The 72089-nt window shown below is 32.9% G+C and overlaps 1 protein-coding gene and 1 pseudogene across 1 annotated transcript; one reads left to right on the forward strand and one right to left on the reverse strand.

The window, feature by feature from the left end:
* Positions 1–696: 696 nt before the first annotated feature.
* Positions 697–829, reverse strand: LOC117284891 (annotated as a pseudogene).
* Positions 830–22905: 22076 nt separating this feature from the next.
* Slc6a14 (solute carrier family 6 member 14) lies at positions 22906–54033 on the forward strand. Its single transcript, XM_010615994.1, has 14 exons — positions 22906–22979; positions 23924–24089; positions 26960–27091; positions 28809–28973; positions 29776–29914; positions 32287–32419; positions 34082–34222; positions 38892–39120; positions 41278–41403; positions 42596–42714; positions 43111–43210; positions 43463–43572; positions 52724–52891; positions 53887–54033. Exons 1-14 carry the CDS (start codon positions 22932–22934, stop codon positions 54031–54033), a joined length of 1923 nt encoding a protein of 640 aa, XP_010614296.1. The 5' UTR covers positions 22906–22931.
* The last annotated feature ends 18056 nt before the right edge of the window (positions 54034–72089 follow it).

Below are 72089 nucleotides of genomic sequence, written 5' to 3' on the forward strand. Positions count from 1 at the left end.
GTTGATAGTGTCTTTATTACTGCTTCAGTTTTATTGCCTGTTAATGGATTGTTTAAGATTTTTAATTCTCCTGGTTTGTGTTTTGGTAATATATGCTTGAACTTTTTCACCCTAATTTTTATTAAAAAGGTGATGTGGTAGTTCACATACCCTGTCCTTCCCTGCAGTTTTTTTACACAGAAATCTTGAAGTCCAAGATACTTTTTTGATGTGCCTGGTCAAGATGAGGGACTGCTTGATTAAATTTTCTGGGAAGCATGCTCAGTTGTTTACTTGTCACCAAAGGCAAGACTATCCAAGTAAATTTTGTTCTTCCAATGAAACGGAAAAGCATCAGATTTCTAAGCATGTCAGACACTTCTTATTTCTTTTCAACAAAAATTAATGAAGAATCACAGAAAGAGAATAAGTTGGGTTGGGGAAGTCATTCTAACCTTGGACTAGTTAAAAGACCTTTAAACTAGCCATTTTCTATGTCTGTGGATAGGTTTTCCTATCTTTAAAGAATTGAGTTAATGATTTAAAATATCTTTTAGATCTCTAACATTCTGGGTTTCTAGAACAGCACCATTTTCCAATATTTGTGAGAGATTAGTTCTAGGACTCCTTGTTGACACCAAAATCTACAGACACTCAGGTTCCTTATATAAAATGGTGCAGTGTTTGCATATAACCTATGGATATCTTCTTGTTTACTTTGAATCCTCTATAGATGACTTTTAATACCTAATTCAATGTGAATTCTGCCCAAGTTGTTGCTATGCTGTATTGTTTAAACTGATAAGAACAGATACTACACTTGATCTTAGCCAAAAGGCCGAGAAGCGATATGCTGTATTGTTTAGGGGAGTTTAATATAGGATCAAATTTTCAATTACTTTTGATCTGAAATTGGTTGAGTCCACAAATGTGGAACCCATGGGTATAAAGTACTAATCTATAATTTCCAGTATCAGTGGTACTTGAACAGTTTCCTATAGCCAAAAACTGTTCCTGCTTTCTATAAAAGATTTCTGACAGTTTCAAAGAGTCAGCATTTCTATCCCCTTCTTTCCTTTTCCAAAATCATCAGTTCAACTTTTGATAATCAGCATTTGTTAAAATAGTTTAAAACTGTTCAGGTATTCAAGTGTTGATTACAAATGTTTATTACAAAGACATTAGCAAAACTGACCATTTAAAACTCACTAGTTGTTTTATAGGAGTATTAATTTTTGTTGTTTGATAAATATGGAAGTAGCCTCATGTTACAGGGCTGAATATCATGAATTATTTCATGAAAATGTGTTCTACTTGAGGTTTTATAAGTTTAATGATCTTCTTAAATTATATTTATATAATAACCATTACTAAAAAGTAATATACCCTGAGAAATAGCACTGTCCTTTAAGAGTTAGAGTTTTGTCACATAAATGAAGTTTACACTAATTCCCCTAGCTCTAGAAGATAGAATTAGGAGATTTGTAAAGGCCATACTGGATTTTGCCCTATAGAGTTGTGGTTTTCATACACAGTAAGATATTTCTGACATAAGTGTTAGTAAGTTTAAAAAATGAACCTTAACACTACATCCTGAGTGCTTTTTGTTTCTCTTATCAAAAATCTTAGGTTGAGAGTGTGACACAAGTACTTCATAACTAGGAACTACTTGATCATATCCTAATTAGTTATCTTTAAACTGAGACTTTGCCCTATCATTTTAGCTTTTTTGGATGAGTTAAAAAGTCACACAATTTGTTTAGATAGCCATTTTGATGACTGTGTAAAATAAACACACTCCTTAATAGATTATAACAAACGCTAGCAGTTTTCAAATATAGAAGTACTGTATTTGGTTTTATGTATTAGCAAAATACCTGATAACAGGGAAGATTTTGATATAGGGAAAGAAAATATTTTCTCTGAGCCTTTTCACTGAAAAACTAGCAAGTTCTTTTTGTGTTTCTTCTTTTTTGAAAGATATTTTTAACTAGAGAAAATAAAGGAACAGTCATTTACTAAATGACAACCCTGTAAAAGCCAGTAGTATAAACTGCCCATTGGATCCTCTTAACAATCTTCTAACATTAATATATTCTCATTTTATTGGTGAAAAAATCAAGGTTGCAGGAAGAAAAAATCTGCTAATATTGCAAAGCTATTTGTTTGTTTGTTTGTTTCTTTTTGCTTTGTTTTTGGTTTTTTGAGTCAGGGTCTCACTATGTAGTTGAGACTGACCTGCAACTCACTAGTAGCCCAGGCTTGTCTCAAACTCACGTGATCCTCCTGCCTCATCCTCCTGAGTGCTGGGATTACAGGCGTGCACCACCATGCCCAGCCCCAAAACTATTTATTGATTTTTGAGTCTGTTTTTTATGAATTCACTTGCCTCTTTCTTGCTATTATTTGGGTTTTCCTGTGATCACATTCAATTGATTCACAAAGTATTTTCTCAGGTTACTTTCCTAAGCACTACAATATTTAGTGCTAAAATGTTTACATATTTCATTTCAAGGGTTCGTTTTGCTATTTTGAGCACTTCTCAGTCATAAAAACAATATCAAGATTACACATTAAGGAGTTGCTGCTACTCAAGAAACTTATACTACACAACCAGGAACATGGGTTTTTAATTCTTGACAAAAAGGTTATATGCTTAAGTGAAATAAATAGGACATACATGTAAATACTGAATAGTTTTTCTGCCATGAGAAAATGAAAGTGTAAATAAGGATCAAAATGTATAATAGATAATGTGATAGAGGAAGAAAAGGTGCAAAGTGAAAGGGGAAGAGGGAGGGATAGTAGAAAGGAAAGAAGAGTATGGAATAAATATGACAAAATGAAAACTGTAAACAAAGTCTTTGTAAATAGAAAGGGGTGGAGGAGTTGAAGGGAGGGAAGAGGAATGGGGAAAAATAAGAATCAAGATATATTAGATGAAGGTAGAAATCTCTAATGATGAATGTCATCATACTGTATACCTAAAATGTATTAATAAAATTAATTTTAAAAATATGGCCAACACACTGGTGTTATTAGAATATGTAAAACACTACTAAAAATCAATAAAGATAGAAAATCTAACTGACAGTCATTATATTATTTGACCTAGTATTTTATAGGAAAATATGCAAATAGCCACCAAACATATGAAGATCTTGTTAGCATCATGAATCATCAGAGAATTTCAAAATATACTCTGAAATAAACACCGATCCACCCCAAAAGCTAAAATGTAAAAGATAGAAGTGCTGATTAGGATATAAAGCATTTGGGATTCCCATGAACCACTGATGGGAATGAAAATTTACATAACCATTTCTGAAGACTATGCCAAAGATAACATAGTTCACCATCAACCAATTCCTCTTATTTATATACAAGCAAAATGTGAACATAAATGCATGAAAAATATTTACAAGAATAATCTTAATAGCATCGTTTGTAATAAGTAAGAACTGGGAGCAATCAAATATCCATTAAGTTGAGAATGAATAAATACTTTGTCATATATTCACACAATGGACTTCTATGCAACCATTTTCTGAATTTTATATGAGATTCAAATGAGCTACATGTAGAACCAAGTGCACAATATATAATTCCATTTATACAAAGTTCAGAAATACAGTGTGAAACAGGAAGAAAAGGGATAAAGGTGTAGTGAAAGTGGAAAGGGTAGGGGAAAGGTAATAAGGGAAAAGAAAAAAATATGAAAAAATTGGAAATAAAGTGTTTGTAAATGGGGAGGGGAGGTGGTGTGAAGTGAGGGCAGGGACAAGGGGAAAAAAAGAGAACAAAGACCTGTCATGTAGAGGTACAAGATCCCAATAATGAATGTAACTGTACTGTATCCCTAATGTACCAATTAAAAAAAGAGAACAAAGACCTGTCATGTAGAGGTACAAGATCCCAATAATGAATGTAACTGTACTGTATCCCTAAAATGTACCAATAAACTCAATAAAAAGAAATACAGGAGTAGCAAATGATGAAAAAAGTTATAGCTGTTTTTCACTTTGTGTTGCTGGGAGGATATACAAAGCACTGGGGTGCTAGTAATATTTCTTGACCTCGGTAATATATCAATATTTTGTGAAATTCATTGAACAGTATACTTATAATTTGTATTTTCCCTATAAGTATGTAGAATTTCAAAAGAGCATAAAGTAGATAAAAAAATACTTATGAAAAGAATATGTCAAATGGTCTTTTTCTTAGTTTAAAATGTACAACCACCAAAAAATCTTAATTTTTTATATATCAAAATATTGTATTTTGGTGGATGGGATTATTGATGATTTCAATTTTTTTCTTTGTGCTTTTGCTTCTTGAGAGTAGGAGGAATATGGAAAGAAATACATGAACATCATTAAGTTTAGTCCAAATTTAAGTGAAAAGTAAAGGACCTATATTGTGCCTCTCACTTGGATAAATGTGGATCAGCTTGGCAAGAAAGGCACAGATTTCAGATTCTTCTTAATTTTAACATTTACATAAATTGGACTTTTCTGGGTTTCTTGGCATGTACAAAGGCTTATTGTTAAAAGTTCACTATAGTTCTGTCCCCTCCATTTTGATAGTACAGCACATCTCTTTCTTGTAGCACTGAAATACTTGGTTAATAGTGATACTGCAAAAAGAAAAAAAGAAGATGACTTAGAGAAGCTGAGACAAAAGCAGAATGTATTCATATTATTTTCAAAGTTCTCAGTGGGTCTAGATGTTGAGCCTTCATAAAAGAAAATGAAAGGGAGGAGCAGAATAATAAAGGAGATATTTGTAAGAAAACATTTGACTGTCTAATTTCTATGTACATTGAGACAAATTTCTACATTTTTGTTTCAAATGCAAAATTGGCTATTTTGTAGTTGAACTTTAGATATTAAATTTGTTGTGATTAAAACTGGAGGTACAGGAGCTTGGAATTTGTCACTTGAATTTAATTGGATTTTTTTCGGTGGCTCAGAAAAGGTCAACATTTTGGCTTCCTAGTTGTAGGATTTGTCATAAGCCAACTCAACCACATGTGAACCAAACTGGTTTAACATGATTTTATTGGCCAAAGGCCAGTCAAGTTCTGCTGCACTGTCTCTTACCTTATGAGTTTTTAATAATCCCTTTAGTGGTTCTATTGTGGCTGGGATTCTCTAGTTCCAGGTGCACGGATGTATATGAAAAGATGCTTTGGGTAGCTTTAGCGACTTCCACCAATGCCCTAGTCTATTTGATAACTATGCATAGATTAAAAATTCGTCAAATCATTTCCCTGTTAAAAGTTCAAATTGAAGTCCATTTAGGCAAGAAGACTATTAGAAAAGCTACACAGAAAATTTTTACTTCTACGGTTTCACTAACATCATAAATTTATTGCCATTTTTGTATTTTTCAAAACAGCACGGTAAAAAAAAGAATAAACTAGTCAAACAGCTTTCCAAGTGTTTGTCTTTGCTGTTTGCATAATGGGAGATACCTTGCTGGGTACTGTTCTTTTCAAACTGATGTGGACTTTGTTTACATTCTTTTATTGAATCCTCAGAACAATCTGGTGAAACAAGTACTGTGTTATTATTCTCATTTTACAGATGAGGAAACTGAGACACTATGTAATTGTCTAAAGTCACTCAGCTAGTAAGTGCCAGAGCTGGGATTCATATGAGGATTCATATTACTGCAGAAAATAAATTCTTAACCATTCTGCTTCAGGTATATATTTTATCTAATAAAATAAATATAATTTTATTCAATGCTTTTTAAAGCAATCTCAGGAGACAGGATAATTTAGTATCTATTTATAGAAGAGGAAATCAAAGGTTTAAATGATTTTTAAATTTGTCTTAATTGACACAAAAGAATGCTGGCAAAAGAAACAGTAAATAATGTTTAGATTAAGGGATTGTCAACTGGCCTATCTTGAAGCCTAGTCAGTCATACTATGAATCCTAGAATTAAATATTTCTTCCTATGTTTTTAGGCAAAAAACCTAATACAACTTATCCTCTTATCCCCTTCTACACAACTTACAAATTTTTTTTCTTCTCTGCCCAATTTCTTTTTCATTTACCCCAATTTAAATCTTTAAGAAGAAAACAGAAGTGCATGTCATTACAAAAAAGTTGGGAACCTTTTAGTTAGATCATTAGCTCTCAGGGGAGATTTTTTCCACTGTTTTCCAACTCCAAGCACATTTGTAAATATCTGGAGACATTTTTGATGATCACAACTCGATGGAGTTTGGATGCTATTGTATCTACTTGGTAGATGCTAGAGATGATGTTAAATATCCTCTAGTACGTGGGAATCCCTTCCATAGAAGGGTAGAATATAGGAGAAATATTGACCAATGGGTACAAACTTTCAGTTATGAAATGAGTAAATTTTGAGAATCTAATGTATACCATGGTGACTATAGTTAATATTAATACTATACTGTATACTTAAAATTTACTGTGAGTAAATCTGAAGTGTTTTTCCCCCTCCAAAATAACTATATTTCTTAGTCTTCCTGTCAGTATAACAAAATACCACATGCTAGCTAATTTGTAATGCATAGGTTTTTATTAGCTTATAGTTCTTAAGTCTGGAGAGTCCAAGACTGAGGGCTCAACATCTGGTGAGGGCCTTTTTGCTGCATCATACATGATGGAAGGCATCACATGAGCAAGAAAGAGAAAGGATAAGGGGCCAAAGTTATCTTTTAAGAAACTTATTCTCACAACAATAATCTTGATTTAATTATGAAAGCAGAAGCCTCATGACCTAATTAACTTTTAAAGGTGCTATCTCTCAGCATTGTTGCACTGGGGTTTATGTTTCCAGCCATGAACTCTAGGAGATGCATCCAGACCATAGAATTCTACTTCTGCCCACCCCAGTTGATGTCCTTGTCATATGCAAAATACTTTTACTACATCCCATTAGTCCGAAGGGGTTTAACTTATCCTAGCATCAACTCTGCCTTGATTAAGATAGGTGAGTTTCAAGGTATACTTCATGCTGAGGCAAATCCCTCTCACCCCAGCTGTGAGACTGTGGAATCAAAACATGTTCTTATAGTCTTCCAATACACAATGACAGAACAGGCATAGGATAAATATTCCTTTTCAAAAGTGAGAAATAGGAAAGAACAAAGGAGTAATAGGCCTCAAGTTCAAAATTCAACAGGGAAAATAGTAAACCTTCAAACTTCAGAATAAATTTTTATCCTATGTGCCACCCCTACACTGGGGTAGGGGGTTGAAACTCTAAAGCTTCGGGTAACCTCATCTCTATTTGTTTGCTAGGCTCTGCCCCTGCAGTAGCTTCCATGAATTGGAGTCTTGTGCCTTCAATTCTTTGAGGATAGAGTTGCACAGAGATTGTTCTAGAGTTCTAGGGTCTCAGGGGTGGCCCTGCTTCCCTGGGTCCACTAGATATTTCCCTTTAAGGGCTTTCTACTGCAACTCTGTCCCTATGGCAGGTTTCTGCATGGGCACACAGATCATCTGATGCATCCTGTGAAATTGAAATGGAGGCTGCCATAGCCTCATAGCCCAGAAAATACTTGGTGTGCCTGAAGAATTATTGCAATGTAGATACCACTAACACTTATGGATTGGACTCTCCAGAATGATGTCCAGAGGTGCATCTGGACCTTTTTGAGCCATGGTTAGAGTGACCAAGTGGCACTTTTTCTGGAATGAAGGATGCACAGACCTGAGGTGGTCTTGGCAGTACTTGCTGGGGTCTTGTGGATACCTCTCTAAGAACCTTGCCTTCAATATCCTAGCTTGCCTCAAAAATCCCTCATGTGTGTCCTATTTATTTCACTTAAGAGTCTGGCCTCAATGTGTGAAATAGGAAGAAGTAAGGAGTAGGATAATTGGGAAAGGTAGGGGAAAGGAAAGAAAAGAAAAGAAAAAAATATGAGAAAAGGATAAAATGGAAACAAAGTCTTTGTAAAAAGGGAAGGGTGGAGGGGGTGGAGGGAGAGCAGAGGTATGAGGAAAAAATAAGAACCAAGATACATCATGTAATGTTACAAGATCCTGATGATGAATGTAACTGTTCTGTATACCTAAAAAGTATCAATAAACTTAATAAAACAAAAAAAAATCCCTCAAATGCCTTTGGAGTCATTCTTACATTGTCTTGACTAACAGCATCTGACTTCTTCTAATCATGCTACTCCTTTTCTCAAAGCGCTGTTTGGCTACACTCTTGAATGATTACATGACCAGGTTGCATATTTTGCAAATCTTTCCATTCCACTTTTCTTTTGCTTATAAGCTTTATTTTAAAATCATTTTTCTTTTCTGTTTACTACAGCAGTTGAATAAACCACACCACATATCCAGTAATGCTTTGACATTTCTTTGCCAGATAACCGATCTCATTATTATTAACTTTTTTCCCTAATGTGCATGATTCAGTCATGTTCATTGCCAACTATAAAGAGGATGGCCTTTAGTATAATTTCCAGTAAGGTACTCCTCATGAACTATATCTGAAACCTTAAAATAGTTATTCCTTTTGATTTATAATCACACTTATAGGAAAGTAGACTGAGGAAACTATTCATAGTAATTTATAGGAAAGATGCTCATCTAAACATTGTTTATACCAATGAAAATTTGAGAGAATTCTAACTCACTAAGACTAAGTCAAATAAGTTGTGTTTTGCCCATGTGGTAGGTTGTTATAAAGCACTTTTAAATGATGGTGATATAAGATAATGCTCAAAATATAATACTAAATATAAAAATGGTATGTAAACTTTTTAATAATATAAATTGAATATGAATTCAAGAGAGGCAGAGAAGGAAAGAGGGGGAGAGGAGAATTCTAACTCACTAAGACTAAGTCAAATAAGTTGTGTTTTGCCCATGTGGTAGGTTGTTATAAAGCACTTTTAAATGATGGTGATATAAGATAATGCTCAAAATATAATACTAAATATAAAAATGGTATGTAAACTTTTTAATAATATAAATTGAATATGAATTCAAGAGAGGCAGAGAAGGAAAGAGGGGGAGAGGAGATAGGGATAGACAGAGAGAGAGAGAGAGAGAGAGAGAGAGAGAGAGAGAGAGAGAGAGACTTAAAGAAGATGAAGTTTGACCTCATCTCTGAAAAATTAGAAAAAAGAGAACCTAAATATGTGAACTGTCTAACATTGGAGAAAAATCTAGAGCAACAACTTCTTAAGGGGACTAATTAACAAGTAAGCTGTGCCTAGATAATATAAATAATAAGCATGTGTACCTTTAATTTTCTTAATCTGTGCAGTTTATTCCTTCAAATTGCCACACTTGGGTGTAGCAGTCTGATGCTTCAATCTGGCATGTATGACCAGTTAACATAGTCAGAGGAAAGAAGCAAGGAATCAGAATGGCTGGGGGCCATAGAGAATGGAGTTCAGAAAAGAACCATGCTTTGCTGACTACCCTGACATTACCTTGAGTGACATTAGACAGAAGTGCTTGCTTGAAGTTAGGAGACCTATTTGCTAATTATTTCATTTACCAAGAAGGTGAGAGGAGAGGTACAGTAAATAGTCAAAGTCTGTAGATGGCATCTACTTCATTTGCTTTATTTATTCAACACTAAGGGAAGTATACAGAATATACAAGCAGACTAGGACCATAGGATATTCCCAGGCTTAGAGCTGCACAAACCATTATTTCTCCCCGGGACATCCATAAGCAGAGAAGAGCTATATGATTTCGGTGCCTTTGTGCCTTTGCTTTTTGTTTTCTGTTGCTATTTATAAGGATAGCCTGACTGGGACAAGACAAGTAAGTAAAGAAACGAAACAATCTACAGGATTATTATAAGAATGGCCTTAGGAGATCTAAGACACAGTTTGGAAATACCTATGGGTATGTTTCTCCATTGCATTGGCTTCATTATTGCTTCCATATCTGTATCCAGTTTATTTTTCTTTTTTCTTTTCTTTTTTTTTGTTTCTGCAGAAGGAAGATCAAATATAGCTAAAAATAAACACATGAAGTATAGTTTTCCACTCTAATTAAAAAATTCATATAAATGATTAAAAATCTCACCACCTGGAGAAAACTTTTTCTATTTTGCCATAATTTCTTCTCCCAATATATTTGTGTATATGTTTGCATTTTGCCATGTCATTCAATATTCTATAACTGATATTTTGTCAGGTGAACAATATAAAGGTTACATAAATATATACAAAATGTTCATTCAGTGTATTACTTACTTTTTATTCTGAATAACTACCATCAATAGCTTTCTACTTCATTGTTTATCCATATTTTTTTTAGGATAGCATCCTAGAATTATGAAGGATCTGGTCAAAGGGGGTGAATATTATTTAGCTTTTTTGATACACATTGCCAAATTGTCTTCTTTTTAGTTTTGGTATTGGGGATTGAACACAGGGCCTTCATACTGACCTATACTTCCAGTCCTTTATGATTTTTATTTTGAGACAAGGTCTTGCTAAATGGCTAAATTGTTCAGACTGGGCTCGAACTTGTGGTCCTTCTGATTCAGCCTCCTAGAGTGTGGACATTACAGGCATGTGTAACCAAGCCCAGCTGTTTCCAAAATTTACACAAACTTATCATAGTCTCATGAGCTATGAAAATGAATGTAAATCTAAATTTTTAAACCTCAAGATATAACATAAATACTATAATAAAATTCAATTTTTAATGACAAAATAAGTGTTACTTTTGTCATTTTTCAAGTTTATTTAATGTGTTGATACTACAGTTTTCTCCTACTGACTTTGAGGTAGCTTTAGATAGAATAAGGCTGTAAAATGAGACTGGATACCAAATAAAATTTGAAATAATGCTAGAGGCACTACTTGGGTTTGAATGTCTCCTCCAAAGCTCATGTTGAAATTTAATTGCCATTGGAAGCTGGGACCATATGAAGAAGTGATTAGATCATAAGGGCTCTGCCCTCATGAATAGAGTAATGACATTATCACTGGGAGTCGGTTACTGATTAAAAGGATTTGTTCTTCTTGATTATTTATCTTGTAGATTTTCACTTGCCCTTATAGCATTATGATACAGAACAAAGGCTTTTCCCAAATGCCAGTGTCATGCTTTTGGACTTCCTAGCCTCTGGAATTGTGAGCAAGATAAGCTTCTTTTGTTTATAATTTTTCTCTGTATATATTATTCTATTTATGCAGTAGAAAGTGAATTAAGACAAGCATCTTAGTAAAGTCTCAAGTGATTCTGTTCTTGATAATAAGTGTGAAGGCTGTCTCTTAACTTCAGGGTAAAAATCTAGATTCAAATGTATTTATTCTTATGATCATCAAACAACAAATATTTATTGAGCCTGCCTGCTATTCTCTGGATCTCCTTCAAGAAATGGGCACACAGTGGTAAATAACACAAAATTCTTCCTTGAAACTTGCAGTTTGGTATTGTTTGATTTCTTGATAGCAGCCATTCTTTGTGGGGTGAGGAGGAATCTCAGTATTGTTTTCATCTGCATCTCTCGAATGACCAGTGATGTGGAATATTTTTTCATATATTTACTTGCTGTTTTTACTTCTTTGTCTGAGAAATGTCTGTTCATTTCAGATGCCCATTTTTGAATTGGGTCCTTATGTTTTGGGGGGGAGGCTAATTGTTTTGAATTCTTTATATACTCTAGATAATAGTCCTTTGTCTGAGGAGCAGCTGGTAAAAATTTTTTCCCACGTTGTAGGTTGTCTCTTAGTTCTGTTGATGGTTTCTTTTTCAGTGCAGAAGCTTTTTAATAAGATGAGATCCAGTTGTTGATTCTTTCTGCTTGTTCCCATGCAACTGAGGATTTGTTCATAAAATCTTTTCCTATGCCAATGTCTTCAAGAGTTCTGCCTAACTTATCTTCCAGCAAGTTTAGTGCTTCTTTTTAAATATTTAAACCTTAAATCTACTTGGATTTTAGTTTAGTGCATGGTGAAAGATAAGGGTCCAGTTTTAATCTTTGGCAGGTTGAGATCCAGTTTTTCCAACACCATTTATTAAAGAGGCTATCTTTCCTCCAGTGGGGATGGTCAGCTCCTTCACTGGTCAACTCCTTTGTCAAAGATGAGGTAGCTGAGTACATCTGGAGTTGATTTTGTGTCTTCCAATCTGTTCTACTGATCCTCAGGTCTGTTTCGTTGCCAGTACCATGCTGTTTTTATCACAGTGGCTTTGTAGTATAATTTTCAAATTGGGAATTGTTATACCCGCTACCATGTATCCGTTGCCTAGGATGGATTTTGCTATTCTAGGCCTCTTATGGTTCCAAACGATTTTTTGGATTATTTTTTCTGGTAAATACCAAATAGTTTCTCTGGTGTGAATAAACTATAATAGTACATAAGATCCTAATAATATAATGGACAATGTGACATGGGAAGAAAGGGGCTAAAGGTGTAGGGAAAGTGGGAAGGGTAGGGGAAAGCTTATAAGGGAAAAGAAAAAAATATGAGAAAATGAAAAAGTGGAAATAAAGTGTTTGTAAATGGGGAGGGGAGGAGGGGGTGAAGGGAGGGCAGGGAGAAGGGGAAAAATGAGAACCAAGACCTGTCATGTAAAGGTACAAGATCTCAATAATGAATGTAACTGTACTGTATACCTAAAATGTACCAAGAAACTCAATGAGGAAAAAAATAAAAAAGAAAGAAAGAAACTTGCAGTTTTGTAATACAAGTGCAATGAATTAATGATTTCTTCTACCACTACCACTACTGAAAAGTTTGGTTTATAATCTGACTGATATTATGCTCTTTTATACTCATTATTTCCTGATTATAACCATCTTGTCTCATAAGGCCCAATCCGTTTAGTCCAGGTTTATACTAAGCCTTTTATGATGTTTTTTCCACTTACTCCAATCATCTGAACATTTAAGTCTGTATTTAATTTTACCACTTGATTATTCATTGCCTTATTTAAAACTCTAGCACCCTTCTGAGAAAGACAATAATTTTTTTCCCCACAGCACCTACTGCAGTGTACATGTTAGGTAGCCCTTTCTTTACCAGACACTCCCTTTAATACAGTAGGATGAGACTCTGAATATGACTTCTCTGCCTTGAAACAATCCTTCCTAAGGAGTTGTCATTGCAGAGGTTCTGAGGTTCTTCATGTTGGAAGTTGGAAGTTCATAGTTGGAAGTGTAAGGCAGAACATCTGAAGGCATTTTTAGAGTGGGGCTGTATCAAAGAGTATGGATCTAGAATCAGGGAACTACAGTTTATACCTGGTTCTGCCATTCATATAGGGGACCTTTGTAAACACTGTACCTTGAAGAGTCTTATACTCCTCAATGCTTTAGGTTCTTCTGTTGTAAAATGGCATCAGTGACACCTTTGCTACCTATTTCACAGTATTATTGGGCCAATTATGTGAAAAATTATATAGGAAAAGTTATATGTGTGAAGTGTTATAGTACTCTCCTTTCTTCCTAAATATAGAAAAGAGAAATATTCTAAAACCAATGATGGAGGAGACTCCAAGATAACAGTTTGGCAGAAATTCAGGATCTGGAAAAATGAGTGAATTACATACTCTTTTTTATTTTAACCTTTGTTTATCTAGTGGACTCCCACATTATTCTTTATGACTCTTACAGCAACAAGAGAGAATATTAGAAGAGAGATGACACAGAAAAGAAGGGAAATGTCAACAGAACAGACTGAACTCCCAATTTGGCATAGAAAGTATGAATGTGTTTTCCATTGGTCAAATGGATATCACTAAAGGTAGCTAGACTTGAGAATTCTTGTGAATTTATTACCAAGAGGGCTGCCAATCAATTAAGGTGTTCCTAACAGCCAGCAGCACTGTGAATGATTATGAGGAGGAAGCTGAGGGGAGCTTGAAAGAAGTTGCAGAGAACAATTCCAGAAAAGTCACCTCTTCATGCAGCTCCAGAAGACCCCTTATAAATCAATGATTTAAATATCTGTCATATAGATGGTTTTGATAGCTAACCATTCATAGCCAGAAAAGCAGTGACAGCTTAGTGCACCAATAACTCTTGCCAACTGTGATCCAGCAGAAGAGAAAGGGACTTGAAAGACAGGGAGGAATGAAAGAGCAGGCTGTATTTCTTTCTCGCCCCAGGTTCCTTGAGGGGAAGTCTAGCAGTACTGTTGAGGAGGAGAGAAGGTGAACAGCAACTTGGCAGTAAATTAAAATATGTTAGAGTAGATGGACTTTTTGTTAGTACTTTTTTATTTATAGGTAATATTTGTAGATATGCATGGCATATAGTATACTCAGTTGATATATTCATACAATATGTAATGATCAGATCAGGGTAATAAGTAATTCCATCTACTCCAACATTTATCATTTTTAATGTTTGAGGAACTTTTGTGCCCTTCTAATCAATTTGAAATATATAACAGATGACTGTAGACAATAATTGTCCTACTGTGCTACAGAAAATCACAATTATCAATATTCTAGAACAGTGGATGTGAAGCTATGGCTGTAGTGGGCTGTTTGTATAATTGAAAGCTCTAAAAGTTTTGCCATCATTGTTCCAAAAGAACAGAGTGGAACAATGGGTCACTTGAGACTGGTAAGTGCAAGAGGGTGGGCAAAAAGAAAACAAAAAGATAATTTGAACATTTCAATTCCTAAAAGTGACCAGAAACCTAGGGAATAGGCCTGAGGTATTTTCCAGGAGTGGGGAAAGGAATTTTAACACAATCTAGTAAGGCAGTAATCAGAAAAAAAAGCTACATGTTTGTACCTTTTACTGTTCAATGAACTGAATATCAATATAGGTGTTTTTAAAATTCCCTAAAGAATACGTAAGACAGATTTAATAGGATTTGATACCTGTGCCACAATAAATTATTGTCTGGATTCATAGCTTTCTTTCCATCAAGAAGTTATGTAACTGTAATGAGCCTTTACTCTTAACTAGTTAGAAAATAGAACTAATACACACTGCACTTACTTCAATCTGTGTACTTTATTGGAATGTGAAACTGAAGTTGGTAATAGTACTTAACAGAAAAGTATTATGCAAGAAGCTGTGTTTTAATTTTTATTCATTTAAAAATGTTTCCCAGTGAGTATTAACCACATGGATTCTTTCATTTCTAGACACAAAATATCTAAACAAATGAGTCAGTCTGTAACTCAAATTGAGGCATTAGAAGGGGTTGTGTAATCATAGAACTAGAACGGGTGTATCACCACTACTAAGCCTGAAAACAATAGTATTCCAAATAACACAGACTCATGGGTAGCCTGAAATTCTGAGCACCGGTAGCTGCTCCATCCTACTAATGTTAATAATTGCATGACTACTGGTTAAAGAACAGAAGTTCACTTTATTTGTAATTCTTCCCTTCCACAGTTATTGGCAGAGGTCCTGGTGCTGGTTTCATAAACTAATCTTTGATAGTATGTAGGAAAGCCTATGAAATGTGTCCAGTTGGCTTATATACAGAATTGCCCTTCCTGCATTGAGCAGTCTCCTGAGAAGGATCCTTGTAGTGCAGCACTGAGATATCTCACTGGCTTTAAGGTATTACCGGTTCAGGCTAGTGGTGAGTACTAATTACCCTTGGCTTTTTAAGAAGATACCGACTGAAAGGGGAGGCCAGGTGAGCCTACTAAGAAAGGGAAAACAGTTTAGAAGGACTGGGTGACACAAGACTGGGATAAAGGAGGGAGAAGTAGAAGTAAATAATAAGAGGGAGAAATACTGAGAAGAGACAAAGAATAGAATAAACAAGAAAGGCTGAGATAGGAAAGAGCCTCCACATAGTATTATAACTGAAGAAACCTCAGATTTTGTTAATAGCACTGGATATGAATACCACTGGATTTGAATACCAGCTCCTACATTTTCTAGACCTACGACTTGGTGCAAGTTATTTCCATCCTCTGTGCTTGTTTGTTTACCAAAAATTGGGGATAATATTAGTATTCATTTGGTAGAGTTGTTATGATAATTACAAATAACCAATATAGAGGGCATAACATACAGTAGCCACTCAAGAAAGTAGAGCTGATATTTTGGTAATGGTTATCATTATTATTGTTTGGAACAATGTTGCTTGATGGCAGTAAAATACAAACAAATCAATTGTCACGATATTCAGTAATAAAAGAAAGTGCATGGATGAAAGATCCTCAGGTAAACCTCCAGATGTCACTTTTAGGGTCATTGTGCCTGGCAAACTAGAAAGGAATTGCAAAATAATATTCACATATTGGACATTCTACTGCCTGTCACTTTAACATTAAAGAACTTCAGCCAAGCAAGGAAAAATAAATATTGCACACATGGTTGGTTTTGTTTGTAGCACCTTTTCCACTTTTTAAGAATATGTAGTGATATAATTTAACCTTAATTAAAAAAAGATTTTGAAAATGTCTGTACATTAAGACAGAATCAATATAGCTATTATCTGATTTTATAACTTTATAGGACTGTAGGTGGATTGCAATTAGGTTCCAGAGTGAAATTTTTTATTTTTAATTTTATTTAAAAAGTTAACAAGAATAATTATTCTATGTATCATATGGAGTGAATAATTTTCTTAGGTGTGAAGCACTCATTTCTCTGAAAATCCTGATATTTAAAAGCTATGTCACATGGTCTGTCAAAGTTCATTGTTGTATATGTAAACAGTGACAGGCATACCTTACAGCACTGCATTTAAAAGAAGAAATATCAGTGTATCCAGGGTGAAGACTAAGTAGTTTCCTCCTTCAATGTGTCATTACAATAGATAACTAAATCAAATTGAAATATGTATTCATTATTACTAATAATTTAAAGAGTAAAGCTAGTGGCTATATATATTCAAATTTTCAATGTTATAAAAAGAATGAATATTTCTATACTGAAGAAAGAACTTCTCTGAACTGGAAGAGATATTTTTTTACTTCTTCACTAAAAATAGCTAAAATGCCAAATCAGAGTTATTTTCTAGTTGGTACAGTTATGTCATAGGAAGGATTTGGCTTCAATAAAGAGATTTAGAAAATAAGGTGTATTGCATGTGATAGTGAAGCATCTAAGTGTTCCCTAGGCTCCAAACTCTATGTGTTTATTACACCTTAGCAGACCATGTGTTCTATCTTTGCACTGAAGCTGTAGCCATTAAAATCCAGCCTTCAACCTGAGTATCCAGCACTGACTGTGCACATACAGATGAGCTGAATCTCAGCCTCTGCATGTTACCCTTGTAAACAAACAACATGAGATGTGGCTGGGATAGAGGTACACATGTTGTCTTAGCTGTAACTTATTCACAGGTATCATATAAGAGTATTAAGTCTCAGGGAAGAGGTGTTTTTATGTTGTATATCTAGATATCCTCTTAAAGACTCATACACTCAGAGGTGAGACTTTAGGGAAGTGATTGGATCATGGGGCATGATACTCATTAGTGGATGAGTTTATAGCTAAATGTGGCATTGAAGCCTGGTGGGAGGAGGTGGGTTACTGGGGGTGTGGCCTGGAAGCGTGTATCTCCTTCCTTCTTCCCTTGATCCAGTTCTCTGTTTTCCTCTGCCTTGTTGTGAGCTGTTTCTCCTCTGGCATGCCCTTCTGTCATGGAGTCAGTGCACTATGGACTGGAACCTCTTCAAACTGTGAGCCAAAGTAAACTTTTACTCTTTACAGTTGTAGGTGTCAGGTATTGTGTCTCAATGAGGAGAAAGTAACTAAGCCAGGTGTTTAAACAGAATTTCATCCATTTGTAGTGTTCTACTGGGAATGGAAGGTAAAATGATGCCTAATTATTTAATGTTATTATCAGTGTTTATGAGATATCACTCCTATACATCCGGAATGCCACAAAATATTTTCTAATTTTTCATCTTTAGTTGCTTACAGTCAAATTGTTTAGCCTAAGTTTTAGAGTCAGATAGCCTGAGTTTGAATTGCAGACCACTGACGAGTTTGAGTTTGAGCAAGTCATTTAACAACTCTAAGCTTCTGTTACTTCATTAGTAAAATGAGAATTGCAGACCTGTCATGTAAAGGTACAAGATCGCAAAGATGAATGTAACTGTACTGCATACCTAAAAAGTACCAATAAACACAATGAAAAAAATGAGAATTATAATAGTTGCTACCTCTAAGGAGTTCTATGATAAATACAGAGTACTTAACACAATACCTAGCTCAGTGCATATGTTTCTTCTCTTTTCCCATCAAGCCTCCTACATTTCCTTCAACTTCCTCCTTTTCCTTATGCAGACGATTCTTGAGGCGTTTAAGAAAGCACATGATAGTGCTGGTGGGAACATAATTTGGATGAGTGTTTGGTAGTGTTCACTGAAGCTGAATTTAAATTCTGTGATCCAGAAATTCTATTGTAGGTCTATACCTAACAGAAATACTTAGAGAAAACATGATACAAGAAAATTCATAGTGAAGCTATTAAAAATATTTCCAAACTGGATATAATTTAAATGTCCATCAGTAAAAATGGATATTGGTAGTGGTAAACTCATGCATTCATTCATTGTAATACTATATTATATGATAATAAATGAATCTCCAAAACAATGCTGTCAAATGTCAGATACAACAGTATTTGCATCATAATATTCTATTTATTAAAATTCAAGAATATTGTTTTAAAACTTCAAATATAGGTTAAACTTGGGAGGCAATGAAGGGTCTTCTAGGGTTCTAATGTTTTTTGAACTTGTCAGTTCCTCAAGAGGATTATATTTGTGAAAATTCATTAAACTGTATGCCTATGATTTGTGCACTTTTGGTATGCATTTCACATTCCAATGTAAAGTTAGTACTGAAAAAAAAAAGCATGGTATGTTCTAGCCAATGTAAACACAATTATGAAATTTAACAATTTACTTTCCTTGCTTAGAGGCACAGGTATGAATTATTTGTCAGGAACAAACATATTTATGTGATTAGTTTTTTTCCCCTATACTAGGGATCAGACCCCAGGCCTTGCACATTTGAGGAAAGCATTCTGCCAGGGAAGTATGCTCCTAACCCCCTGACCTCTTTCTAGAAATAAAAGAAACTTTTCAGAAATAATTCATTAATGTTACGACTGAGCAGAGTCTAACAATTTAACAAAGTAGTTAAAGTCTGATACTGAAACTTTAAAGGCATAATTCATGAATACACATTTAGTATTATCAGGATTTAAAAATGTATTACAGTATCTGTTTATTTTTAATGTAGACTAGTGGAACTCATTCAAACTTTTAGCTGGTAAATTTAAAGGAGTTCTTGTAAAAGGTGGTAGCAAACAATGTGATTACTCAGTAAGGCATTGGGTTTCGTGAGAGTGTTCTTCTTCTCATCTGACAAATTCTTCACATTCAAATACTTGGAAGAAAAGCTGGAGACAATGTATCCTCTAGTTAGTAAAAATAAGACTGAAGATATCGCTATGGTTATATTATGTAAATGTAGAAAAACTGTGGGATGTAACTATTGGACCAATTTTTAACTTTGTTTGCTCAATAAAATCATAGTTATATGTTGATTGTGTTTTAAAACAGGGTCTCCCTGTGTAGTTCAGGGTGACAGTGAACTCACTATGTGGCCTAGGCTGGCCTCAAACTTGTGGTGATTCTCCTGCCTGAGCCTCCCAAGTGCTGAGATTACAGGTGTGCACCACCATGCCCAGCTTTATAAGCTAATCTTTAGCTACTGATGACTTATTCCTAAATAAATCTCTATTATTCTTGAAAATGACTTTGTTTTTAAAAGAATACTAATCAGATTTATGGTTCAGTGTTTGTCAAGAAGGAGGTGGCCTATAGTTAAAAGTCCAGCATTGTACAACTCAGTGAATGGGGTTAATAACTATAATTTTAAGGTGATTTTGCACAATTAAAGTAGAACTAGTCATGTGATATTCCCAAGTTAACCATTACTTTATTATTGACTGGCTCAGGCCAGTATTGTAAGACCAAGAAATGGCCACACTTTCTCCCTCCAATCTTAATTTCTTGTTTCTCAAAAAATTAGCAGTCTTCTCATGACCTCCTATACCAACTTATTCATATTCCTATGACTGAGTTTATGTAGTTCTTTCTTTTGCCTATTCAACTTCTATAAATTTTCAGTTTCCAAATAAAAAAAATCACCCACCTAATTTTCTCATTAATTAAAAAGTCAGGTGCCACATAGAAGTAAACATTCTTCTGGTATTACGTGGTCTCACAGAGGTGAATTCTAGACCTCTTGACCTTTTTTTTTTTTACAGCAAAGTCATTAAATGGTGTGATTCAAATGTTCTCCTATATATTACTGAGTCCCTACTCTGTATAAGGTTCTGAGCTATATTCTTGGAATATCAGAAGTCAATCTCCCTGTGTTCCTCAATAAAAAAGAAATAGAACTACTGTATGATCCAACTATCCCACTACTAGGAATATATCTGAAGGAAATGAAACTAGTATGCAAAAGAGACATTTGCACTCCTGTCTTTATTACTGCACTATTCACAATAGCCAAGACGTGGAAGAAACTTAAGTGTCCACCAACTAATGAACAGATAAAGAAAATACAATACTTGTCCATCATGGAATATTACTCAGTCAGAAAAATAATAAAATGCTGTTATTTGTGACAATGTGATGGAACTGGAGATTGATATGTTAAGTGAAATAAGTCAGGCAAGTAGTGCATTATCTCACATATATACTCTAAAATAATCGATGGCATAGAAATCAAGAGTAGAATGGCGATTACTGGGGACTGTGGAGAGGATGGATTGATGAATTTGTACTTATTTACAATTAGATAAGAGCAAGCAATTCTGGAGCACTAGTGCACATTATGGTGACTATAGCTAACAATTTTAACGTGTGTGTGTGTGTGTGTGTGTGTGTGTTACAAACATGATATGGTACCCTGCTAATATATACAACTTTTATTATTTAAAAAAATCTTTAAAAATAGTTGTCTGTCTTTAAAGAACTCACACCCTAGAGGACTATGGGAAAATTATTTTTCTCAATGTAAAAAGAATAGAGATCACATAAGAATACAGAAGAGAAGCATAGAAACCTAGTCGTGGTAACACAGGAGGAGCTGTTGGGCAAACACCTAGGGAGGTGTCACTTAAGTAGACTCTCAGATGATGAGTCTTAGCCAAATTAAGGGGAGGGTGGGAAATTCCAGAAGAAGAAATAGCATGGGCAAAGGCACAGAGGTGAGAAACAGCATTTACAGGGCAGGAAAGAGAAGATTAAGAGTTTGAGATGAAGAACAGCAAAAGATGATAATAAAATGATAGGCAGCAGCCATGCTATGAAATCTGTGGCAATGGGAATAACACCCATCAAACAGAAAAAGTATGTTCTTTAAAATGCCTTTTATCTTCAATTTTATCCTCAGGTGCCCCAATCTCAAAGGTAAAGTTTCTCTACTGTGCAACAGGCAGGGAAAATTTCTGGTTTTCCCTTCTACCTACCACAAATTAGTTCACCATCCTCACAATCTCTATCCCTAGGATTCCTACTCTTTTTCTATTCCCTCAGTTTTCTACTCCCTACTATCAACTGTTTGAAGTGGCCCATGGTGGATTCCTGTCATTTCCATGTGACTTCGATAGTTTGATAGATGTTATTGGGTTTCTTAGTTCATCCTTGTATAAATAGGTTTATAAACCCTTCACTCTACCCTCTCTTCTATGTCCACGGCAGGCTATTAATTTCTTCATCTGCTAATAGGTTCTCTCTCTCTCTCTCCCTCCCCCCCTCTCTCTGTCTCTCTCTCCCTCCCTCCCTCCTTTCCTTTACCCCTTTCTTCCTACAAATCAACCTGTGTTGACATTTAAGACATAGTTAGATGAAACTTATTGATACTTTCTTCTTACATTTTCCTGTAATTCCTTCATGAACTTTCTTCTACCTGCCTAGATTCCTGAAGGCATTATTTTATTGCAAATGGAAAGTTCTTCATCCAGTAGGGAACAAAGGAACTATACATAAGAGTTTGTATCCCTGCTGATTCTTCTGTGTACATGGATTTATACTATTTTTCATAGAATTGCTACCATGTCTTACTGCATAGATTGATCTTCAATGCTTTGTGTTTTTCATGAAAATGTGCTAAATAAGAAAACAGCATTATAATGAGTATTTCCTCCCTGGTCTAGCTGAGATGTTCCTTTAGTTTACTTTCTAGGTCTCACTATTCTTGCAGAGTAACCCTTTGTTAGGGTTAAAGTTTCCTATAAACCTGCTCAATAATTTGTTTGTATTTGGCTTCTTTGAAATACTACACAAAGCAATCCTTGTAAAAGGCAACACTGTCCTGAAGGCTGAGAAAGAAGCCTGAGACATAGATTTAAAGTCGCTCTTTTCAGGCAGAGCCAGCTGAGTAATATTATCTCAGCTGTCTGCTTTGCAAAGTGCCTAATTCAGGGGCTTACCCTTTGGGAGCAGCATTTTCTCTGGGAGATGAAAAGCTTTCTAATGAGGGGTAAAAGTTTAGGAATGGGCCCAGGGTGGTATGGTGTGTTCAGAAGAATCTTGGTGAGCAGAATGGACCCCTTAGCTTAGTGCTCCTCCAACACCAGGGGAGATCAGCACTTGGCCTCAGGACAGAGACTAGACCGAGAGGCAAGGTGAGAAGGAAGTGGGAAATCCAGGAAAGGAGACAAGATTGCTAAGGCACCTTAAGAGCTCTGAGTCAAAGGCTGTCAGTCATCTGGGCTCTGGCTACTCCACTCCTTCACAGCCCAGCCCTTTCCTGGGGCCAGGGCAGGGAATTGCTACATGCAGGATTACCTGGGGAAAAACCAGAGCCTCATTTTCGTCCCTTCCGGTAATTGACACGACTGGGCTCCCAGGAGGGGGAAGGGAGAGCTTTCCTCCATAAATGGTCCCACCCCTGGGCAAGGTGGCTCACTCTGGCCGGTAACAACGGGGGAGTGTGCACCTGCCACCCATCAAGCTCAGCCAGACTGTGAGAAAAGGCAAGGTGCAGCAAGCCGAGAGAATCAGTGAACCATGGACAAATTGAAGTGCCCAAGCTTCTTCAAGTGCAAGGGGAAGGAGGTAGGGGCCTGAGAGCTGGTGAAGGTGTGGAGGGCCCAAGAGAACCCTTAAGAGGGAGGGTTGGTGTCTTTTTTTAATTTCCTGTGGCTGCTCCCTGTTCTCCAAATTTCTGCTTTTAACTATTTTCAAGTGTGCCTAAAATGATCCCATAGAGTAAAGGAAAAAGAGAATAGCTCTTACTTTTGGAGCAAGGTGACTTAGGACCACCTCAGCCTTGCCTTGTGTGTGCCCACAAAATCTTGTTCTCTGTACTTCTCTAGACTGTGCCCATATGCTGCAGAGAAACACAAAAGTGCACTGCCCTTACCTCACCTGAGGAAACTTCCATCTCCCAGAACAGCAGACAGATTGGGAGAAAACCCCTCTTCTCCCACCTCCAGAACTGGAACAAGCGCTCCTTCATCTGATGGGACAGGAAAATTTGTGTCTGTCTGTGATTCTATGGCCTTTAGAAAAGCATTTATTTTGTGCTCCAAGACAGAGAGGACAGTTTCACTTCCTTTAACTCCAAACATCCAAAAGTGTCAGCACGCAAGAAAAGGACTCTAGGAATTTTTTTATTCTGGTTGAAGCTGCATTTTATCCTTCTTCTCAAAGATGTTATAATCTCAAGCATGTTGATTTTTCCTTAAAATTTTGTATTTGAAAACTGATATATTTGCCCACTTTTGCTTGTCCTTTCTGTGGGTGCAACATTTAACCTTTTCATTAAAATTTGGTCTCAGAGGAAGAGACAGTAAAAATATTTACCAACAGAATTTTTTTTATCTCAACAAAGTGTTATGTAAGTATGTCTATAAGTAGAAACTATTCTAACTTCAGGTTCTTTCCTCTTAGATACAATGTTTAAGGCTTGTTCTTTCTCCTTTCTTTCTGTGACATTAGGTTCTTTGGGGTTTGTGATAGAGTAGAAAGATAAGTTGTTGATATTTTTCTTTCCTCAGAAAGTGACAGCTTCATCTGAGAATTTCCACGTTGGTGAAAATGATGAGAATCAGGACCGTGGTAACTGGTCAAAAAAATCAGATTATCTTCTATCTATGGTGGGATATGCAGTGGGACTGGGCAATGTGTGGAGATTCCCATATCTGACCTACAACAATGGTGGAGGTAACCTCTTGGCATTTTTCTTTTTTCTCCAGTAGTAACAGGGATAACAAATGGTCTCTGAGGACGTTTGAGAGCTAAAGAAAAGTACACAGTGTGAAGAGGAGAAGCAAGCATACTACACTTGTTATTAGACTGTAAACTACTGTCTCCATAGGAATATGGCTTCAAAAATTCACAGACATAAACTTCATAAAAGCTTTATACTTTGTACTTCTGGGCTTCTGATTTGACATTCCATGTAAATTTCAACTAGGACTTTAAAAAATTATGCATATTCCTGTGATAATCTATTAAGACTTAACTTTAATTTATAGACAAATTGAAGTGAAAAACAGGGAAATCTAGTTCTTTTAAGAAATTCAAATAAATTGTTTGATTTAGTAGAATAGGCATTACATTTTGGTAACTTTAAATGTGGAAAGAGATAATTAAAAGTTTAGTATTTTAAATGGTATGTATCCCTAAGTGGATTGACCATATAAAAGATCCTCTTAAAACACAATAGAGTTTAGTTCAAGGCTAGGTTTTTTAATGTCTTGCAAAATAATACTGTTTACAGATTGTAGTCACTAGGGTGAGCTCTATAAAAACAAGAACAAAAAATAACTGAGGTCACATACTTAGGGAAATAAAATGAATTGCACAATCCACTAGTAATGCTGCAACAACTTTTCACTTGCACATTTTATTTACTTGTATTTACAGGTTCTATTAGAAGTGCAAAGGTGCCATAACCTTGTATTTCATAATAAAACAGCAGTAAAACTATGCTAGAATAATTATATTTTCTTAGTACAATAAGCTTATTTGTGGTGAGAGTTCAGTTTTGTATTTTCTGTTAATTGGGTACATAAAACAGTTGCACTGACCTTCAGAGACTTAATAAAAGCTCTGTTTACTGAACACCTTAAATAGTGATAGCATAAATTCCCTTATGTAGGATGTAACTCATTCAGTAATGGGTTTAGATAAAAATTGAGACAGAAATCACAATCATTTGTGATGTCTATGCTCAAAGGTTCAGTGTGTTGAACAGAAATACTCAGACTTCTTTCAAATCACATGTTCTCTCTCATGTTTAGAATAAGAAATTCCCCATGCCTTGCATATAACACCCAGTATTTCTCATAAATTTCTATGAAATATTTTCAACTACTTTTAATACATAATTTAAAAATACATCCCAAACAAATAGTATTGTTTGTCATGTGCTATTATCATTTTTGCCATTTCCTCTGAAAGTTAATATGTTACATTGGCTCTAAAGTTTTAGAGATCACATCATTGTGTAATAGGTAATCTAGATTCTCTCAATTGTTTTGTCATCCTTCAAGAGTATGAGAGGAACATGAAATTCAAATATGTCAAATGTTAATAGATTGAGTTTAGCAGTATGGTCATGCTTGGAAAACTGTTGCTAAAATCTGGAAACATTAGTATTTGTAAAGTATTTTTAGTAGTTTATGACTACATTCAGGTCTAATGTCATCAGGGTCCACTGTTTATATTAACCATTTGTCAATTATGTTTATTAGTAATAATGAAATGATATGGTGGATAAAAATTCATACATAATAATGAATAAAATAATCATCTTCAAAATACTGGCCAACCCTGAGCTGATAAACCTTTGTTTGTTGTTATAGATAGAGATATTTGTGTTATTTTTCTTCATATTTATCACTGGTAGTACTTACACTCCTATAGTCATAGTAATGAATGGTATACACGTTACAACACCTGTACACACATTTTATTTTCTATGGTCTAATGATTTCTGTGGTTATTATTCCAGCCAAGCAACTTAAATATGGGTGTGTAATAAGTACTTGTCTCATTTTGTGTTGAATCTATTTTAAGGGTTGGAAAACAGAATTCCTAGATAAATGTTACAGTACTATAATATGAAAAATACTTGAGGAAAACCTTAATAGGAATAAATAAAATGTGCTTACAAAAAGGTATATTTTATCCACTAATTAACACATTACCTTTATTAAACTTTGCTAAGACTTCAAGAATATTTGATTAATATGTTTAAAATTCTGTCTCTGCTTCAATTTATAATCTGGTAAAGGTTTCACTGAGCACTGCTATGCCTAAAAGTGCACAATGTACAATGATAAAGGTTTAATTTAAAGGAGCAAGGCTGGTGAAAGGGAGGGGAAGGAGACTTGGTCCCTCTGAAATTGAAAGTTAACTATGAGTATGTCTACAATATTCAGATTATTTTATCAAAACTGCTCTACTATGTTCTCATTCACATAGAATAGTCTTGTAACTATTTGGAAATTAATGAATTTAATTGCAATAACTTCTACTCTGAGCAACATTTAGCATTTGGACTCTCGGTCTTAAAAAGTGACCATTATTTTTAAAGAACGAAGGGGAGGAAACAAACATTGAACATGGGGTATGTGCCTGCCATGTTTCCAAGTGTTTTCACATAAGCCTAATGTTTGAACCCTTACCAGAAACTGATGAGATTGTATTATTCTCCCTCTTTATGAGGAACATAAGGTTCATAGATTAGGTAAATTGCCCTAAGTCATATAACTAGTAAATAGTAGAGCAGCATTTTAAACTAGGCCTTTCTGACTCCACAGATTGTGATCTGTTTTACTTTTTTAAGCTGTTGTTTTTAATATTTGCAACATTAGGAAATGCTATTATCTTTATTTCATCCATGAGAAACCCAGAGTTTAAAGAGTGAGCCATTATCTCACAGAAAATATTAAATTTGAGTAACAAACCTAAAAGATTCTGACTTCAGTGTATCGGGAGATCTTTAAAATATTACACTGTTTGTCAAGGTAAGGTCAAGACATTGAAATTTAATAATACTTTTGTTCTTTTTTTGCCTTTTCTAGGTGCATTCTTGATACCTTATGCAATTATGCTGGCTTTGGCTGGTTTACCTTTGTTCTTTCTAGAGTGTTCACTGGGACAATTTGCTAGTTTAGGTCCAGTTTCAGTTTGGAAGATTTTGCCGTTGTTTCAAGGTTGGTATTAAAATGTTATTATCATGATGATTATTGCTTGATGTATGCATATGGTTGTCTTCACTACGTGGAGGAAAAATGTTCTGAAATATTTGACTACACAGAAGCTGAAGACAGAATGGTTGTTACCAGAGGTTGGGGTAGTTATATAGAAGGGAGGAGTACTGGTCAAATGATATACGGTTACAGTGAGATAGGAGAAATAATTCCAAAATATTTATAATGTGCAAGTTTATAAATTCAAGAGTGATATTATGGTAACCAAAGTTATGACAACATATTGTACTCTTGAAAGTAACAATAATTAAGTGTTGCCAACAATTAAATGATAGCTATATAAGGTGATGAATATGTTAATCAGGTAGATTTAGCCATTACACAATGTATTTATAGTTAAAAATTCATGGTGTGTATGAAAAATGCAATATTATCAATATTTTTTCCTTTTTCTTTATTGGTACATTTTAGTTATATAATATAGTTTCATTCATCTTAAGGCAAAGGGGCAGACTTATTATTCCTCTGTGTAGTTTGACACCATAGAATTTGAAAGTCAGATTAATTTGATTTGTTTAACCTGACTGAAGGTTTGGAAAGAGTTAGGAAGGACACTAGAGATGTTTGTATTTTCCCAATTGTATTTTTAAAATTATTTTTACACATAACTTGCTGTGCATTTACTTCATTGGCTCTGATTTTTAAAAAAATTTACTGGTACACTGGCTTTTTAATTACTTTGTATACATTCTTTGTCTTACTACTTTTACGCATCTTATAAAAATCCTCATTCAGAAAAGTTGAAAATCAGGTCACCATATTTGTATGCTCCTAGTACACTAGGATACTGCTAAAGCTGAAAAATGCCTTTACTGTTATAAAATATTAAACTGCCATTCTCCAAGATTAAATAACACTTAGCAATGTGCTACCCTCTGAAAACTATTTGGAAAACTTTCAGTGTGACATAAAAATAAATTCCTAGTGAGGTGAATCGAATATCATACTGAAAGATTGGAGAAGCTACTTAAAAAGCAAGTCTTAAGCTTAGGAGTTATATTCAATGTGCCAAACTCTATTTTGAAATTACTCAGTTAAATTTTGGAGGTTTAAATTCAGATTGTTACAGAATTATTTTTATTTATCTATACTTGTAGAAATACTGTGCTGTGTCTTTTTAAGACATCAATTCAAAAGCTTCATTTTCTCCTTGTCAAAATGTAGGTTTAGAGATGAAGATGAACACATTGTTCACTGAGTCAATAAATACAAGTTTTGACTTTAAAAACTGCTCACTCTGCGCCCACTATATCAAGACTTTTCAGACTTAATAGGAAAGAATTATAGATATAGGCTTTATATGAATTTGACTGCTTAAAGAAGTTTTTTTTTTCTTGGCCTTATTATGTTTTCTAACTAACTGAAGAATTGTCTTAGGAAACCAGTTGTCAAAATAGTTCTTTAAATGAGAAGAAAGCTACTTGAAGAGTACCCTTCCCCTGTACCCCTGACTTCCCTCCTCAAAAAAGAAGAAAACAGTTATTTGAAACTTTTTTTTTCATTTAAATACATTTTGTGGAAATTGAGATGGAAGAAAACAGTTATTTGAAACTGTTTTCTTTTTTAGCTAAATAGATTTTGGGGAAATTGAGATGGAATTGTTTAATGAATTAGTAAAACAAATTTCACTTCAGTATATTTTAATTGTTCTCTTTTCCAGGTGTGGGAATTACAATGGTCTTGATATCCATTTTTGTGACAATATATTATAATGTCATAATTGGCTATAGTCTTTACTACTTGTTTGCTTCATTTCAAAGTGAACTACCATGGAAAACTTGTTCTTCTTCTTGGTCAGATAAGAACTGTAGCAGATCACCTATAGGTAAATTTTCATTGATTTAATTTTTAAAATATTATCAACTCCATATCATTTCTTTTATATCTTCTGAATAAGCTTAAAGGATTAAATAATTTTCTAACTTACTGTGGTATAATGTTAAATGGTTCATAGGTCATGAGTTAAAGCAGAATACAGCATACACAATTTGAATCTTCTAGGGCAGCCAGGAATGCTAAACCATGCTGAGGAGAATGTCTTTCAGGCCTATCTATACTTTCGACAGGAGAGAAATAAGACAAAGAGAAAGTGATAAAGAGACAGAAGTACTATCCATAATCACAGAATTGTGTGCTTTAGGAAACACTGAATGTTGCTCATATCAATATGTTGCTAATCTTCAGAATAATGTAGCATCAGTATTGCAGGCTATTACCGGGTTCACACAGAGGGTAAAGTTATAAAGATTTAATATTTTTGAGGAATTTTAATGCATCAACTTGTCCACGTAGATTAGATAGAATAAGCTCACCTACTAAAAGTTCTTTAGAGCCCTAAGCTTCAACTGAATCAATTTTTACTATATAGCTGCTATTATCATAAATATCATTACAGTTTAAAAGGGAAGTTATTATTATGCTCACTCAGCTTTAGTAGTAGAGAATATTTAAGATGCTAAATGAAAGTAGTTTATTATATTTGTGGATTATTTTTACTCTACCTTCACAAAGTAGTAATTTAGACAGTAGCTTAAATAAACATTTTACCAATTAAAACTTTTCCCCAGAAAAGTACTTCTTTAAAACTAAATACATGACTGTTTCTGTATTTCTTCTCTCATTTTTAGTCACTCACTGTAATGTGAGTATACGAGCAAGGGACATCATCCAAGTGAATATGAGCTGGATAAATGCCAACAACTTTACATGCATCAATGGCAGTGAAGTTTATCAGCCAGGGCAACTTCCCAGTGAACAGTATTGGAAGTAAGTGCACTAGATGATTCACTTCTTAGCATAAACAGATGTGATTAACAAGTTTTTTAAATAAGTGACAATGATATATTGACCATTCCTTTCCTTAACTCATACAAATAGAAAAAAATGGAAATCATAGAGAGCTATACTTCATTTGATTCAAATATTTATCTGTTCTAGGTGAACAGTAATTATTTGGAAGACTAGGATTTCTTTCTTATTGAGTTTATTGGTACATTTTAGGTATACAGTACCTTTACATTCATCACTGGGATCTTGTACCTTTACATGACAGGTCTTGGTTGTCATTTTTTAAAATTATGTGTCTTTTACAAAATGGTTGTTCAATGGGTACAAGACTTTAATGGTTTATTTAGAAATTCTTGTATTAGGAGTTTGTTTATACGAAAAATTTTAAACTATAGAGGACTTTTTTTTTTTTTTTTTTTTTGGTGTCTGGGATTGAACTCAGGACCTTGTGCTTAACAGGCAGGCGCTATGCCTCTGGGCTACATCCCCAGTCTTGAAAGAAAATTTTAATGATAAACAATGGGACAGTAGGTAAGACTGAGGGGCAGAATTGTTAATGCAACAAATCCTCAATATATGTTTTGCATGCTATTGCCATAGTATGGTAAGAATAGGTATTTAAGTTTATATTTACATTTTGCTAATTTTAAATCACTCTTCGTTATGCCTACTCACTACTGTTACCTAATATCTGAGTGTAATACCAATGAACTCTTCTTAGTCCACATATTGATGCCCTGTATAACTTTTAAGATATTTTAACTGATACATGCTAACATAAAATGTGTGCATATCAAAGTATATACTCTATAATGTTTATATCAGGTTAAATATTACTATGTTTAATATACCTATGTCCTTAAACATTTGTCATTTATTTATTGTGAAAAATTTCCAAACATCCTCTCTTGTAGCTTTTGAAATATATAACACTTAGTTACTATCATAGTCACTCTACTGTGCAATAGTACACCAGAACTTCTTGGTTCAGCATAACTGTAACATAGTGTCTACTGATCAAATTTTCCCCATTCCCTTCCCCACTGTCCTCAGCTTCTGGCAACCATTGCTCTACTTTAAACTTACATGAGATCACCTAGTTTTAATTCCATGTATAAATGAGATCATATGGTACATTTGTTATGTGTCTGGCTTATTTCACTTCATATAACACTTTCCAGTTCCAGCCATGTTCTCACAAATGATAAGATTTAGTTCTTTATATGACAAAAAACATTCTTTTATGTGTGACATTTTCTTTTTTTCTTCTCATTGAGTGTATTGGTACAATCTAGGTATACAGTACAGTTACATTCATCATTGGGATCTTGTACCTTTACATGACAGGTCTTGGTTCTCGTTTTTTCCCCTTGTCCCTGCCCTCCCTTTACCCTTCCTCCCTTCCCTATTTACAAATACTTTATTGCCATTTTTTCATTTTCTCATATTTTCTTCTTTTCCCTTATTTCTTTTCCTCTACCCTTTCCACTTCCCCTACATCTTTAGCCCTTTCTTCCCATTTCACGTTGTCAATTATACTCAAGTGAAATAAATAAGTCACACATGTAAATACCAAATAGTTTCCCTGGTGTGAAAAACTATAATTGTGTGACATTTTCTTTATGCATTCATCAGTTGATGGACACTTCAGTTGTTGTTGACTTCATTTCCTGGCTGTTGTGACTAGTGCTGCAGAGAACATGGGCATGCAGATGTCTCTTTGATGTACTTATTTCTTTGGCTATTTACCCACTAGTGGGATTTCTAGATTATGGTTGATCCTTTTTTTAAAATTTTATAAGGAACCTCTATACTATAGTCTACAATATGAATTTTAAAATTTTTGAAGATTGAAATATTCCTAAACATCAAGGTAAGAAGATTCTAGATCCATGCACACCACTAATGAAAATCATGTTTTACAGAAAGACTTTGAAAATGATGTGAATAATGGAGCCATTTGAATTTGCTGATGTATACAAGTATAGAATAAATATTTAACACAATTTTAAATCTTTTATTTATTATTTTATCTTGAGATAAACATTGTATCAAGGCAAATGAAAGTATCTTATATAAGGTTAATTTTTTTAAAAGGAGATTAAAATATTAGGGGATTAGTAGAGGTTTTGGAAATTTACATTGGCTGTGGTTACCCCTCAGGTTCAGATCTTGTCTTTTTAATGAAGTTTTTTTTTTGTCCTATACAGCAAGCATCTATTAATGAAAGGCTCACAGAACATTCATGTTAAGATAAAATATTCATAAAATTTCCCCTTGGATCAAACATATTATAGAATTCATTATTTTTAGACACATGACCCTCTTCATAAAGGGCTTATATGTTTCAGTAAAGTGGCACTTCAACGGTCACGTGGAATAGATGAGACTGGAGAAATCGTGTGGTATTTAGCACTTTGCCTTCTTCTGGCTTGGCTCATCGTCGGAGCATCTCTAATTAAAGGAATCAAGTCTTCTGGCAAGGTAATTGGAAAAACACATTAGGTAGTGATGTAACTGCCTTCTAATTTCATTATAGTTCAATGATAAGCCTTATCAAATGATGGCTTATCTATAATGGGAACATTCAAAGATGCTAAAAGCCTTCTAAGCAGGCATGTTAGTTTTAAGTAAATAGATAGGATTACTGCTGCTGTTAGAAACAGAACAAACAAAAATTAATACTGGAGTTATGCACTACTCAAAACTCAGATCCTTTAGTTGATTCAGTATTCTAAGACTTGGGAATGCATTTTAAAATTGTCTGACCCCCTACTGGAAAGTCTAGATCCACGTTATATACAGTAATAGAACCAGGATTCCCTTTGCTGAAGAGGTATAGAAAAGTATTATGCAATTCTATAAAATCAGCCTTCCAAAATTGAGTCAGAACCTGCTGAGTTCACTGAGGGGTGAACCCACTCTCCTAAAAAAATTCTATTTTATCTATTTATTGTTTTGTTTTTAAACTTTCAGAGAACACAATGATAATTTTAGAAAACATGAAATTTTCTCTGTAAGAAATTTCACAGTACCAAGAAGAGTAAATGTTTACGTATCTTTTTCTGTATGTTTTTTAAGACAGGGTCTGGTTATTTAGTTCAGGTTGGACGCAAACTCACCATGCAGCCCAGGCTGGCCTCTAACTTTCAGTAATGCTCACGCCTCGGTCCCCCAAGGGCTGGGATTGCAGGAGTGTGTGTCTTTGTTTTTAACTATGAAAATAAATTTACCTAAAGGTGGAGGACAAAAATACTGAGGGTTTCATATTTGTATTTCTAGTACAACACCTAGCACATTCTATTAATGTTAAATTGTAATGAAACATGCGGTTGTATCACAAAAATAATGCGAACATCGCAAACCCAGTGGAAACTTCATAACATGTTTCTGAAAGCTTTGGCTTCTTTTTGATGCTAATATCACAAGAGTCCACTAAAGGCCACTTGTAGAGGCAATTTTAAAAATTGATCTCTGTGTGAATTGTTTAAATCATCTCCTTGGGGATATTATCAAACACAGGACAGCCACGAATCAAAAATCATCCATGTTAATGAAAAACTAACCTCAAAGGCAATCTGTTCATCTGGAACCTCGTATTTTCTAGGATGGAAGCGGCACACTAGAGTGTGTACTGTCAAACTCTCTTAATGGGAGCTTTAAATAACGAGTATTCAGTATTCACTTTAATAAAGCTTCAATGGGATTTGGATATCTACTAGGAGATATTTTCCTCTTCTTTGGGGGCTTAATATATGCTAAGCATTGCTGGTTTTAAAATAATTTTCATTCATACTTTGATGCAGTAATGTACAGAAAAAGATAATCGGTTCAATCAAACATTTATAAGGCTATATTTAAGAAAACATTCCACATAGATCCAAAGTGATCACTGCTGATATGTTTATTTACAACGTGATCCCAGGAAATACTGCTTCATGCATCGAAGTGATTTTGGAAATGGATCATTTGACAGTGTCAACAGAAATAGTTATGCCAACAGTGGTATTAGTATCATCAGACTTATTAATAACCTTATGAAGTCTCCAGTGGTTTGACTATCTGAACTGGCTAAAATTTTACTTGTCTGTAATTATATACTGTGATTTAAAATAACACAAATTTTTACTATTTTTTTCTTGGCAGGTGGTATATTTTACAGCGATTTTTCCCTATGCAGTCTTACTCATTCTTTTAATACGAGGTGCGACTCTGGAGGGGGCATCAAAAGGTATCTCCTACTATATTGGATCACAATCAAATTTTACAAAACTTAAGGAAGCTGAGGTAAGACTTTATTTTGGCTTCAAATTATCTGAGGAGGTAAACCTTGAAATAAAATACTGCAACTCTTTGTTTCTATCTGTGTATCATGATATAGTAACTTGTAAAAAGAATGTCCTTAAATTCATTAGAGTTTCTGCCAACCATGATGTCTAATTATTTATATAAGACTGATGCTTTCTTCATGGAGGTAAGATAATTTCAAATGTCATTTTATTCATACAACTGATTTTTTTTTATCAACAGCATTTGGATTATATAATTTTGGAAAAAGAATAATGCATAAATATCTGTAAATTTTTGTTTAGGACTATGTTATTTATTGAATAAACTCATAGTAACTTTAAAATTGTTATTCAATGTTTAATGATGTAATGTATTTTTAAATTATCTTCAAAAGTCAAGATACCCTAAATAAAATCAAATTTTCCTAATGGATTATAAAGTCAAAACACAAATTTGACATGGATAAATATTTCATAAAGCAAACTGTTACTTATACTATAAACATAAACAAATGGCATGGATATGAACTGGATAACTTTTAAATTTAGTCTATTTCCAAATAATACCTATTTATCCTGGGAACATAAAATCTTTTAAAATTTTAACTTCTGAGTGAACTAACAATAAGGGTACTCTAGATAATATGCTCCTATGATACAGCCTAATTATATTTTCACATTTATGTTAGATAAATAAAATTTTTGGCACATACGAGACATCTAGTAAGTACAAAACTTGTAATCATATGTTAAAGTCAATAAAACTATGCTAATATTTTCTCCCATACTAGTAATTCTAACCCAAATGGATATTATTTTTAGTATGTTATGTTCTTCTCTATGGAACTTATAATAATTTCCAGCCATTGGTATTTTTTTCTAAATACTTACAGTCAGTTATTTAATTATTTGTTGTAGAATCTTTCTGGTATTCAGTGTCAAATTTATCAGCTTTAGTCATAGGGATCTGTTACAAACATTTGTTTGAAAACTGAAATACATATTTTTGGTCTTTGGTTTCTTTTTTTGTGCTCAACAAGTTTTACTCAATGATTATTAATGTTAGCTCTAAATTATTTAGAAACATGACATGTTATTATTCTCTTGGAGATTTATGAATCTGATGTACCTCCTGGCCATCGTAATACACTTTTTAATTTATCTTGGGGCTAACTCATATTAACTTTATTTGTTAATCTTTTTCCAACTCAAATATAATTTTTGTGGCAAGTAACAAATAAATTCGAAATTGAGTTTTTGTTAGGTTTATTGAATAAGATAAAATTAATGCACTTTGGAATTGGTAAACATATAAATATAACCTCAAACATAATTATTTTAAATACTGTTATTCTATTAAAATATAATATAGTTTTAGCATTTTCTCTATGAAATAGGCCCACCATTTTCTTTAAGCTTAATTAATTACTTTAAGCACAGTTGAAAAATCCTTTCCTCTACTTCCCTTATGCAAAAGACCTATGAAGGGATATAGGAAGTGAAAGGGGCTGAAAAAGAATTAAGATGTTTTATGTGCATGTACTAACTCAGTATAAGGAATATAATGATTATGTACTGAAAAAGTGTACAAATAAGAAGAAGAATTTCAGCAAAAGCAAAAAAAAAAAAAAGCAAAACCCTTCAATACTCTTTAATGACTACTAAAAGCCTCAGACACTTGGGCTTTATACTTCCTGTAAATTAGCTTGAGAAATATACATGAAGTTGATTTATGCCTCAGTTTCTCTATTTTTAAAAATATCAGAGATACATGCAGTTAAAAATTAAAATTTCATCTAGGTGAAATGTAAAATTTAACCCTTTGAGCCCTCCAAGGTCCAACACAACACAGCCGCACTCTTTCTTTTGGGTTTTCTGGTAATTAGAATTATTTTTCTTAGATCTTTTTATTCCTTGTGATCCATATTTTAGATATGAAATCATAATTACCTATATTTCCATTTCTTTAAATATAAGAACTCTATTGAGATCTTCAGGAAATTAAAGAACCATGGAAATTTATATCTAGAATAGTCTTCCAAGATTGTTTTACTAACTCCTTCATTTTACAGTGATAAAATTGAAACACAGAAAGGTTCAAAGTTAGCCAAGATTACACAGACAACTACCGCAACTAAAATTAAAATTTCTTAAACCTTAATCTAATAATCTTATGTATAGGTGTAAGATTGATAGTTTGGAACTTTGGTCAGCGTTTTTTGTCAACCTAAATACATATCATATTATGCAGTAGCATTTGTATGTAATCCAAAACTGCCACACACAACTCTAGCTCTCAGAGTCTCATATGCCTACATGATACATCAAGTAAAAGGGGCTCAGGGACCAGTTATCCATAGTATTCATTTCTTAATACAGGCAATCTAAGAAATAAGAGCACTTTTTTCTAACATAATTATGTTATATGTAAGCAAAATAACCTGGATTTATGCATTCTATATAACTGCATCTATCTATGTATGTATCTATTTTACATGTATCTGTCCATCCATCCATTCATCCATCCATCTTTCTTCATATTGGCTTCCTGAAATCTAAATTCAAACTGCATTTTGAAGACCTGTAATATGTCTACTCCTTAGCAACTTTGGTTCAGTTAAAATAATATTCACATCATTGTTTTTAACTTCTCTGTGAGAAATGGATCATCAGTTTATGATTATTTCCCATAGTGATAATAATAGCCACTTTTGAGCATCTTGTTAATTTCATTTCTCATTTCTTTCCACATCAGTCTTTAGACATTATTACTATTAAATTGATATTGGTGCATGCTTTATTGGTATTTTCAATCTCCATCTTATAAATGATGAAGCAAAATGAAATATATTAAGTACATTGAAGTGAAAGGATGCAAGAGATGCTGGATTTAAACCTTACATGTTTTACTCCAGAGCTAGCTCATAGTTACTGTTTTATTGCCTGCCTTCCCCTTACCAATCCAATTTCTGAAGTATGAAAATGACACTTTTGTCCAAATATCTATCATTCTTTTTCTATGAAACTTGAATAGATATTTTTCTTTTGGGAAAATTGTATATGCAAAGAATTTTACCTAAATTGATTTGTAAGAATAATTATTGACTTGTAACATAAACTTGAGAGCAGTAAATTGTGAAAGAGAATAATAACGCATGGAATTATATGAAGAATAAGGGGGCATATCTTCTACTATTCTTGATAAGACTTATTGTCTTTTTATTACCCTCACATTGATTCACATTGATAGGAAGAGTCAACAAAACTCCAGTCAAATTCTCAGTGCAGAAAAGTGGAGGAAGAATTGTTCTGCCAGATACAAAACAATATTATAATGTTATAGTAATTAAAATAATGTGGTGTTAGCATAGGTATGAACATATAGATCAGTGAACAGAATAGCTGTGTCAGAAATAGATTCTAGAGTAAATGGTAATTGTTATGTGGCAAACATGCAGAGAGGATGAATAATCTAATTATTATCACTGATATAATAACAAAAATTGGTAATTCATGCATTAATATGAAAAATGTCAATTTAAGATGAATTGAAATTTTAACACTATAAGCAATATTTTTTTGCTTTTGGAAGAAGATATAAAATATTGTCTTTGTAACCTTGGGATAAATTTTTTCTAAGTAACAAAGATCAAAAACCTTCAACTACATTATACAACAACAAAATCTTTGGTCCACTAGAGAATATAATGCAAAGAATTGAAAAACACAAATTGGGGGCAACATCAAGAGATGTATAAACAAAAGATGATAGCCTAAATATATAAAAAAATTCTTAGAAGTAAAGGCAAATAACTCAAAAAATTGCAAAATACATGAATAGAAATTCAACATAGAAACAAATCCTATGGAAAAATGAGTGCAATCAAATCTCATTTCAAAGCTACTAGATTTGGTCTAATTAAAATTTTGACCAAGTGTTTACAAGGATATAGAGGAATGAGAAGACTCATAACCATCTATTAGGAGTACAAAGTGGTACAACCAATTTGGAGAACACTAGGGAAAGATTTTGCAAAAGAAAGGATGCTTACACTCTTTGAACTCACACTTCCTCACCTAGGTAATAAAGAGATGTGCGCAAGAATGTCCACAGATTCTCAACAAAATATTGAATGGCCTAATGCCTGCTATCAGGGGAAAGAATAAACTGCAGTGTTCATATAGTAGGACAATATAAAAGTGGAAAAATGATTAAAAGTACACATGTTCAATTTACCTACATAAATTTGCCTATATTTTTTCATTTTTTTGAATTAAATTAAAATTTTACAGGGCTCAACTTGATAATGCTAAATCTCACAATAATGAATGAAAAAGCATGTTGTATAAGTTTACATGCAGTGATATAACTTTTCTAAAAATTCAAAGACATGCCAAGCTAAATATAAAAAAGAATAAGGAAACAACAACAACAAGCACCAAAATTGGAACTGCAAATACCACTGGAGGTTGGAAGGGTGATATAATGAGAAAGGGTACAAGGAGGCTTTAAAAGACTGGTTTATCTCTTAAGCTTGGTAGTGGGCACTTAGGTATTCATTTCATTGTTTTATAATATCTATGTATATTTATATGGATATGGGCATATTTTATAAACATGAAAAATTAAGTGTATGCTGTTTTAAAATCTTAATTTTCTGTTTCAGGTTTGGAAAGATGCTGCCACTCAAATATTTTACTCCCTTTCTGTGGCATGGGGTGGCTTGGTTGCTCTATCATCTTACAATAAGTTCAATAACAACTGCTTCTCTGATGCCATTGTAGTTTGTTTAACAAACTGCCTTACGAGTGTGTTTGCCGGATTTGCTATTTTTTCTATATTGGGACATATGGCTCATATATCTGGAAAGGAAGTCTCTCAAGTTGTAAAATCAGGTATATAGCTCTATATTTTGTCAACTTTGATTAATTCAATTTAGCTCATTTATGAAATTCTTATATAGTTTATAGCAATTTATGATTTAAGATATTACATTTTCATTATTTCCTCTTATATAATGTGTTTTAATAATATCATTATTCTTAGATGCTCTTGGGAAAAAGAGTATATTGGGGAATAGTTTATTAATAAGCCACAATATTTTTCTGGATTTTGTTGTTTTTAATACGTGCCTCTTAATGCATAAGTACAAGTTCTAGCATTATTGTAGGCACACTGATGAATTATGACAGAGATAGTATATATAGTATACAAATTTTCTTATGTATAATTCCAGCATTAGATGTGAATTTTGTTCATTTAAATTTTAATATTTATTTATTCATTTATTCTTGTTAGTACATGTTTGCAATCTTATATAGAAACCCAAAATATGGACCTGAAGTTTTAAACATATCAAAATCATACAAGATTCCAGGAACTTTGATTATGTCTAGCTTTCAGGGAATCTGATTAATGAGCTTCCTAACTTTAATACTGTGTCTTAAAGGCGATAAACTTGAATTATTTGTAGAAGAATGGATGCTGTTCAAGACCATAATGCTAAGTAAAATAAATCAGATGCACAGTTTTGAGTATCACGTGATTTCTCTTATATGAGAAACCCAAAATATAAACAAAGAACAAAATAAAAGATAGATAATGGAAAATAGAGAAATAGATATTTTGCAAAAGGGAAAGGGGCAAAGAACTGGAGGGAGGGGTTAAGGATGGAAGGGAAAGGGTTCAAAAAAAGAATTAAGGAGTGTTATGTACATGTACCAATTTCCCACAATGAATATAGTCATTATGTGCAACAATCATGTACTAATAAAAACAAAAATTGAAAAAAAAAAGGAAAGGAAAAGGACATTAAGGATGTTTAATTATCTGGCTAAAGATTCTTAGAATATTAAGATTCTTTAAGTAGGAATTTCTTTCTGAAATTTTATTATAGTAAGTACCCTTTGATGGAAATACTTATGAATACTAACAGAATGTCAAGACTAGAAGGAGGTTTTCTAATATCCAACTCCTCATAGTAGACTGATGCTCAGAAATAGTACCCCTGTCCTTCATAAGGCCAAATATTTAGAAAGTGATAGAGCTTAGTCTAGAATCTTATTTGTATGAATCTTAGGTTAGTTCTCTGGAAAGTTAGAGAAATTTAAAGTACATAAGACTGAAGAGCATATAAAAATGGAACAAAATAAACATCTCTCATGGTCACAGCAAATAGAAAACAAGATTAAATTTATAGTTTTTTGCATACAGTTTTGCAGGCATCCATAAATTACTAAAATGACATTACTTAGTGATTCTAGGTAAACATATGAAAAGAGGTTGAAGACTAAAAGTTAGTTAGATATGTATATCTTTTTAGATAGCCCAATTCTTTTAAAACTTCTAGCCTAAAATCAAGTGACCTAATTTAGGTTACCAGTGTTCAAGACAGTGTTGTTCTTCATCAATTAAAAAAAAACACAATTGGTTAAACAGACCATTAAAATAGTTAAATTTCTTATGTGAGAATTATATAAAATTTACCTCACCAGCTAAATTCACGTCATATGTTCACATTATTATATCATACAACAACCAAGTCAAATATTTTAAAAAGCAAAAGGGAGACGGTAAGGATTGTACATCATGGATTAAACTGCCAGAAAGGCGAAATTTTTGTGCTATTGTAATTTTCAGAAGGATAAACTTGAGTTATTTGTAGAAAAATGGATGAATCTTGAGACAATAATACTAAGATAAATAAATAAAAACATGAGTTTAAATATTGCATGATCACTCCTATAGGAGAAACCCAAAATATAAGTAAATTTAAAGACCAAAATAAAAGATAGGTAATAGGAAACAGAGAGATAGATCTTTTGCAAAAGGGAAGGGAACTAAGATATAGAGGGAGGAGAAAGAGGGAGGAGGGGAAGGGTATGAAAAAATAATTAAGATGTGTCATGTACATGTACCAACTCCTCATGATGAATTTAATCATTATATACTGTAAAATGTACTAATGCAAATTAAAAATAAAACATAAAATTATGAAGATCAAAATGTGAATTTTTTTAGCAACTAATTTAAAATACCATATATTTTCATAGGATTTGATTTAGCATTCATTGCCTATCCAGAAGCTCTAGCCCAACTCCCAGGAGGTCCATTTTGGTCCATATTATTTTTCTTCATGCTTTTAACTTTGGGTCTTGATTCTCAGTTTGCTTCCATTGGTAAGTAATATGTATTCCCACTGTTAACAAAAACTTCAGATTTTATTCATGTTTCCTTGAAATCATCCTTTTCTTACTTCTATTATTTCCTGTAGCTGTTACTTTCAGAATGATTTTTCTGAATTTTTAATTTAAAAAGGAATAAATATTTTTATATTTGTTTCAGATATATTTAGAAAAAAATTTGTTGTAGGTAAATTTGAAGTCTCTTAAATCACCTATATTTCTTTCATTAATGTAGTTCACAGTTTTTTTCTAGTCAACCATCACCATAGATTACACATCATTCAGTCAATGTTTGTAGACATTATTTGTACACCCATGAATAGCATAAAACTTAAATATTTCTTATTTAAATATGAAATGTGAACTTTCATAGCATACATATTATTTGACAGTTATTTTATATTCACTATGGATCCATGTTGATACACAAATATATAAATTAGTTTAATCCACAATCTTGTGCCATACTGATGGGTATCTGGTTTCTATTTCTGTTAATTACACGCATTGCTGCAACAACTGTCTTATTTACAACTCAATTCACACATAGAAATTTCCCCTAAGGTACAAAACTAGAAAATTCTGAAACAATTTCAATCATATCATTTTCTTATGTAAAAAACATTGTCATGGTTTATTCTGTTTACATGGTGAAGTCCATGGTCTTCTGGCTGGATTTCGAAGCCCTTGAAAAATCTCAAAACATACTTTTTAATCCTTTCACTTGTAAGTCCTTCTATTCTCAGAAAGTTCTCTACTTAATGGATACATATCTCTTAAACATAGAATGTCTTCTATCTCTATGCCACTTACTTTTGTTTTATTTGGTCATTTTCTACATGCCAGTTACTAGTCACCTGATTTAGGTCCTATCAGAATTCTTCCTTCTCTATAACTCTTTTTCAAATCACTTCAGCCCCTGGGGATTGGTTACTGTATAGTTACAATTAGTAAAAATCTTTATGAAACAGACTTTAAAAAACAAATAGAGCTGCTTTTGATTTTCAGCAAAATCAACAAGTGGTCATTGCTAAGAGAAAGAACACTATGGATTATTTTAAGGCAGGGCCCTGAGTATATTTTCTACATATATTTGTAAATTTGTTTGATAAAGGATATAAGTTGAATTCTGTGATTAACTTGAGGAGTCAACAGTCATATAACATGCCACCTTTTTCCTCTAAAGAAACGATTACAACAACAATTCAAGATTTATTTCCCAAAATAATGAAGAAAATGAGGATTCCTATAACTTTGGGTTGCTGCTTGGTTTTGTTCCTCCTCGGTCTCATCTGTGTGACTCAGGTATATTACAGGTTTTTCTTTTCATAGACAAAATGTTAGCTAGAAAATACTTTAGAATCTAAAATTAAAAAAATATTTAGGAGAATGTTTAGTGACAAGTTCATGTTCTATTTGTATAAGGGCTTTCCAAGTTCTAAACAATTTTCCTTTCCCAAAATACAATAAGACCACAGACTTTAAACATACAGATTTCATGGAAGCTACTAAAATATATACAGACACTGCATACCTTTTTGATAGCCAACTGTTGTAAATGACTCACTAGAATGTTTACTTATTTCAATAGAAATTAGACTAAAGATAATGTATTAAATTCAAATTAATTTATTCTATTTGAATGCTTAGTCAAACATAAAAAGACTTAAAATATTTCTATAAATAATCATTTTTTTGTAGGCTGGAATTTACTGGGTTCTTCTGATTGACCACTTTTGTGCTGGATGGGGTATTTTGATTGCAGCTATACTGGAGATAATAGGAATCGTCTGGATTTATGGTAAATAATAATTAGAGAGTGACTTACAAGTTTTACTAAAATAGTTTAGTTTTATTACTTTTACTATGTATATAATTGTATTATCAGTAATTACATTATTATATTAAAGCAGATTTGCAAAAACATGAAGAAAATTAACTGTAAGTATATTCTTCATTATGGTTAAGAATGTGTTTAGATATAGAAAGATAATTTGAATGACAATGATTATTTGAGGAAACTGATCATTATTATTGCCGTTGTTTTCTTTAGGAGGGAACAGATTCATTAAAGATATAGAAATGATGATTGGAGCAAAAAAGTGGATATTCTGGCTATGGTGGAGAGTTTGCTGGTTTGCTGTTACACCTGTCCTGCTGATTGTAAGTTAATAATACATAATTAATTAAGAATAAATAATTATTCATTCAAATGTTTCTAAGATGAATTGTAGAATAATTCACATTGAAAACAAGAAAAACTAATGTAAATGAATAATTTTCAAGGTTTGCGGTATTTATGGCTATTGCCTCAAAAGTGCCTAAATTAAAATGCCTTTGCAATATTATTTGTCAGGTATTGGGTTTAAACATTTAGAAAATAAATCAAACAGTAACAAATAAGTTAAAATTTGTCAATTAGGTAAATAAAAAAGAAATAATGAATCTGTTCATTTCCTAAAAGATATACTGAGTTACCAATTACATTCTTAATATTTCTTCCATTTCCAGACAGTATAAAGACACATAAGGCCCAGATGACAGCTTTAAGGAATTTATTTTAAAAATACTGATTGCTAAGAGACAACATTCAGATTTTAACATGTATTTTTCTATTTATCGGGGATGTATGCAGTTTCTGCATTTAGTACAAGAAACTCACAGTTGTCAATAGAGGCAATGGTTTTATATTAATAACTTTAACATTAACAATTGGTGTTATGTTATTTAAGAGCTGAGGATTGTTGTTGTTGTACCGGGGATCGAACTCAGGTCCTTACGTTTGCAAGGCAGGCCACAGAACCGCTGAGCTAAATCCCCAGCCCAAATGATGTCTTCTTGAAGAGACATAGTGTATAGATGTGAAATATTCAAGTGACATTTCAATAAAGGAAAGACTTTAATAAAAAAACAAGCATTTCATGGGATGGAAAATCACTGTGGACTAGAGCTAATCATGGGGCTGGGATGATGGCAAAGCATCATAGATAAGATTTTGTCTCATTGTCTTCATGATTCAAAGGTTTTCCTAGAAGAGACCATTAAGTAAATTGGTCTAGTATTTGCATTAGAAGTATTGTATTTGATTGCTTTTGATTGCTTTTACGAGGTGTTAGTGTTTATGTATGTTTTTAGAATTGTAGAATTTGTTTCAAGCAGTGAGTAGTTTGGGCCGGATGTGATAAATTAAAATACTTATATTTTACACATTCTCACTAAATGTCTTCAAATGTGCCATTAACTGTTATTTACCTCATTGGACAAATCTATATAATAAAATAAGCTCCTTATCAACCTGGAAGATCCCACCAGACTTCTTTTTCAATATTTTTATGGATACATTTTAGATATACAATACAGTTACATTCATCATTGGGATCTTGTACCTTTTCATGACAGATCTTAGTGCTTATTTTTCCCCATTCTCCTAGCCTTCCTTCCTTTCTCCACCCTTCCCTATTTACAAAGACTTTGTTTCCATTTTTCCTTTTCTCTTATTTTTTCTCTTCCCTTTTTCCTTTCTTCTACCCCACCCATTTACCCAATACCTTTAGATCATTTATTCTTATTACAAAATATCAATTATACATTTTAACCCTTATTTATACTTTTAGTTAATCACATCAGAGAAACTATATGGTATTTACACATGTGTGTCCTATTAATTTCACTTAAGAGTATGTCATCAGTGTGCCTCCACTTAGCTTTAAATGTCTCTAGTTTCTTGTTCTTATGGCTGAGTAGTACTCCATTTCATAAAAAAGGAAAACACATCTTTATCCAGTCTCCAGTTGATGGGCAATTAGGCTGTTTCCAAGTTTTAGCTATTACAAACTGTGCTTCTATAAAAATGGGTGAGCATATACCACTGTGGTATGATTCTTTTAATTCTTTCGGGAAGATATCCAGCAGGGGAATAGCTGAGTCAAATGGGAGTTCTAATCCTAGATGTTTGAGGCATCACCATATTGATTTGCACAGTGGTTGTACCAGTCTGCACTCCAACCAACAACGGAGAAGGGTTCTTTTCTCTCCACAATCCCGCCAGAATTTGTTATTGGTTGATTTCATGATAGCAGTCATTCTTTCTGGGGTGAGGTTGAATCTCAGTGTTGCTTACGTCTGCATCTATAGAATGACCAGTGATATTGAACATTTTTTCATATTATTATTTGCTGCTTTTACCTCTTTGTCTGAGAAATGTCTGTTCATTTCAGATGCCCATTTTTGAATTGGGTCTTTATATTTGGGGGGTCTGAGTTTTTTGTGTTCTTTATAAATTCTGGATAGTAGACTTTTGTCTGAGGAACAGCTGGTAAAAACTTTACACACATTTACAGACAACATAGGTTGTCTCTTAGCTCTGTTGGTGGTTTCTCTTCAAGTGCAGAAGCTTTTTAAAAACATGAGATCCCAGATGTTGATTCTTTTTGCTAGTTCTGGTGCTACTGAAGATTTGTTCATAAAGTCTTTCCCTATGTCAATATCTTCAAGAGTTTTACTTAACTTAGCTTCTAGCAAGTTTAGTGTTCTGTTATAATATTTAGATCTTTAATGCACTTGGATTTTAGTTTAGTGCATGGTGAAAGATAGGGGTCTAGTTTTAATCTTTGGCAAGCTGAAATCCAATTTTTCCAGCATCATTTATTAAAGAGGCTATCCTTCCTCCAGTGAGGATGGTTGGCTCCTTTGTCAAATATGAGGTAGCTGAGTATGTCTGGAGTTGTTTCTGCATCTTCTAATCTATCTCATTGATCCTTGAGTCTGTCTTTTTGCCAGTACCATGCTATTTTTATCACAGTGGCTTTGTAGTATAGTTTCAAATTGGGGATTTTGATACTCCTGCCATGTTGTCTAGAATGGCTTTTGCTATTCTACTTCTCTTCTGGTTCCAAATGAATTTTTGCACTGTTTTCTTTAGTTCTGTGAAATATACTGTTGGGATTTCAAGCTGGATTTCACTGAATCTGTATAGCAGTTTTGGTAGTATGACCATTTTTACTATTTTGGTTCTTCCTACCCAGGAACAAGGGACATATTTCAATTTTTTATATCCTCTTTGATCTCTTTTTTTCAGAGTATCATAGTTCTCCATGTAGAGGTTTTTTGCTTCCTTCATTAGACTGATTCCTAGATATTTCACTTTTTGTACGCTATTGTGAAAGGGACTGTTTACCTAATTTCTCTCTCAATTAGTTTGTTATTTGTGTACAAGAAGGCTATTGATTTTTGAATTTTGACCTTGTATCCAGCTACTCTACTGAATCTGTCAGTTAAGTCTATAAGTCTTTTGATGGAGTTTCTATGGGCTCTTCTATGTAGAGTATCATATCACCAGAAAATAATGACCGTTCAACTTCTTCCTTTCCTATATTTATTATTTTATTTCTTCCTCTTATCTAATTGCTGTTGTTAATGTTTCCAAAACTATATTGAATGGGAGTGGAGATAGTGCACATCCTTGTCTTATTCTTTATTTTAGCGTGAATGTTTTCAGTTTTTGACCATTTAGTATGATGTTGGGTGTTGGCTTTTCATAGATAGCCTTTGTCAATTTGAGATAAAGGCCATCTATTCCAATTTTCTGCAGGGTTTTCATCATAAATGTGTGTTGAATTTTGTCAAATGTCTTATTGTATCTATAGAGATGATCATATGATTTTTGTCCTTGACTCTGTTAATATAGTGTACTACATTTATTGGTTTATGTATGTTTAACCTTCCTTGCATCCCTTGGTTAAATCCAACTACATTAGGGTGTATGATTTTCTTGATTTCCCTCTATATTCTGTTTGCCAGTATCTTATTGAGGATTTTTTCATCTATGTTCATTAGGGAGGTGCCTGTAGTTCTCCTTCTTGGTTGGGTCTTTCCCTGGTTTTGAAATCAAAGTAACACTTGCTTCCTGGAATAAATTCAGAAGTATTGCTTCCCTTACCATTTCATTGAAAATTTTAAAGAGTATTGGCAGTAGTTCTTCTCTAAATGTTTTATAGAATTCAGCAGTAAATTATCAGGATGTGGGCTTTTCTTTGTTGGTAATTTTTTAATTACATTTTCAATTTCACTCATTGTAATTGGAGTGTTTATAATTTTTATATATTTTTCAGTCAAATTTGGTAATTCATATGTATCTAGAAATCTGTCCATTTCTTCTGTGTTTTCCATTTTACTAGAATTCAGGTTCTTGACTTAGGTTTTGATGATCCTCTTGATTTTTGCTGGATCTGTTGTGACTTCACCTTTCTTATTCCTTATTGCATGGATTTGAGCCATTTGTTTCCTTTTTTGATAAATTTGGCTAAGAGTTTATCAATTTTACTTATTCCTTTGAAAAACCAGTTCTTTGATTCATTGATTTTTTTGTATTGTTCTATTAATCTGCATTGCATAGATTTCTGCTCCAATCATTGTAATTTCTCCCTTATAGGAGCTTTGGGTTTTTCCTGCTTTTGTTTTTCTAGGAGTTTAAGATTCAGCATTAGGTTGTTTATTTGAATTTGCTCTGTTTTTCTTCTATGGGCATTCACTGCTATATATTTCCCTCATAGAACTGATTACACAGCATCCCATAGATTCCTGTATGATTGTATTGGCATTCTCATTAATTTGTAAAATCTGTCTAATTTCTTCTGTGACCCATTGGTTGTTCAGGATAGTGTAATTCAATTTTCATGTGTTTGTGAAGTCCTTGTGGTTTCTTTTGCTACTGATATCCAGTTTAATTGCACTGTGGTCTGACAATACACATGGGGTAACTTCAACTCCTTTGCATTTACTTAACTATGTTCAATGAGTTATTATGTGGTCTATTTTGGACAATGACCCATGTGCAGCTGAAAAGAACGTATATTCTGATTTTGTGGTGTGGAACACTGTGTATACCTCTGTTAAGTGCATTTGTTCAAAAGCTTGGTTCAGTTCTAGTATTTCATTGTTGATTTTTTTTGCCTAGATGACCTGTCTATTTGTGACGTTGAGGTATTTATTTCCCCCCACTATAATTGTATTAGTACTTATTTGGTTTTTCATGTCCCTTAATATTTGCGTTGTATAGTTCGGGTCATTAGTATTTGGTGCATTTATATTTATGATTGACATCTCTTCATTTTGAATTGTTCCCTTTACAAGGATGTAGTGACCTTGTTTGTCTCTCTTAATTAGTTTTGGTTTGAAATTTACTTTGTTTGCAAATAAGATAGCTACCCCTGCTTCTCTGGGCTCCTCTTGCATGGAGAATTGTTTTCCATCCTTTTACTTTCAATCTATACGTTCCCTTTTGAACCACGTGCATTTCTTTTTTTAATTGGGTTTATTGGTAAATTTGAGATATATAGTACAGTTGCATTCATCATTGGGATCTTGTACCTTTACATGACAGGTCTTGGTTCTCATTTTTTACCCTTGTCCCTGCCCTTCCTTCACCCCCTCCTCCCCTCCCCATTTACAAACACTTTATTTCCATTTTTTCACTTTCTCATAATTTTTCTTATCCCTTATTTCCTTTCCCCTACCCTTCCCCTACACCTGTAGCCTTTTTCTTCCTATTTTATACTGTCAATTATAGTCCATTTCTTTTGATTGATGAATTGAGGAAATTAACATTGATGTTTATAACTGATATGTATTGATTTATCATCATCGTGTCATTATGCTGTTGTTGGCTTTTTCTAATTTTTTCTCTCTCTGCCTTTTATTTCTTGCCTTGCCTGGTAGCTTTGCTCTTTTGGGCCTCATGGGGTTGTGATCTTCATTGTCTTTTTCTAGGATGTTATTTAGAATTGTTTGGAGTGCTGGTTTGATATTCATTAAGTTTCTCAGGTGTTCTTTGTTATGGAAGTATCTTATTTCCCCATCCATTTTGAAAGAGAGTTTTGCAGTATACATCAGTCTAGGTTGGAGGTTGTTTTCTTTTAGGGCTTGAAATACCTCAGTCCAGGCTCTTTTTGACTAGAGGGTTTGTGTTGAAAAGTCTGCTGTGATTCTGATGGACTTTCCTTTGCATGTGATTTTTTTCTTTTCTCTAACTGCTTGTAGTATTTCATTCTTCTGTTGGGTTTCTTATATCTTGATTATTATATGCCTATGTGTAGATATTTTTGTCCATGGCTATTTGAAGTCCTATATGCCTCACTTCTCTCTATGTTAAATTCGGTTGCTCTGTTTGGGATGTTTTCTGGAATTAATTCTGTGAACAGTTTTTAAATGTCATTTGTACTTTCCCCTTCTTTTTCTTGGACTCCTATCCATCTTATATTATTCTTGTTTGTGTCATCTGGGAGCTGTTGGATTTTCTCATGTTCCCTTACTATTTTTAAGAGATCCTTCTTTTCTTGGGCACTGATCTCCATCCTCTCTTCTATATCTGATATCCTTTCTTCAGATTGGTCCAGTCTATTATGTAAACTTTCAATAGAGTATTTAATCTCTTGGAAATCAATCCGAATCTCTCTCATGGATTCCATTTCTTTCCTATGTTGGACATTCATAGCTTCTATTATGGTCTGAGGTCATGTAGTTTTTTTTATCTGTTTCGGTTCTAGAGTCTCTAAGCATGTCATTCATTCTGCACACCATCTCTGCAGTTATCTGGGAAATTATTTCTGTTTTTAATTTTTCTAGAGCCTCATTCATCTGTTTTTTTTTTTTCTTCCAGCCCATTCAGGATGTTCATGTGGTTGATTATCAGGCTTTTCCATTTCATTTACCCCAGAATTTGTCTTTCATATGCTGGAAGTCTGTGTTTCTGCTTGAGCTTGGTTGAATTTTTCTGTTATTTTTGTTGTTGGTACTCTCCTTTGCTTGATATAATGATTAATACTTCCATCTTCCTGTTACAGCTTGTGTTTAGGTTTTGAGTCTTTAATGACTCTGATGAAATCCTTTTTTCATTATAGGGGAAGGATAACTGATTAGATCAATCACTACATCTTAGCCCCATGACACAATCAGCAACACAAAAGCATCAAGCACAACTTAGAAAATGATAATTTGTGTTTGTTATTAATCTATCACCTTTAACTGTTTCGATTAAATAAAAATCAAGGCTAGATCTTAGGACAATGGTCTTTATAATCCCACTGTGCTTCTGTGTGTGAGTCAAAGTACCAGCACTGCAGGAGGCCAGAGGTGCATGGGGGGTGGGGTTGTAGGCATCTGCTTGGTGCCGAGGTCATCATCTGTGGCAAGAGGCAGCTCTACCTCTTACAGGTCTGCTGCGGAGGCTGGGTAACTGAAGCAAGAGCTCCCCAGTAGGCTTCTTAAGAAGTTATTTTCCATTGATCTCATAAGGCTGACAGTTAAATTTACTTTAAATACAAAAGTTTTAAATATTAAATGGTACACGTTGCCAACTATCTTGTATAAAATTATGCGTATTAGACTCCTTTGTCCCTCATTCATTTTCTTATAATTATGTACTACTGTCGCAATTGTAAAATACATTTAAATTACTCTAAGTAATTTATTATAATGGAGTTAATCCAGCCAGTTCTAAAATTGTACTTGAATATCTGTTTATAAAGATTGCTAGAATCCATTGTTTTCTCTTTTTTTGGCTAAAATAAAGATGGCTAAATTTAGAGAAATTACTTTTGGGATTTTTAAGTTTTGTTTTATTTTACTTTGCATATTTTAAAGTTTTAATGCCTTAATATGACTGTTAGGTTTTTAAAAAACATTTTTAAAACCTGAATTTAAAGTGATTTCCCTTTTAAGATTTCATATTTTGTTGTGTTACTTGCACTTATTTTGTTTTTGTCTCAATGAGAGGCTCGAAGTGAAGTTTGCTTTGGTAAAAATGCCCAAGTAGTGTATGTAAATCCATGTGTGCTTTGAAGTGATGAGAAAAGGGTTCTTTGAAGTGAAAAATAGTAGAAACAATTGCTAAGCAAGGAGACAAACATGTCCAGGAATAAAGCACTTTTACATTCCCATTGAATTAACATATATTCTGGATATTTATGGTATAGTATAAAATAATTTATTATAAAAGAAAAATCATTTCTCCTAGGTATATACCCAGCAGTGAGTTATCTGGATCATATGATAGTTCTATTTTTAATTTTTTTGAAGAATTTCCATATTTTTGAAGATTTTCCATATTGACTGCTTCCCTAATGGCTCTATTAATTGACATTCTTACTTACAGTTTGCAGGGGTTTGTTTTTTTCACCTCATACTTGTCCACAATCATATTCCTAGGAAATGCTATTTAGCTATAAAAAGAGTGAAATCTAGTCCTTTGTAACAGCATGAATTGAAAGAAGATCACTATGTTAAGTAAAATAAGCTAGACACAGAAGGAGAAGTATGACATGGTCTCACTGATGTAGAATCCAATAATTTTATCTTATAAAACTTGAAAGCAGAATGGTGGGTTACCAGAGATTGCAGAGAGTAAGGTGAAGAGGGAAGAGGAGAAACCGATTAAGGCATGCTATGTTATTGTTAGGTAGGAGCAAAAAGCTCTGGTATATTATTACACAATATGGTTAGTATAAATAACAATAATGTATTGTGTGTTTCAATAAGAAATAATTTTAAAAATGCCATCATAAAGACATGATAAATGTTTGAGAAAATAGATGTTCAATTTTACTTAAACATTATAGAATGTATGCATGTATCAAAACAATACACAGTGCTCCCATTAATATGTACATTTTATGCCTTTATTTACAAATTAAAAATAAAAACTAATTAATTTAAATGAAAAAAGTTGAAAGCTTAGTAATAATAGAGGGATGGAGACAGACAGGAAAGAGTGAAAAAGAAAGTAAAAGGGACTAATATATGATTTAATTTATGGGATTCAATTCTCTAATATGAGTTTATTTATTAAGTATCACGCATACTATCCTAATAACAAAAAGGGAAGAAAGACTCACTAATGAAAGTATTCATATTTTACTTTCAGTCTGCTATATGAACAAATATTTTATTGAAATACACTGTATGTTGAAAAAGTATTCATATCTTCTATACATATATAGAAATTGGGCTGGAGATTTGGCTCAGTGGTTCTGCCTCCTGCCTTGCAAGCCAAAGGGCCCGAGTTCAATCCCCAGTACCAAAAAATAAGTAAATAAAAATAAAAAATAAATATATAAAAGTATTAATTTTGGTAGTATATATTCAGAGAAAAAACATGTGGTTCATTTTATTTTGTTAATTTCTGGCTTGTTATCTGGTTATTTTAGTTTATCTTCATTTTCATTGTTTTGAGAAATTACTTCTTAGAAATAGAATCAAATTTCTAATTATTTGCGCAGTCTAATCTTTAGCTTTGTGTTTTCATATTTTATTTTTATAGACAATTTTAATCTGGTCATTGGTGAAATTTCATAATCCTGAATATGCTGATATTCCATACCCTAACTGGGCAGTTGCTGTAGGCTGGTGTATGATTATTTTCTGCATTATATGGATTCCAATTATGGCTGTCATAAAAATAATGCAGGCCAGAGGAACTATCTGTGAAGTAAGCAAATTAAATTTTTAAATAGTTTATATAAAGTACTTTTGATAAAAATGAAGATGAATTTACTTACATGGTAGTAATATGACATTATATGAGATTGAATTAATCAGTGTTTCCTCTAACTCCTTCTATACTGGATGTAATCATCTGTTACCAATGTATAACATTCTTTCTATATGTATTTACGTGTCACCCTGTATGGTACTCTATGCTCCTTTTGCAAGAAGTCTAGTTTGCCTTGTTGCTGCATCTTTGAGTTCTATTATAGTGCTTAGTTATGATCTTTGTATTTGTACTGAGTTGTCCTTGAAAATGTCACAAAGCAAATGAGTCCTTTGTTTTTTATATCTATAACCTCTACTTTTATTACCTCATCTGATTATAATACAAGTCCTAATGGTGTGTTTAATACAAGTCCTAATAGTGTGCTTAGATTGGAATGAGCTAGATAAGTTATAATCATCCTTCTTCCATGGAGGCCTAGACAGGTAGAGTTAATTATGACTTCTTACTAGAAATATGACAAGGTAGGCTCAAGAGTTTTTTATTAAAGTACATTCCCAAACCCATCAAATAATGGATTTAAATCAATGGTTTGACAGTGGATCTTTCTTTCTTTGGTTCTAGAAACACATCTCACTGCACAATACTTTAAATTCTCACTTTATCCTCACCTTAAACGTTTGAGAATACAGTGAAGGTACTGTTACTCTAAAGGGCTCACATACCTTCTTCTGAAATCATTTACATTCACAGTTACTGTGATATAATAGTACAAATTCTACTGAGAATTAGTTAATAACAATTATTTGATTGCAATTTCTTAGTAGGCTGTGCCTTACTACGAATTTAGGCTATTACTCTTTACTTTTCTGTGGTTCTCAATTCGTGGTAATTAACAAAGAAGTTTAAAATTTTAAAATGAGAGTCTAGGACAATACTGGCTTGTTTATATAGTATTTAAATTCTAAGAAAAAATTCTTTTTGCATTTCAGCGCATTGTAAGCTGCATTACACCAGCTTCTAACTGGGGTCCGTACCTGGAACGACATCGTGGGGAGAGATATAAAGACATGGTAGGGCCTAGTAAAGAGACTGACCATGAAATACCTACTATAAGTGGCAGTAGAAAACCCGAATGAAATCTAATTTTTAAAGATGCATGGTTGTTCCATAATGTGATTTTTTAAAAATAGTGGAACTTTTAATTTATTTGTATGCTGAGTAGAAAAATGAACATGCTATATGCACAATATGGTGACAAATGTTTTTTCCACTTAAGCAGGAATGTAATATAAAATGTGAATCTGTTAATATTTAGCAATGTTCTTATATTTTGTTTAAGATTAATTATCTTTATAACTTTCACAATAACATTTTATAAATATTATCACAATGTTTTTATTGCACTGAAATATTTGAGTTGATTACTTAGAAAATAGTTACTTTTATTATGCAAGTTTAAAATATTATTTTATTCTATTTTCTTAATGTACAGTCTTTCTCTTTCAAACTGAAGGAAAATCAATCAGTATTTGTAAAAGAAAGTGTTACAAACTCAGTGTCTCAGTTACTTGGAAATGTTATATTTTTGGAAGTAAATGGACTGTCTATGTGAGTGATGTATTTTAGTACTTTTGACACAAATAAATCTAAAAATTTCATTCCTTGAAGGTTTATATTTCTACATGAACTTAATAGTTGTGCTCTTTACTGACAAACTTAGTAGTTGCATTCTTTATTTAGAAAGACAAATAAGAAAGGAAATAAGCATCTGTTAACAGGGATTAAAAGAAGAAAATGGAATACAGAAGTTTTGAATACTTCTTTCTTTATATTACTGTCTTCCTTCTTTAGGCTATGTGTTGAAGAATGCTGTTACACAAGTAATTTCTATTGTGTTTCACAAAATTAAGAGTACTTAAATTTTTGTTTTAATGAGCCAGGGATGTAGCTCAGTGGTGCTGTGCCTGCCTAGCGAGTGCAAGATCCTAAGTTCAATCCCCAGTACCACACACACAAAAAATTAGTTTTAATTTCACACAAAATAGCAATAAAACGTTAATGAGATAATGGCTTTCACTTTATCACCTACTTTATTTCCTGTTTTTTGCTTTTGTTTTTTTTTCGGGGGGGGGGAGACGGGATCAATCTCAGCACCTTGTAATTGTGAGTCAGGCAGTGGCACCACTGAGCTAAATCCCCAGTTCTATCACGTACTTTATGATGATGATATATGGATGATAGATTAAGAAAAATGATTTTGTCTTATATAAGTTATTGCTTATGGGCGATAACTTTTTACATACTAATAGGAAATGAACTTGCCAGACTTGTCAAAAATGATCTTATGACCTAGTTTCTTTATGAATGATAGTATAATACATCACAAATAACTTTATACCTCATTATGTATCTTTGACAATTGGTTCAAACAGCACAACCTATGACAATAAACATTCTGTAAATATATAAGGAACATTTTAGCAATTTATAAGGTTCTTAACCTAGGCTTCAGGGAATTACAACACTGAAGTTTTATGTAACATTTTCTGTTTGTATATGTACATAAATTTTTAGGGAGAGAGTCTATAGTTTAATGGCAAGGCCAAATGGATCTATAGCTCAAAATAATCTAAGACTACCTATATTACTGCTAGTTTGTTGTGCTTGGCAAGTGAAAATATAAGCAATGATTTTCTTATATATTTTAAGCTCTATTTTCTCTGTCTCTTGATCTAAGATTAAAGGAATAAAGATTCAGTCATTTGTTTAATTTATTTGGAAAGGAGGAAGCAATTAACATACATAAATATGACATGTATATATGCATAAGTTAAACTTGTGTTTGATAATTTGAAGGTTTTGTTTTAGGGTAGATCAACTACTGTTGTTGAAGTTCAAGAGATTAGTTCCTTCATTATACTGGACTGTATAAAATGTTATTTTAAAGAGATGATTGATTAGAGGTTACAAATATATTTCCAATTTTAACCTGCATTGCAATTACAAGCATTCAATCATTATATTTTGGTCCTATTTGAGGTGTGAATTTTTCTACAAATAAAAATGTGCAGGAGTGCCAGATATTTAGCTCAGTGGATCTGCCCCCTGCCTCACAAGCACAAGGACTTGAGTTGGATACCTGGTTAAAAAAAATGTGCAGGATAGGTGACTCTGACTACAGGAAGTATGTAGGCACATTTTAAATGGGAGTATCTAGTTGGGAGAGGGGATATATAATGAAGCAATCCTTTTCAAAAGATGATCATAAAGAGTAGTTAAGGTGTCACTATCTTCACAAGTGTGAAAAACACAAATCTTTATGGAGTGCTTGACATATTGTAGGCTTCCCAATGATAGCTCTTATAATTGTTACACAGATTCAACAGTGGCAAGAAGCACTATTCTGCATAACAAGAGTTCCATGAAGTTCTACTTACTTTGATGCAGACTTGCAGGCAATTGCAGTATTATACTGTAAGCCACTAGAGAAGTTGTTTTTCGCTTGAATGAAACTATAATCACTATATAATTATATTTTATTGTGGCTCATTGTAAAACAAAACCCTTGAACTGATTTTCTCTTATGTATTGTTTCTGTTCCTTCCTCAGTACCATATATATTAGCCAAAGCAGGTAATCGATTATTTAAATAAAACATGAGTAAGCAAATTGATAAATGTCTGGATTTTTATCTGACTTGGCATCCTCTCCTCTTTTAATTAATAATTCATTTAATATAAACACATATTCAATTGAATCAATTCAAATTTACTTTAATGATTTCCTGTATCAACATTACATCTTATAATTTGTTCAGTGGCTTTCCCCTTAACAAAATGATGTTCATTGTTCCTCTTCGGTCTTGTCTATTTTCTAAGGACAGAAGTCCTGGGCTTATAGTTAGAAAGTAGGGGCAGCTTAGCTGCTCAGAGTAGGGAAGGCATAGCCAGTGTACTGGGTGTCCCTAAATTCATGGTGTGACTAGGTTTGAGCTGAAGAGCTGGGCTTTATGTAGAGCAGACAGTGTGGGACCTCATAATTGTGTACTCACTAGGGGCACTAAGACACAATCAGTGATATAGAACCTGGATCCTGGGAGGCCAGGCTGCACTTAGTAACCATCCCTACTATATCATATCCTTTGAGAAGAGAGTTAAGAGACACTGAAGGAATTTAGAATTTCCAAGAAGCTGAAATACCATAGAAGTACAGAGGGAAAACAGATATATGATTTAAAAAGTTCTCCCATTTTTTATTTTTAGAAATATGGTTGTCACTACTCTTTAAATTTTTCAATGAAATTGAAAGGCAAGCAATACTTCCAAATTCATTAATAGAAGCAAGTGTTACTTTGATTCCCAAACCAGGGAAAGACCCAACTAGAAAAGAGAACTACAGGTCAATCTCCTTAATGAACATACATGCAAAAATCCTATATAAGATACTGGCAAACAGAATACAGAGGGTTACCAAGAAGATCATACATCCTGACCAATCAGATTTATTCCAGGGATGCAAGTATGGTTCAACATACGTAAATCAATAAGTGTAATACACTATATTAACAGAGTAAAGGACAAAAACCGTATGATTCTCTCAATAGATGCAAAAAAAGCATTTGACAAAATTTAACACTCATTCATGATAAAAGCCTTGCAAAAAATTGGAAAAAATGGTCTATATCTCAACTTGATAAAGGCTATAGATAAAAAACGAACAGCCAACATCATATTCAATGGCCAAAAACTGAAAACCTTCACATTAAAATCAGTAACAAGACAAGGATAACCACTATCACCAATCCTCTTCAATATAGTTCTGTAAACATTGGCCACAGCAATTAGACAAGAGAAAGAAATCAAAGAAATAAAGATAGGAAAGGAAGAAGTGAAATTGTCATTTTTGCTGACGATATGATGCTCCACACTGAAGACCCAAAAAATTCCACCAAAAGACTTCCACACTTAATTGAAACTTTCAGCAGAGTAGCTGGATACAAGGTCAATACTTAAAAATTCATAGCCTTCTTCTACACACAAAACAGACTTACTGAGAGAGAAATTGGTGAAACAATTGCTTTCACAATAGCATTCAAAAAAATTGAAGTATCTAGGAATTATTCTAATCACAGAAGCTAAAGGCCTCTACACTGGAAACTACAGTAGTCTGAAAAAAGAGGTCGAAAGATATCCCCTGCTCCTGAGTAGGAAGAATCAACATAGTAAAAATGGCCATACTACTAAAGTGAAAAGCTATAATAGTACATAAGTTCCTAATGAGATAATTGACAATGTGAAATAGGAAGAAATGGGCTAAAGGTGTAGGGGAAGTGGGAAGTGTAGGGGAAAGGAATAAAGGAAAAGAAAAATATGGGAAAATGAAAAAAATGGAAAAACGTTTTTGTAAATAGGAAAGGGAGGAGGGGCTGAAGGGAGGGCAGGGGTAAGGGGAAAAAATGAGAACCAAGACCTGTCATGTAAAGGTACAAGATCTCAATGATGAATTTATCTGTAGTGTATATCTAAAATGTACCAATAAACTCAATGAAAAAAAAATAGGGCTGTCTTTGCTGCAACCACTTGATTTCTTTCTTTTTTTCCTCTCATTTAGTTTATTGGTACATTTTAGGTATACTGTACAGGTATATTTATTATTGGGCTCTTGTACCTTTACATGACAGGACTTGGTTCTCATTTTTTCCCCTTACCCCTGCCCTCCCTTCACTTACCCCCTCCACCCCTCCCCATTTACAAACACTTTACTTCCATTTTTTCATTTTATCATATTTATTTCTTTTCCCTTATTTCCTTTCCCCTACCCTTTCCACTTTCTCTACACCTTCAGCCCTTTTGTCCTATTTCACATTGTCAATTAAATCATTAGGATCTTATGTACTGTTATAGTTGTTCACACCAGAGAAACTATTCGGTATTTACACATGTGACATTTATTTCACTTAGGAATGTATCCTCAATATATAGCCATTTTCCTGTGAATGAGCCTAATTTCTCATTCTTTATGGCTGAGTACTATTCCATTTTATAGAAAAACCATACCTTCTTTATCCTGTCTCCAACTGATGGGCAAATGGGCTGTTACCAGGTTTTAGCTATTAAAAACTGCTGCTATAAACATAGGTGCGCATGTATCACTATGATATGATTCTTTTGGAAATATATTCAGCAGAGGGATGGCTGGGTCAAATGGAACCTCTAGTCCCAGCTCTTTGAGGTATCTCCATATTGATTTCCATAGTGGTTGCACCAGTCTGCACTCCCACCAACAATGGAGAAGGGTTCCTTTCTCCTCACAACCCTACCAACATTTGTAATTGTTTGATTTCTTGATAGCAGCCATTCTTTGTGGGGTGAGGTGGAATCTCAGTGTTGTTTTCATCTGCATCTCTCGAATGACCAGTGATGTGGAGCATTTTTTCATATATTTACTTGCTGCTTTTTCAATTCTTTTTGAAATCAACCATCCTTGGATTCCAGGTATGCAAGGATGGTTGATTTAAAAAACAATTGAAAAACAAGTTAAAAATGCACAGAAAGCATAGTTACTCACTAGTATAAGTCATTGTCTGAAAAGTACCTTTTTCACATTCACACTCCTATTATAGAGTTTATTACAACCCTAGTCTCATTAGAATAATTTTGTACATTTGTACTATTTTAAAGCTTAAAAACAATTCAAGGAAAATTTCTCATAGAATTCTCACAAACTTTGTACTATAGGCATTTTTAATACTGGGTCTTTTTTTTTTGTTTTTTTTTTTTTGCTACTGTGGATTGAACTTAGGACCTCGAGCCTGCAAGACAGGCGCTGTGACACTGATCTACATCCCCAACAATAGTGGGTCTATTTTGGCTGAAATAGATTCAGGTACTAAACTCACTTGAAACCAGTAAGAAAAGCAGGACTTGAATAGTGGTGTTTGAGTCCTGAGGTGAACACTACAATACTGTCACTTTCATTCACATTCAAACAACTTCCACCTACACACTGATTTGTGAGCATCAAGTATTTAATATTTTTTTTAGCCAATACATTGAAGTGTATTCATGAGAACCGACAGACATTGGAATCATTGCACCAGAGAACTAAGAAGGTTCACAAAACTCATTTCTATGTGGAAGATTTCACCGAACTTCAGATGCAGAACTGAAGACAATGACCTTGAATCTGAACGAGAATGTCAAACTGCAACCAGTAACTCTGTGTGATGAACAACTCTCATTTTCATATATAGTATATCAATCAGCTTTTCTGTTGTGGGGACAAAATACTCAACACCTAAAAGGAGAATGTAGGTTATTTTGATTCATGATTTCAGAGGTTTAGTCCATGGTTGGCTGATTGCAAGGGAGTAACATTATGGTGGAAGGGAGTGAAGCAAAGCTATTCAGTTCCTCGTGTTAGGGAGGCAGAGCACAGGGAAAGAGCACCAGTGACAGATATATTTTTCAAAGGCCCCATGACCCATTTCCACCTGGGCTCCACTTCCTAACAGCAACCATCTATGAGCATTATTAGATTAATCCACTGATCAATCATTGAGGACAGTTCCTCAATAATCCAATTACCTCTTCAGTGGTCTCTTAATCCAGTTAAATTGACAAGATTAGAATGCATAGATACAGAGGAAAGGGATAATGTGTATTTTAAATTTTTTGTATCATTTTGTTTCATAACTATTAGTTCATAGCTTAAAATTTCAGTCATTCAACAAATATTTATTAAACACCTATGTACAGAGCACTGGACTATATTCTTAGAATATGATTATGTGCAAAAATGAAGTCCATTTAGGAGTGCATTGTAGTAAAAGACAAACATTATTAATCAAATATAGAAATGAGTGTAGAAGAGCAGAGAAAAATGGTAGTGAGATGTACATACATGGTGCCATGAGAGCTCAAAATAAAAATGGAGTGTAAAAAAGAGTTAAGCTCCTGGATTAATTGACTGGAGGGAAATAACCCAGTATGGATTTGCTTATCATGAAACTGACATGGACATGTCAAGTTTGTGTGACTTTGAGAAATGAAAAAAATTATCTTAGATAACCGAAAACAGAAATTTGTTAGTCATCTGAATGTAAATGATAATTGAAGCTCTGGATATGAATTTCCATCATATATGTGTAGAGTGTACAAGCAGTAGTTAGGCTAGAGCCTTGAAGGATTTCAATAGATAGTAACTGGATAATGACACTTCTATAGGTAAGTTATAATTGTCTTGGCAGGTAGTATTTTTGTTTCATTGAAGAAAATTGAGTGGAGCCATGTAATCTTATCTCCATCAATAGAATTTTGAGTTTTGTTCCTAACAATATCCCAACAAAAATTTCAAAGATTTTCAAGAATATTCTCATCAAGCATATTAGCATACTGTTGATAACCAATTATTTTTCATTTTTTTCTGTGGTAATAAATAGGTATTATAATCGAATTTAGCATTTTAACCAATTTAAGTGTAGAGTTCATTTACATTGTTGTGAAAACAGCACAGTCATTTTTTATGGCCTTAAAATTCTTAACTGAAACTCTTTATTCATTACATACCAACTTCCTATACTTTCCTCCTAGTCCTTGACAACCACCGTTCTACTTTTTGTACCTATTAATTGAACCAAAATAAGGTACCTCACATAAGTAGAATTATACATTTGTCTTGTTCTGTATGGCTGATTTCACTTAGTATAATATATTTAAGGTTCATCCATGTTGTAGCATGTGGTAGAATTTCTTTTTTGTTGTTGTTTTTATTTATTTTGTTCTCTTCACCAGTACTGGCAATTGAAATCAGGGCATCATGATTTTTCTGTCACTATGCTATATCCCAGTTTTTTTCTTTTGCTAATGTTTATTTTTGAGATAGGATCTTACTATTTTGCCCAGGATAACCCTGAACTTGGGGTTTTCCTGTCTCAGCCTCTGGAGCAGGTGGGATTGCATATACACACAACCAGACCTGGATTTCTAGATGTGGAAGTATTTACTTCACATCATTTTAGTGTGCCAACAGAAGAGTAGTTACAATAGAGCCTTGAAGGATTCCAACATTTAATAGCTGTTAATGAATATTTCTATAGGTAAGTTATGATGCTTTGACATGTAAAATTTTATTAAATAAAATTAAGTGAAGCCAAATAATATTATCTCCAGTAACAGAATTTTAAATTTTGCAAAAATTAATTTTCTTTTTAAAGATAATAATATTCCTATATATTATATTTTGCACACCTGGTCATCCATTATATGGACACTTGTGTTGCTGTCATGTTTTAGGTATTATGAATAATGATACTATGATTGTCAAGACACAAATGTCAATCAAGTTATTAGATTTTAATTGCTGTTGGGTGAAAGGAAGTTTTATATATTGTAGATATCAGTTGCTTATCAGATATGTAATTTACAAATACTTTCTGCCTATCTGTGAGTTGCTTTTTGACTTCATTTTAGATTCATTTAATATAGAAGTTTTTTTAAAAAGGATGAAGTCCAGCTTATTTTTTGTCACATATTTTTGGCATCATATCTAAGAAATCATCATCAATTTCAAGAACATGATGCTTTTCCTACAAGTTTTCTTCTGAGAGTTTTATAATTTCACTCAATTTTAGCTATGGATATCCAGATATTTCAGCACCATCAATCCAAAAATCTGTGTAATTTCTTCATCTTATTGGCTTTGCTTCTTTAAGATCAGTCAATTAATATTTACATGTATGTGGACCTACTTCTTGGGTCTGCGGTCTGTTTCACTGATCTATCCACCTCTTTTTTTTTAGTCAGTGCTACACTATTTTGAATGCTAGAGTTTTATACTAAATCTTGAGGCTGGGTGAAATCATTACTCTAACTTTGTTTTACACCTTAAATATGCTGTTTATGGTTTTGGGCCTTTTGCCTCTCCATATAAAGTTAAGAATCAGTTTGTTGATAACCACAGTATAGAGTATTTAGATTTTTATTGATATTTCTTTGAATTTATAAATAAATCTGGAACAAGCTGACAGTCTGGAAATACTGAATTTTCCTGTACACAGTTATGGGCAGCCTCTTGATTTTTTCCTTTTCTGGCATAATTGTTTTAGAATTTACTTTATATAGGTCTTGTACATTTTCAAAGATTTGTACCTAAATATTACATTTTCATCTAAAAAAATAATATTTTATTTTAAATTTGATATTTATCTTGTTTATTGCTGGTATATAGAAAGCAATTGACTTTTGTACATTAACCTTAGATCTTACACAGCCTTACACTGGTAACATATCACTTCAAGAACTTCTTTCTATGGTTATTATTGATTCTTTTGTATTTTCTACACAGATGATCATGTTATTTATAAAAAAAGATATTTTTGTTTGTTTCTTCTCAAAGTATATACCTCTTAGTTCATTTTGTTGTCTTATTGTGCTATCTAGGACTTCCAATACAACGTTGAAAATCAGGGGTGAGAGCTGACCTCCTTGCTTTTTTCCTGATTTTAGTGGTCAAGCTTCTAGCATCATCTTATTAAGAATGATGTTAGGGGATGAAAGAAGGGCAGGGACAAGGAGAAAAATTGAGAACCAAGACCTGTCATGTAAAAGTACAAGATCCCAATAATGAATGTAACTGAACTGTATACCTAAAATATACCAATAAACTCAATGAGGAAAAAAAAAGAATGATGTTAACTGTGTGATTTGGGTCGATATTCTTTGGAAGGGGAAGAAATTCCCCTCTATTCTTAGTTTATTAAAAAATTATTGTAGGGCAGGGATTTAGCTCAGCAGTTCGGTGGCCTGCCTTGCAAGTGCAAGGACCCGAGTTCGTTCAATCCCTGGTACCAAAAACAAAACAAGCAAACAAACAAACAAAAATTATTGTGTATAGATATTAGATTTTTTCAAGCATTTTTCTACATTTGTTAATATGACCAAATAATGTATCTTTAGCATACTGATGAGATGGATTACACTGAATGATTTTTACTTTGCTTGGTTTCTCCTGGATGTTAGTCTTGTTAAGAAAAACAGAATGCTATAGTTTATTTCAAAACGGTATCTTTCCTCCTTATTCTTCTGGGATTATTAGAGTTTTTTTCTGTAACATTCACTATGAAAACCTGATAGAGCTCTAGTGGTACAATTCATCAGCATTGTAAACTCTCCCCATAGATAGGTATGCCTGGAGCATTTATTATTCAGACTTGTCTACAGTGAGATCCCAGAAATTCTTCAGTGAGTTTACATTTTTCCAAACTAGCAGTGGTTCTTGTGAAGGTTGCTGCCTCTGGATTTCTGCACTAGTAACAGGTGATTCTCAGTATTAATCTATCAGTCTCCCTAATATTGATGGCAGTGGTTTACTTTATGACTAAAGTTCTGTTATATAGCTAGGAAACTTTTTTTTTCACTTCAGCGTTTTACTTATTTAAGTACAGAATAATGACTTCCTTAGCTTCTCATATGCCAGAGGAAAGACAAACACTTAAAATAATTTCACTTTGTTAACACTTTGTCAGTGATTTATGTATGAAATTTAATAAAAATATTGGTGTTTAGGGGTTTTTAAGTATCTCTGGCTTTTTTATCAAACTAATGCTAACCTGTTAGGATGAATTGGGTTTTTCCCATCCTCTTAAAAACTTTGAGGAGTTTAAGAAGATTTGATGGCAATACTTTAAATGTTGTATAGAATTCTCAGTGAAGATCTTTAGTTCTGACTTGTTCGTTATGCCTTGTGTTCCAAGTGCATGTAGAAAAAATGCATATTCAACTATTATTGACTATTTTACATGTATTCAATTGGTGTACAGTCCTTAAATCCTGCTTTCTTATTGATCTTCTGTCTGATTTTTCTATCCAGTTTTGAAAATGGGGCAATGAAATCTTCCTATTACAGAAATCTTTTTCTCCTTAAACTCCATAAATGATTGCTCCATGTTCATAGGAAATCTGGCGTTTGGTGTATATATTATTATAATTCTTATATATTTATGGTAATTGAATCACTGTATAAAGTTCTTCCTTGGCACTTGTATCTATTATTGAATTGTCTGCTTTGTGTGATATTAACTACCACTGCTTTACTTTTATTTCTATAATATAGCATCACTTTTTCCATCTTTTCACTGAAAACTTATTAAAGACTTTAGAAGTAGAGTCTCATATGAAGCACAGAATTAGATGTTTTTAAAGCATTTTATTATTTTTCTCATCTATGTATTTTGATTTTAGTTTTTCATCCATTTACATCTAAAAGTTATCACTAGTGAATGTAGGGTGGAGTTTTAAATTCACTGGTTTTGGGATTTGTCATAAGAATGTGAGGAGCATATTTGTAGATATGTCTGAGTGGGTTGTGAGGCATGATTTTAGGGTCTATGTGAGGTCCTTAGCCCTTGCTCTTGACACTATTCCGTGCTCTGTTTCCCAGCTGCCATGAACTAGGCAACTTTCCTCTGCAGCTCTCTTGCACTGTGATGTTTCTGCCTTGGAGTCAGACAATCATGGTCTGAAACTAGGGTAAATTAACCATCTCCTCCTTTAAATTGTGAGCATTGGATAGTGTGGCTCAGCAACAAGAAAGCTGATTAATGCAGTAAGAAAGTACTTACTCTTATAACTGTTATTTTCCTATATCTTCTAGTTTTTTGCCCCTCATTTTCTCCATTATTACCTTGTTTTGAGAACTTTTGTACTGACAAATTTTGATGATTGTCTCATTTATTTTTGTATATTTTCTTTAGACATTTAATTTATGATAGGAATTAAATAAAATTTATTTATACTCTAATATGGATTGGTTAATTTTAATTTTGTATTATTAAAATATTACTCCTACAAATATTGTAGTACAATCTTTTGGAAAATATACATACACATTTCTGTTCATATACAAGAGATGATCAAAATAGATAGTGAATATTAAAATTTTAAAAATGCATTGCAGTAGAAGATACATTTCCATTAATCCCCCTCAAAGTATGCCCTGTCACTTGAAACATATTTATCTCATTTTCTTTCCATGTTCTTTTTTTATTATCAGTATATGATTGTGATACATGATAATCACATTCATTTTAATTGCCCATGCTTTGAGTGGGTTTTTTTCTGGGGAATCTACTTTTTTAATTGTTCATATATTCTAGATATTACTCCTGTCTTGAAGGAGTCATGGGCAAAATATTTTTTTTCCATTCTGTCATCTCTGTGGTTTGTTAGTTATTTTTCCTTTCTATGAAGAAGTTTTTCAATTTGATTACAATTTATCTTAAATTGATACCAACTTAACTTTAATTATATAAACATTTTATTTATTTACAGCCCCTTTAATCTTATTTTATGTTACTAATGTTACAAATAGGCATGCATCCACTAACACAGACTTATAGTTATTTTTTATTGTTGTGACTTTTAATGGTATAGCAAACAGGAAGTGTAAATACAAATGAAAAACCATTGGCTTTCTATATTTGCCAATATGTTTACATTTGTCAAGCACTTTACATTTTTACATCAAGTTACCTTCTAGTGCACGTTCTTTTTAACTCAAAGGATTCCTTTTAGCAATTCTTGTAGGACATGTCTTTTCTTGCAGGACATGTAAATTTAACTTTGGGAAATGTCCAGATTTTTCCCTTATTTTCAAATCTTCCAGATGTCTTTTGAGAAATCCATTCACAATCTTATTGCGAATCATTTTTATATGAAGATGAAATTGAACTGTTGATGTTTTATTGTGTTAAATATGTGTAATACCAATATTTTCCCTCACTAAAATTGTAACTGATAAAAAATTAACTGACTTTGAATAATGCTCTAATATGATAAGTAACAAAATAAGCACAAGACACTCAGATGTGGATGATTTCAAGAGTAAAGAGTCTCATGAATTATATTAGAGAATAATTCATGTAATATACCCAAGAAATAGCTGACCACGGACAAATCAGTGATTTAATTTAATTTTTGTTAGTATATGTGTGCAATACATAGTAATTAATTTCATTGTGGGGCATTGGCATGTGTACGTATCACATGTTTGTACATTTTCATATTTCATGTTGATCATTTTTACTTCATATGCTTCCCCAGCCTTCCTCTTCCCCTCCTGCCCCAGACCCCCTTCCATCTCCACAGAGTCCATCTCCCAGCTTCTTTAGCTACTTTCTTTATCATGCTCTTCAGCTCATTTATATTTTGGTACTCACATTGGAGAAACAATGCAATATTTAACCTTCTGTGTCTGATTTATTCACTTAGTATTATCATCTCATGATCCATCTACTTTTCTAAAAATGAATCATATTTATCCTTTCTCTGTTGGTGGGCATATAGGCCATTCCATGAAATAGCTATTGTGAGTTGTACTACTATAAACATGGATATGCTTGTATCGCTGTGATATGATGACTTAGCTTTTTGGGGAAGACACTCCAAAGAGGTATAGCTGGATCTAATGGAATGTCTATTTTAACTTTTTAAAAAATCTCCATAGTGATATCCATATTAGTTATACTAGTTTATATTCTCACAAACAATATTGAAGGTTTCCCTCTCCCCTACAAACTTGCTAGTATTTGTTTTTTCTACATTCTTGATAACAGACATGCTTCATGGCCTAAGATGTGATCTGTTTTGGAAAAAGTTATACACACTTTTGAGAAAAACGAAGTTTGTTCTATTGTTGGATTAAAGAGTGTAGATGTCTGTCTGTTAGTTCTATTTGTTCAATGATGTGATTCAAGTCTGATATTTCTTTGTTGATTTATTGTGTGGTTGACCAATTTCCTGAGTGGGGTATTTTGTTCTCCCACTGAGATTGCATTCGTACTTATCTGATCTTTTATGTCCAGTAGCAGGTTGTGTGTGTAAAATTGGTAAGCTGGCATTTGGTTCATATATGATTACAATTTACTCCATCTGTCATTGAATTGTTTTCCATTGCTTATTCCCTTGCTTGTCTTTATTTTGTTTCTCAAGTACTCACCTTGTTAGATAGTATTCTTCCCTCTGGGATCTTTGATGTTGTTGGCCTTATTTCTGTTTATAATTCCTTGGGGTACATTCTGCATTGCTGGATTACTGGTCATGAATTGTGCTTACCTTGCTTAAGGTGCTCTTTTTCATAGAAAGTCTTTACTTTTTCATGAGTTTCAAAAAATGTATAATAGATAATGTGAAACAGAAAGAAAAGGTCTAAAGTGGAAGGAGAAATGGGAGGAGTAGGGCCAGGAAAGAAGGGAAAGGAAAAATGTGAGAAAAGGAAAAAAAACGGAAATTAAGTCTGTGAATAGCGAAGGTTGGAGGGATTGAAAGGAGGGCAGGGGGATGGGGAAAAATAAGAAGCAACATATATCATTTAAAGGTACAAATTTCCAATGATGAATGTCATTGTTTTGTATACCTAAAATGTGCCAACAAACTCAATAAAAAAAAAAGAAAGACAGTTTTGCAAGATATGTTAATGTGAGTTGAGAGTTGTTTTCCTTTAGAGCTTGGAAATTTTTGCTCACTCCTTTCCTGGCCTTTAAGGTTTGTAGTGAGAGATCTTTTGTCACTGATGGGCTATGTAAGTTACTTTGGGTTTTCTCTAACATTTTTTTTTTTTGATATTCTTTCTTTGGGCTGGATCTCTGGGATTTTAACTATGATGTGTTATGGAGAAGTTCTTTTTTCTAATTGTGAATATTTTAGGCTTTATGTGACTGCTTTACATGGAAGTTGTATTATTACCTACAATAGGAAAATTTTATCCTATAAATTCAGTAAATAAAGTTTTCATTCCTTTAATTATTAAAATAGTTTTTTTGAGCCTTCTACCATCTATTGGATCATATCTATGATTATTTTGTCTTTAATTTTAGTTTAAAAACAATTTTGTCCCTGTAATGAATAATAATCAATGTTCTAGTCAGTACAAATTAGTTAGCTCAATATTCAAAATATTTTAATTTTCTATTCAGCTTATAAGTCAAGTAAATTTTCATTATCATTTTCATGAATAGTCTTAAAATGCCAAATGTGAAATTTTACTGAGCTAAATTAATTTTAATAATGGATGTATTTTGAAAAGTTTAATCTTGTGAATTTTTATAATGCTACAGATCTTGTAAAGTTAATATGTTGTTTTAAATTTTAATTTCACATTTAAAATTATTATGCATTTAGTAATATTAAATCGACCTAAGTAGTGAATATTTTTAGCTTTCTAAGTAGTTATCTAAGCAAGATAAGTGCACACAACATCAGTTATTGCAATTTTAATCTCCTCTTGTTCTTTTTCATTGTAAATTAACAAGATAAATTCATTGGGTATTGGGTATTGTATGTATTAATTACTTTTACCTCAAATTTTATATAAGCAATGTGAAATCTGTGGTGGCATATGAAAAAAGCCAGAGATTTCTTGATTTCCTGGCTTCCAGTTTCCTCTCTAAGGAAACAAAATTTGATTATTTGTTTGATTCTTGTTACGATGAATGGCTGAGTTTAAACAAGTTATAATATTTGTTGAGATAAATGGAATCTAAGAAAATGGATGTGATTTTTTTGTTTATTAAAGCAAGTGTTAATTTTAGTAAAATTATAAATCTAATATAACAAATTTTGTTTAATTTTATGTGCTGTTAATGTTAGTTACATTTTGAAAAAACATTGCAACTTCACATTTTATATATCATATATCTTTTGTGTGTCTGTGTTTCTTTGTGTATGTGCATGTTTCTGTTTGCTGTAAAGTTAAAATAAGTGAGCATTATTAATCCTTAACTGGAAATTATTTGAATAATACACAAAAATAAAATCAGAGTATGGATTTTTTTTCTGTTCAAAGTCCAAAATATTCAACAAACAGGTGATAGTTTCTCTTTTGTACCATCACTTCACTTCCAGAATACAATCAAATCATCTTGTGAAGGTTCATTACCTAATTACTTTGTGAAATATTACGTTTCTGATAATTACTCCTTTTATTGCTGTGTTCAAAAATATTAGTTTTAAATAATTCAAATCTTGTTCATTTTTTATTATAAGGAATATGCTTACATAGTTATAAAATTATCTTTTAATTGTCTTATAAACCATGGCTTTATTTAATTTAATGGACATTTTTCTATACATATTTACATTTTCCCTCCTCTTAAGGGTTTTATTTATCATGTTATTTCAAAATGTAAGTCCAGTTTTTCACTATGAAGTCTTGGTTTTTATTATATTTCTGAAAAATTTGTTTTTATATGAACATATGATGTAAGGAAAATTTATATTTGTCTGGTGGTGTTTTTTTCTCTTTATATATACAGGAAAGGCATTATACTGTTTAAAAAAAACAGAAGAGAGAGGTATCTTCTGGGCCTTATTTTCTTTTGATGATTTTTTTTTCTTGTTTTCCAGTGGAACATATGCTTTCACAAGTGTCTGTCCCCTTGGATATCAATATAATCATTAAAATTTTGTTATTTTTGTTGTATCAGAGTGCTGTGACAATATCAGAAGATATAAGACATGAAATATTATCTGAATTATATAAAATATTTAATTTATCATAAAATAAATAATTAAATCTTCAGAAATAATTTGATAATATGGAGAATACTGATAGGCATTAGAGTCATTAAAGGTTGTTAGCATTGACAGACACTCAATACATATGAAATTTCAACATGAGGATACCTATCTCTTAGACCAAATAAGAATGACTGTGGATATTAGGAGATGGCAAGTCAGTGAAGATGTCAGAGGGAAATACTTCACACAATAAACATCATATAGAACAAATTCTCAGCTAATATCACACTCAACCAGTGAAAAGCTGAAAGCTTTTCCTTTAGAATCAAGCACAAGACAAAGATGCTTTTTTGCATTAACCATGTATATTTCACTATTAATTTGTATAATTTTTATGGTGTATAGAAAAACATAAGTTCATCCCATGAAACCGATTTAAACTCAAATAAAAATGAACTATATTTTTTTCTTACTACTATTTTCTTTTAAAATATTTATTTTCAATCACATATTTTCTAGTTATACATTTCATCAACAGAGGGCATTGTAGGTTTATTTTATTTCTTGCTTGCTCTATGTTTTTAATTACAGTTTCCTTATATTTGAAATTTTACCATATTATCTAGGGTCAGATAAATAATTGCAATATTGTATTTGGGCAATATATCATACCTCATTGATCTATCATACTATAATCCACAAGTGATTAAATATAAATTAAAATAGTACTTTGCTGAAGTGTTATTTAAAATTAATTGCATATGAGTCAGTGTTTCTGAACTATATTTATTTTATTTTGTAAAAGTAAAGGGGTAAAAGTAAATGCTATGCAAGTCTAATCTATGGCATCTTTTGTTGTTCTATCCCATTTTATTCCTGATGTTATAATACAATGCATCAGAAAGGAAAAATAAAAAGAGTGGGTAATCTGAGTGATGATGCTTATTACAACTAATGTAATTTTAAGTGAACTTGCCTTACTTTGAGTTACTTTAGAGTTTACTTTAAATCACCTTTGAATCTATAATGTTTATCTGTAATATAATAAACTTTGATGAGAAACTGCTTTTAGTCCTAACCATTTTAATAAGAGAATAAATTGCATATCCAGCTCAAATTGAGATTTTAATAGTTTACTATGTCTAACATTGAAATTTTAAATGCTAACTATATTGGTAATGATAGAAAAGGTCAATTATTGATGTGTTATTATAAGTGAGAAATTTAGGTATGATACATATTTATTTTCTTCTAACATATACTTTTATTGTCTAAAATAACACATTTTGTTTTGTTTTGTTTTGAGGCAAGGTCTTGTTATGCAGTCCAGGTTTTCCTGAACTCATTATGTAGCCCAGGCTGACCTCCTGAGTGCTAGGATTACAGGCTTGTGCCACCATGTGAGATTCAGAGCAGTGTTAATAGAGTAGGTAGGCAGGTATGTGCACGTGTATGTTGTGTTGCCCTATAAGATCCACATAGAACAAAATGTGAGGTCAATTGGAAAAATACTTCCAAACCTCAAAATGATTGTGGAGACTATGTATGGTGCTTTACAAACATTCAATAAATATTTATTGAATACACAGACCATGTGTAGGTACTGTCCTAAATGATAGGAATGCAACAGTGAACAGACAAAAAGCCTCCTTGCAAATTACATTTTATTGGAAAAGTAT

Source organism: Fukomys damarensis, unplaced genomic scaffold (assembly GCF_012274545.1).
Source record: "Fukomys damarensis isolate Sample0158 unplaced genomic scaffold, DMR_v1.0_HiC HiC_scaffold_39, whole genome shotgun sequence".
Lineage (NCBI taxonomy): Eukaryota > Metazoa > Chordata > Mammalia > Rodentia > Bathyergidae > Fukomys > Fukomys damarensis.

Bases quoted from the DNA above. Each gene is read 5' to 3' on its own strand.
- Slc6a14 (XM_010615994.1), top strand. From the start codon at position 22,932: ATGGACAAATTGAAGTGCCCAAGCTTCTTCAAGTGCAAGGGGAAGGAG. The intron at 28,974-29,775 runs GTAAATTTTCAT...TCTCATTTTTAG, and splicing joins CTGTAGCAGATCACCTATAG to TCACTCACTGTAATGTGAGT. The intron at 29,915-32,286 runs GTAAGTGCACTA...TATATGTTTCAG, and splicing joins CCCAGTGAACAGTATTGGAA to TAAAGTGGCACTTCAACGGT.